At 44.8% G+C, this 72,089-nt stretch overlaps 1 protein-coding gene across 1 annotated transcript; it reads left to right on the forward strand.

The window, feature by feature from the left end:
- Nucleotides 1-577: 577 nt before the first annotated feature.
- On the forward strand, nucleotides 578-43,762 carry LOC311246621 (cell adhesion molecule CEACAM2-like; the record flags this gene model as incomplete). Its single annotated transcript, XM_084336769.1, has 6 exons — nucleotides 578-623; nucleotides 3,939-4,259; nucleotides 10,574-10,849; nucleotides 14,744-14,992; nucleotides 29,428-29,549; nucleotides 43,676-43,762. The coding sequence occupies 6 exons, from the start codon at nucleotides 578-580 to the stop codon at nucleotides 43,760-43,762; spliced, it is 1,101 nt and encodes a 366-aa protein (XP_084192895.1).
- Between the last annotated feature and the right edge of the window lie 28,327 nt (nucleotides 43,763-72,089).

Here is a 72,089-nt window from a genome sequence, read left to right on the forward strand (position 1 = left end):
GGGACATTATCTCTATATATCTGGATTGTAGGAAACAAATTGTTCCATTATATACATAATTGCTATTTTGGATTCTAATGGAGACGAAGTGGAATTAATTATGACTAAGAATCGGGTGTCCCTTAGGTGATGGATCTACAGATCCCCAGACACTGACCACCATTCCTTTGATCATAGGACGTTTCTTCAAAAACAAGTGGTCCAGAGTTTGTCAACCTGACCCTCAGAGACCTCTGACTGGGCATTATACCCACAGGGGTTTCAGAGTATGTACATAGCAGTATCGTAAACGTAGTTTTTGCCTCTTCATTATCGGGCAAGGGGCTGGACCAGATCCGTGTGTGTGTGTGTGTGTGTGTGCGCGTGTGTGTGTGTGTGTGTGTGTGTGTGTGTGTGTGTGTGTGTGTGTGTTTTGTGTGTGTGTATGTCTACGTGTGTGTGTGTGTGTTTTGTGTGTGTGTATGTCTACGTGTGTGTGTGTTGGGGACAATAAAAGAACAGTGGACCCTCATGAGTCTCCATGCCGTCCACCTCAGACAGGACTATTTGACAAGAACAGATGAAACCATTGTTAACCATGGACTTCCAGATACTTACAACTGCTATGGTGCTGATCTTTTCAGGTAAGCCTGAATTCAATGATGTTATAATATAATTGTATATTAGCAATGTTATATTGTGCGTAGCAGATATGAGCCATCCTGCTTTTAACAGTAAAGTGGGAAAGGGTTCATTTACATACAGTACATAGGTGCCACACAGTGGAACGATCTCAACATCAGTGTCGCAGCAGATAAAAGCTGGTATTTTAGAAAAGGTTTCCCTATAGAGGGTCATTAGCATAGAAACGAGGGAGCACATGTTGTTGTGTATGTACAATATATGTCATATTTCATGTTTTGTATTGTAATGTATCTTTATATTAACTGTTAATTGTATGAGGACCTCAATGGAAATAAGTCCCACAACTTTCTTTTGACATCCTCGATTTGCTGTAAATATGTTTTTACTGCTTTTCAAATTAATCAAATCAAATATATGTCATATGACTGCTACTGACCAATCGAATCATATTCATGACCATGAGTTAGGCTAGATTCTTTTTTCATAGGATATAAATAATCATCTCAGGGAAATGTTTTTTTGCATATCCCCCTGATAATCATACATGTACATTTCACCAGAGAGGTCAGTGTCTAGGCTCAGCCATGTTATGGTTCCCCTGGAGCGGGTAGGGGTTCAATGTCATGCTCAATAGAATATAATAAAATATTATTATTATCAATTTATATTATTATTAGGGCTGTCAATCGATTCAAATATATAATCACAATTAATCGCATTATTGTCCATAGTTAACTGATTAATTGAATATTAATCGCACATTCTTTATGTTAAAAATGTACCTTAAAGGGAATTCTTTCTAATGTTTAATATTCTTATCAACATGGGAGTGGACAGATATGCTTACTTAATGCAAATCTATGTTTATTAAATAAAATAAATAACCAAAATGACAAATATTGTCCAGAAAAACAATGGTACTTTATTTAGCATCAAATACATATGCTGCAATCATAACATGGCAAAGTCCAATAGGCAATAACAGATGGCCATATTGACCTGCTCTTGGGCGACAGGAGGTATAGCAGTCGTCTGGCAATCCGGAGGTTCCCGGTTCGATTCCCGCTCCTCCCGGGCAGCGTGTCGATGTGTCCTTGAGCAAGACACTTAACCCCTAATTGCTCCCAATGAGCAGGTTGGCACCTTGCATGGCACTCTGCTGTCGGTGTGTGAATGTGTGAGTGAATGGGTAAAAATGTGAGTAACAAATTGTAAAGCGCTTTGGATAAAAGCGCTATATAAAAGAGCAGCCATTTACCATTTACCTGCTAAATGTAACATTACTCAGTAATATGAGTACTCATATAATGTAGTGTCCAACTTTACTCTTATAAATGTTCACTAAAACATCCCCTGTTTGTTAAGCATTAAAACCAAATGATGAACCTCAATGTGTCGCAAGTACATTGGTAAGCTACATTTTCCATTACTCAAACATTCCCTGGATTTCTCGCACATCTAAAGCAAATCACACAATTGGTTATTGTGTCCAACCTCACATGGGGAAAAATCACAAAAACATCTCCTTCTACTATGCGGAATAAAAACAGTGTCACAAGTGTCACAAATCCAATTGAATGGAGTCCAATGTTAATCTCTTGCCAACATTTTAGCGACTAATATACTTTTGTACAGTAAAACTAAAGTTATCTCTTTCCCCCTCTCACAAAGTACCATGTTATTTTCATTGTATAGACATATTGGGGGACAGACACATACTCATACAGTACATAAAAGAAGTGTATGTCATTAACTTTAAGTAATTAAAATCTACTCAGACATGTTTGTCTGAAGAAGTCTGTCACCAGAATGACATTTATTTTTCTTGATATATGAACTGGTATGGACAATCCAGAAGAAAAGAAAACATGAATACACACTAACTTTGACAACCCTAATTATTTATTGTCACATTGTCTGAACATAGTACAGTTGAGTGAAAATATTTGTGTTTGGTTCCATAACCCAGCAATGACAATACAACAAAACAGACAATAAAAGCAATACAAATAGCACTGAAAATACTGTATAAACATGATATTACACTTTATCTAGTGTGGTTACGGTGTGTAGTGTGTGTAAAGTGCAGTGTGTGTGTGTGTGTGTGTGTGTGTGTGTGTGTGTGTGTGTGTGTGTGTGTGTGTGTGTGTGTGTGTGTGTGTGTGTGCGTGCGTGCGTGCGTGTGTGTGTGTGTGTGTGTGTGTGTGTGTGTGTGTGTGCGTGCGTGCGTGCGTGTGTGTGTGTGTGTGTGTGTGTGTGTATGGAGGTGCTGATCTTAGAAGTAGGCTGTGCCTTTGACCTGTACATGGACCAGGCGTTCCAGGACAAGTATATAAAATACCAACCATTGTTCGATGTGATAATCAGCCTTGTGTACAAGTGTAGATATATTATACTTATATTCGGAAGTCTTGGCCATGTATATAAATGCACCATGAGCGGTCTGAGAATTGCTGCAATGTCAAAGAGAAACGCCAAACAAATGTCTGTATAGCTGTCTCAGCTATTATTGGCAGCTTAGCCGCGTGGAGAAGGAGGTGCTATGTGTACCTACCCTTAATATAACTGTTCAGTGCTGCTTGGCCCCGATATATTTGATTACCTGTTTATGTCATATAATTTGTGGAACCAAATAAAGTATTCAAATGTGTGACACATTGACAGGGATGCCTGACCTTCCACTTATGGAACAATCTATCTAAACATGTGGCCACCATGCCACAAGGATATTCTTGTCTTATTTCTGAACAAGTAATCTAAGGCTATTTGCCAGACTACTGCTCAAATAAGGCACTTCTACAATAAGCAGTAAAATAAGGGGCGGCCGGGTAGTGCAGCGGACTAAGCGTCTGCCTACCACCGCACGAGACACTGGTATCAAATCCGGCTGTCAGCGGTGCTTCCGGCTTGGTCGGTCGTCCATACTGATACAATTGGCGGTGTCAATGGGTGGGAAGCCGGTGGGGTGTATCCTGGTTGTTGTAAACAGCGACTCCTACAGGTCGGTCAGGGCGCCTGCACAGTGAGGGAGGGAACTGGGGAGGGTAGTGTGATCCTCCCACGCGTTACACCTCCCCAGTGAGAGTCCTCGCTGTCAGGTGAAAAGAGGCTGTCTCCACATGTGTCGGAGGAAGCATGTGATAGACTTCAGGGCTCCCTAGACCGGCAAGTGGGGGGGAAATGCACGCAACGACCAGGAAGGTGAGGGGGGAATTGGCATAACGACTAAATTGGGATGGGAGAAAAATACAGAAAAAGGGAGGAGAAAAAAGTAGAAAAAAAAAGCAGTAAAAACAGTATTGTCTTCTCCTCAGGTGTGTGTGTGGGTGATGGAATCCTACCAGCTGGACCTCTGAGTGGAGCAGTGGGAGGCAAAGTGAAGTTCACCACCACGCTTCGCCCTGCGACAAGGCCCTTCCTCTCCGTCAGCTGGAGCTTGAAAGGGGCCATGATCATCACCTCGACCAGCGTCAACATAACTGAGCCTGGACATGCCAACAGGATCACACTGGACCGAGCCACCGGCACGCTGGAGCTCAGGAACCTGATGATGGCGGACAGTGGGGAGTATACTGTCACCATTATACCAGATGGAGGGCTGCAGACACAGGGAGCCACCACGCTAAATGTGTATGGTGGGTCCATTGTATTGTTTGCTGTGCTTTATTTTTTAAACCTTGACCCTTTCACTACCACACTACCAAAATGGTTAACCCTTTCACTGTGACCATACAGAGGGTTAACCCTTTCACTGCCACACAACAAAGTGTTAACCCTTTCACAACCACACTACAGAAGGTTGACCTTTCACTACCACACACTAGTGAAAGGGTTAAAGAAAAAGTACTGTAAAGTAAAATCTGGAATAAAGCAAAAGTGCTCCTCTTCATATTGCACTTCTTTTATATTTTTGGTTTCTGTCTGACATGTGGGTCGGGGGTTGAGTGAGGACAGGGGATGTGGTCATTGTGTTGGCCACACCTACGGTTTTGTCCAGAGAAGTATGGATAAATTAACAGCATAATAGGTTACTATATACCTATGATTCATCCAAACCTCTCTTGGCAGAGCCAGAGGTAAGCAGAAAAAGTAAACAAAGTACAATACTGAATGTTTGACGACATTACAGATAAGAATCTTTGGTACCTCTATTAAATGCGTGGTTTATAGAGCACTACCAAAAACTAGTAACAAATGGCTTTACCATGTTTACAAGTTTACAAATTAGAAGATAGTGTAGGTTGACAAGCTGCATCAAGGACCTATCAGCAAGCTATCCTATTATCCTATTCTCTGAATGTACTGTCTTGTCCTGCTGTGCCTTTTTGTATTTTTGTATTTGTGTATTTTATATTAGGACATTGATTTTAAGCTTTTATTGTACAGCACTTTGGTTTTTTAAATGTGCTATATAAATAAATTACTTGACTTGACTTGACTTATCTGCAATATCCAATCAACAACATGGACCTTTCTCCCTCCCTCGCCTCTATACATCATCTGCTATAGGCTGATCCAACAAAAATGCATCCTATACTGTAGCCTATTGTAGTATCTTAATAGAAGAGACCGTGGTAGTGCTCAGTTGTGCTTTATTCACAGTTGGTATTCATACAGGTAAACAGTGAAACCCGCAGCCAGTCCCTCTGGCTGCTGCCTTATTCTGACACAGAGCGCTCCGAGGTGCCTCTGGTTCACGTAACAGTAACCAATGATAAGCAAGACATGTGACACCTTAACATCAGGGGAGTTGTAGTCCTACACTACACTACACTCCTCCCCTACCCTGATTCCTGAGATTACAGATCTAATCTGTCTGGGGGTTTTGCATTTCGTTTTGGTCTACTACTTCCCCTGACCTGAGGACCATCAGGCCCTAGTATTACTCGCTCTTCCGTTTCAGGCTGTGGTAACTTAGTTGACACCATTTGATTCACATGTCTTTTACATACTTTGTTTTGAACCTCAACCATGTATGTAACCGGGCCTAATGGCCTCACAATCCTCCCATGAACCCACTTTTCTCCTTCCCCTCCCCCATAGTTTTTCACCAACACCCGCTGGTGAGGTTGAAATGATCGGACCCTCTTCTGCGGTCCCTCCGGGCTCCGCTGTGTGCTCTGTTGTCCCGTCTCTGCACCGCTGGGCTGTATCAGCGACAGTCTCGTTCTCAGTTTCCGTCCCAAGAACAGTTCTGCCGGTGTTTTACCCGTCACACAATGGGGGGTGCTCCTGTAACAAAACAAAAAGTCTTGAATAGAGTGCTGCGTTGTGATACTCTGACTCTTTGCTTTTTCCAGCGCCTTTTTCAGATTCTGCACCAGGCGCTCTGCAGCCCCATTAGAGGCAGGGTGGTACGGCGGCGACCGTGTGTGTTTCACCCCATTGTTCCTGAGAAAGTCCTGAAATGTCCGTGACTGAAATGGGGGGCCATTGTCTGACACCAGTTCCTCTGGCAGTCCATAGTTTGCGAAGAACCCCCTCAGAACCTCCACTGTTTTCTCCGCTGTCGTTGTCATCATCAATGACACTTCCGGCCACTTAGAGAAACTGTCTGTTAACACCATGAACTTATGTTTGCCTTTGTCTGCAAAATCCACGTGGACCCTCTGCCACGGTCTCACTGCCCCAGTCCATGCATGCACCGGAGCCGTCGGTGGTGTGTTCCTAGTCAGTTGACAAGGGTTACATGTGGCCACCAGGTTTTCAATGTCTCTGTCCAGGTTTGGCCACCAAAAATGGCTACGTGCTCTGGTCTTCATTCTCACTATACCCAGGTGATCGTCATGTAACTCTTTTAACATTTGTGACCTCAGTACGGGAGGAATGACCACTCTAAAACCCCACATCACACAATCACTCTCTACAGACAGTTCTGTACGTCTCACCCAGTATGGTTTTAGTTCCTCCTCTGTGACATGCTTAGGCCACCCTTTCTGTGTGAAATCTTTCACTGTTCTCATTACTGCATCACTCTTGGTGTGCTCTGCAATCTCTCTAGCAGAGATAGGGATCTCATCTAAGAACGAGACTCTGAAGTCCGGGCTACACTCTTGTGCCTCTGCCTGCATCGGTAACCTAGATAATGCATCCGCATTCCCATGTGTCAGGGCGGCCTTATACTGAATATCGTACTGGTAGGCTGCTAGAATTAGGGCCCATCTCTGCAGTCTTGCTGCTGCTAATGTGGGAACACCTGTCTTTGGTCCTAAGATCTTGACCAGTGGCTGATGGTCTGTACAGAAGGTAAATTTTCGACCATACAAATATTCATGGAACTTTTTTACTCCAAAAATTATACTGAGGGCCTCCTTCTCTATTTGCGCATAATTTACCTCTGCCTTGGACAGGGTCCGTGAGGCATATGCTATTGGCTGCTCACTGCCATCTGGTAGCTTGTGTGATATCACCGCCCCTATCCCGTATGGGGAAGCATCACAGGCCATTATCACTGGTAACTGGGGGTCAAAATGCGCTAGCACTGGTGCTGCTGTCAGCATCTTCTTGGTTCTCTCAAAAGCCTCTTGACGCTGCTTTGACCAGACCCATTCCTGTCCTTTCTGTAGTAGTTCTGTCATAGGTTTTATCTGTGTAGATAAAGAAGGCATGAATTTCCCATAGTAGGTTAACAAAGACAGAAACGCCCTCAACTCTGTGGTGTTTTTGGGCACAGGGGCCTTTTCAATGGCCTCCGTTTTCTCCTGAAGGGGGTGTAACCCCTGCGCATCTATGCGATGGCCCAAATAGCACACACTGTCCTGAAAGAAAGCACACTTTCCCTTGTTTACTCTCAGCCCATATTGATCCAACCTCTGCAGTACCCTTTCTAGATTTTTCATATGACTGTCTGTGTCATTGCCTGTCACCAATATGTCGTCTAGAAAACAGACTACCCCATCTAACCCTTGCAGCAGTTGATCCATTGTTCGTTGAAATATGGCTGGAGCGCTGGCTACCCCATAAGGCAAGCGATTGTATCTGTACAACCCTTTTGGTGTGTTGATTGTTAAGTATTTCTTGCTCTCCTCTTCTAATTCCATCTGCTGATATGCCTGTGTCAAATCTAGCTTTGTAAAATGTTTCCCTCCTGCTAACTTGGCAAATAGGTCTTGTGTTCTGGGAAGAGGATACTGATCTACATCCAGAAATGGATTTACTGTTTCTTTGTAGTCCCCACATATGCGAACTGTGTTGTCTCTCTTTGGAATATTCACTATGGGTGCTGCCCACTCACTGTGTGGCACTGGAGAAATAACCCCTTGCTTCTCCAAGTCATCTAGCTGTTTGTTTACAGCTTCCCTCAAAGCATAAGGAACAGACCTACGGGCATCTGGCTTTGCAAAACCTAGGTTTTGCATGTGGGGACACATACATTTTAGCCTTAACCCCTGTCACTTTACCCAAACCATTGCCAAATACCTGCATATATGTCTGACACAGGGACTCCACCGGATCCCCTATCCTGTTGACCTTAGACCAGTCTAGGTTTAATGGTCTTATCCAATTACGACCCATGAGTGCAGGACCCCGCCCCCTGGCTACCACTAAGGGTAACTGCAACTTCTGTTCCCCACTCTCAACTGTGACCATTATCTTCCCCATTAGCTCCAATGGCTCATCTGTGTACGTTTTCAACTTAGTCATACATGGAAGTAATGTTACATTTTTGAACTTGGCATGGTACATACTCTCTGATATGACTGACAACGCGGCACCTGTATCCACCTCCATACATATTTTCTGATCATTACATTTCACAAACACATTGTATGGTTTCTCATACTCACAATCCATATTAGGTCGGACTGTATACAGTCCCATTTGAGTCTGTTCCTCTGAACCGGACCCGTACTCTGCCTGTTCATGTTCAGTCTCTGAGATCATGTTGACTCCTCCTCCTCCTCTGTGCTGGGCCGCGCGCGTTGCTCTCCCTCGCTGATCTTGTCCGTTGAATTGGCCCCTCTTCCTGCAAGCCCTCTCCAGATGCCCCGTCGTCTTGCAAAACCGACACTGGAAATCCTTGTAGCGACAATCTCCCGCCGAATGCCCTCTCCCGTTGCAGCGGTTACATTCCGACGCATTGCCGCTCTTCTGCTCTGTTCCTGCTCTCGGTGGTCGCTGTCCTCCCGTAGCGTCTTCACGTTGTCTTCCCGTCATCTCCACTCTGTCGGTTCTGAACTGCGGCTCTGGGACAAACCTTTTCATGCTGACCACGGTGCATTCATAGTTGTTGGTGATCTCCAGCGTCTTGGTCCACGCTAAAACCCCATCACAAGCTGCATTCAGCAGCTTACTGCGCAGATCGTTACTTGTGATACCGCAGATAAACTGGTCACGAAGCTGCTCTTCCATTGATGTTCCAAATGCACACCAAGAAGCCAATCCTTTCAATGCCGCCACATATTCCGTGAGCGATTCACCAGAGAGCTGTTTGCGATTTCTGAACGTATACCTCTCTGCTAGCACATTCTTCTTTGGTGAAAAATAGGCTCTCACTGCCGTTAACAAGTCCTTCAAGTCCACGTCGCCTGGCCTGTCCGGCGCCACCAAATCCTTGAGCAATGTAAACGTTTTAGCTCCTACCATGGAGAGAAACACAGCCCTTTGCCGGCCTGCCGCGATGTTGTTTGCGATGAAAAACTGCTGAAGTCTCTCTTCATAGGCTTCAAATGTCTCTATCGTCTCATCAAACACCAGTCCCGTTTCTAGACTGTACAGCGCCATTCCTTTTTGCACTTCCCCGCCACGAGTTCCAAGAGAGAAAAAAAAACGTGGAAGCTAGCTTGACTATTATTCTTTCTTCGGCTACAAGCCTACAACCTCTATTTCCGAGGTGGACACAAACGTGTGTTTTCCTTTATCCTCGTCGCCACTGTAGTATCTTAATAGAAGAGACCGTGGTAGTGCTCAGTTGTGCTTTATTCACAGTTGGTATTCATACAGGTAAACAGTGAAACCCGCAGCCAGTCCCTCTGGCTGCTGCCTTATTCTGACACAGAGCGCTCCGAGGCGCCTCTGGTTCACGTAACAGTAACCAATGATAAGCAAGACATGTGACACCTTAACATCAGGGGAGTTGTAGTCCTACACTACACTACACCTATGGGTTATCTAGCATGAGAGCAAGTGGGTGGAATTTGAAGTGGGTGGAAGTCATCCTGCTTCTTTTATCTGTTTGTATTGTTGCCTGACCACCTCATAAGCAGAACCAAACGTGTTGTAAATCTTACATCCTAATGTGTCAGTGACCATTATAGAAAGGTCATAGGCACGCCTGTAGGCTATTTAATCTCTGAAATAATTTTCTTTCTTTTGGTAAGCTTTTTTTTGGGGGGGGGGGGCTAATATGCTATCAATTTGTATGCAGCAAGTGCACATGTAGGCCGAATGCATCAGTTCAGGAGGTTAATTAAAGAAGGATCATCTGATGGTCTTTGTAGCTAAAAAACAGTATTTACATTCAAATTAGTGCAAAGAAAAGGTCTATTCATATTAAGTGTTTCCACCAAAGCTCAAAGCAAACCTACGCCCCTGAGAGAGAGAGCGAGAGAGCGAGAGAGAGAGAGAGAGAGAGAGACAGAGCGAGAGAGAGAGAGAGAGAGAGAGAGAGAGAGAGAGAGAGAGAGAGAGAGAGAGAGAGAGAGAGAGAGAGAGAGAGAGAGAGAGAGAGAGAGAGCCTTTTGTACACAGGACCACAGTATCTGTCAACAGACGAAAAGAAGGTTGCCTATTTCCTTTTTTGATGCGAAGTGCATCTATATAACTGGCGGTGATGTCATTAACTCACTCATGCAGTAACTCACTCATGGTTAGCCACTCTGCCATTAGTGGCAGCTCACAGGAAATACGATTCACATCTATGACTTGTGTCTCCTTCTCCTTGTTTCGTTAGTATATCACTGTACGTAGTATTCTCAGTGGTTTCATATGCTCATCTGTCTTCTTGCAGCATTGATAACAGGAGCCACCATCACCAGTCCCCGCGCCACCCTGATAGAATATAAAAGCTTCACCAACCTAAGCTGTGATGCTTCAGGCTCCATCACAACCAGAGAATGGATGAAGGATGGCCACCCACTCTACCGCAGTGACAGAGTCACCGTGTCCATGAGCAACAGGACAGTCTACATACGTCCCGTCCACAGCACCAACCACGGCAGCTATCAGTGTCGAGTCAGCAACCCAGTCAGCACCATGACTGCAACCCATCAGCTCACTGTCAACTGTATGTACTGATCTCTGTTTCACTGTCAACTGTATACTGATCTCTGTTTCACTGTCTACTGTACAGTATGTACTGATCTGTGTTTCACTGTCAACTGTATGTACTGATCTCTGTTTCACTGTCTACTGTACAGTATGTACTGATCTGTGTTTCACTGTCAACTGTATACTGATCTCTGTTTCACTGTCAACTGTATACTGATCTCTGTTTCACTGTCAACTGTATACTGATCTCTGTTTCACTGTCAACTGTATGTACTGATCTGTGTTTCACTGTCAACTGTATGTACTGATCTCTGTTTCACTGTCAACTGTACAGTATGTACTGATCTGTGTTTCACTGTCAACTGTATACTGATCTGTGTTTCACTGTCAACTGTATGTACTGATCTCTGTTTCACTGTCAACTGTATGTACTGATCTCTGTTTCACTGTCAACTGTATGTACTGATCTCTGTTTCACTGTCAACTGTATGTGATCTCTGTTTCACTGTCTACTGTACAGTATGTACTGATCTCTGTTTCACTGTCTACTGTATGTGATCTCTGTTTCACTGTCAACTGTACTGATCTGTGTTTCACTGTCAACTGTACTGATCTCTGTTTCACTGTCTACTGTACTGTATGTACTGATCTGTGTTTCACTGTCAACTGTACAGTATGTACTGATCTCTGTTTCACTGTCTACTGTATGTGATCTCTGTTTCACTGTCAACTGTATGTGATCTCTGTTTCACTGTCAACTGTACAGTATGTACTGATCTCTGTTTCACTGTCAACTGTATGTGATCTCTGTTTCACTGTCTACTGTACAGTATGTACTGATCTCTGTTTCACTGTCTACTGTATGTGATCTCTGTTTCACTGTCTACTGTACAGTATGTACTGATCTCTGTTTCACTGTCTACTGTATGTGATCTCTGTTTCACTGTCAACTGTATGTGATCTCTGTTTCACTGTCAACTGTATGTGATCTCTGTTTCACTGTCAACTGTATGTGATCTCTGTTTCACTGTCAACTGTATGTGATCTCTGTTTCACTGTCAACTGTACTGATCTCTGTTTCACTGTCAACTGTATGTGATCTCTGTTTCACTGTCAACTGTATGTGATCTCTGTTTCACTGTCAACTGTATGTGATCTCTGTTTCACTGTCAACTGTATGTGATCTCTGTTTCACTGTCAACTGTATGTGATCTCTGTTTCACTGTCAACAGTATGTGATCTCTGTTTCACTGTCAACTGTATGTGATCTCTGTTTCACTGTCAACAGTATGTGATCTCTGTTTCACTGTCAACTGTACTGATCTCTGTTTCACTGTCAACTGTATGTGATCTCTGTTTCACTGTCTACTGTACAGTATGTACTGATCTCTGTTTCACTGTCAACTGTATGTGATCTCTGTTTCACTGTCTACTGTACAGTATGTACTGATCTCTGTTTCACTGTCTACTGTACAGTATGTACTGATCTCTGTTTCACTGTCTACTGTACTGATCTCTGTTTCACTGTCTACTGTACAGTATGTACTGATCTCTGTTTCACTGTCTACTGCAGGGGTGGCCAACCAGTCAGAGACTAAGAGCCACAAAAAAATGACTGTGGTACCACAAAGAGCCACACCATATACCAGCGTTTCTCAACCTTTTTTTTCAGTCACGGCACCCTTCATGTGTTTATAGGTCTCACCCTCTGGCCTCTGAAGTTGCTAATGTCTTTTTTATTTGGGCCTCACAGGGTTAAAAGTACCCTGTGAGACCCACGGTTGCAAAATTACAAAATCACTTTTAGCCATTTAAAAAAATAATGTTTATTTAAAAAATGTTAAAGGGGAACTATTTTACTATTTCTTTCACTATTTGGGCACTTTTACACAATTCCTGTGAGTCTATGGAACACCTAGGTTTTTTTCAAAAAAAATGCATTGTTTTGTATTTCTAATCAAGTACTAAAAACCGCATTTTTCTACCTCAAGATCTTAAGCCGTTTTGAGGCTGGGCTCCAACCACTGTGTGGCCTGATGCCAACTGCCACATCAACTGCCACATTATTATGCAGCTGAGAAATCTCTGACATCACAGATATGCACATTTTCAGATGACTCAGTTCAGTGAGGGTGAATATTGTGAGAGGAGAATTGGAAGAATTCGCCAATATGAGAATTAGAGACATATATCCTATTAATATAAGTCCACATAGCTAAGAAACAATGGTAAACACTGAAAAAAGCCATTTATAAGATAGTTCCCCTTTAAGCACATGTATAGTCAATTGGTCCTGTTGTTCAGCCTCACAATGCTATTTGATAGTAAATGTGTTTATATGTCCCACCCTCTGGCCTCTGAAGTTGCTAATTTCTTTTTAATTTGGGCCTCACAGGGTTAACCTCTTAAGCCCGAGATATACAGTAAAAGTGTATATTTTCAGCATTATGTTTGTTTACCAATTATTTTAACTGTTATTAGTGAAATATAAGATTATAGAAATCTCAGGGCATTGAGTCGGAAACCGGCGCATATTGACAGGAGGAAGTGGCACAGCCAAAAGTGAGTGTAGTCTTTTGAAGGAAGAGACTCAGGGCTTTCAAATTTCGAAAAACGACCCTACCCAGCTCACACCAGCCCCTGTCAATCATCTGACTTCTGGATTTACTTTTTAATTTCTCTTATTTTTTGGGATTATCTCCCACAAACCTGAACGTTATTGCCATAAAACAGAACGCAGTTAGTTTCTCTACCTTTCTGTGAACGTCTTGCAAAAAACGGTGTTGCAATATGATGAAAAATGGTGGAGAAATTTACATTATAAAAAAGATGGCAGAATTCAGTACTGTATCTACAAAACCTTCTGTTTAATCATCTTCCCTTTATTCATTTGCTTAGATTTTTCAGGTCTGGTCAATTTTAGCATGGTGTTATTTACAGTCAAAGATAATTTTTTTTTTAAATAGAATTGATATTCTCCTTTGGTTCATTACAATTTACTCAAGCCTAGTAACAGACACACTATTTCTGACACTGATCCATATAATGTCCCTAGATTCAGATACCAAGAACATGCAAATGGACCATTTAAAAAAAATTGTAAATGTTTATTCTACGTCCTTATTGAATGAGTGACATTAAAAAAGAAAAAAAAAAAAAAAAAAAGTAAAAAAAAAAAAAAAAAAAATTATGGATGGAAGAGCCGCACATTGACGGGCAAAGAGCCGCATGCGGCTCGCGAGCCGCGGGTTGGCCACCCCTGGTCTACTGTATGTGATCTCTGTTTCACTGTCAACAGTATGTGATCTCTGTTTCACTGTCAACAGTATGTGATCTCTATTTCACTGTCAACTGTACTGATCTCTGTTTCACTGTCAACAGTATGTGATCTCTGTTTCACTGTCAACTGTATGTGATCTCTGTTTCACTGTCAACTGTATGTGATCTCTATTTCACTGTCAACTGTACTGATCTCTGTTTCACTGTCAACAGTATGTGATCTCTGTTTCACTGTCAACTGTATGTACTGATCTCTGTTTCACTGTCAACTGTACTTATCTCTGTAAGAAGTATTCCTAGTATTATCCTACCCATCATCTCACTGTCAACTATACATACTGAGTATTATTATTAGTCTTGATGAAATGGTGATGGAGTAGAATAGTTGTGAACAATCATGTCAATGCAAGAACAACACATAAAGTATATTGGAGCTTTTATTATTATAATTTCTTTACTGTATATCTTTAGAAAATACATTTTCCGCTCTAAATTCCGTGATTTAGTTGGTGTGATTTCGTTTAGTTGGGTTCTTAATTCATTATGTATGTATAGAGTTGAGAGTAGGCTATGTGTATAGGTAAAATCACCATGATAAAATCCTCCTAACACATTTCTCTTTACTGTACAGTTGGACCTCATAACGTGTCAATAGACGGACCGCCTACAGCTCCATCTGGCCGGAGAGTAACCCTGCGCTGCACTGCAGAGTCGGTCCCACCAGCAACCTTCCACTGGACATTCAACGGCAACGAGACGCATGTCAACACGTCCTTATATGTCATAGAGAGGATGGAGGAAGAAAACACTGGGAATTACACCTGTACTGTCAGCAATAAGGTCACAAAGCAAGAAAACTCCACAGTTGTGAATCTGAGAGGTAAGGTTCAACCTTTCAACAAGGTCCCACCCATTTAGGAGATAGTTTCATTGGCACTGCTTAATAGTAGTAGAAGAAGTACACAGATCCTTTACTTAAGTACAATTCTAAATTCTACTTACGTGGGGCGGCTGGGTTGCGCAGCGGACTAAGCGCTCGCCTACCACCGCAAAGACTCTGGGATCTAATCCAGCTGTCAGCGGTACCTCCGGCTGGGTCAGTCGTCCCTACTAACACAATTGGCAGTGTTAGCGGGTGGGAAGCCGGTGGGGTATGTGTCCTGGTCGTTGTAAACAGCGACTCCTACCGGTCGGTCGGGGCGCCTGTTCAGCAGGGAAGGGATCTGGGGGAGATAGTGTGATCCTCCCACGCGTTACACTCCCCCGGTGAGAGTCCTCGCTGTCAGGTGAAAAGAAGCGGCTGGCTGACTCCACATGTATCGGAGGAAGGCATGTGGTAGTCTTCTCCCTCCCCAGGCCGACAGTAGGGGGCAAAACGACCAGGAAGGGAATTGGCATAACGACTAAATTGGGATGGGAGAAAAATACGAAAAAAATAGGGGGGAGAAAAGATTGATTAAAAAACAAATTTTCACTTACGTAAAAGTAGAGAAATATTTGATATTGAATGTACTTAGTAAGTATCAAAAGTTAAAGTTCACATTCTACATGTTTGTGTATTCCAGTGTTTGGGAGTGTTCACGCCTCGAACCATTCACCTCTAAAGGTTAATGTTAAAATAGTATGTGGTCCAGCTCTGCTGGCTCTGATTATGTCATCTTGAAGTCGGTAGATTTCAAATTTGAACGTAAATAACCATCAAATGTTGCCATGTTTTCTATGCAACATATTTTTCTTCAAAGTAACTGTAACTGATGGGTTCAGATAAATGCAGTGGATGTAATGAATGCAGACTGAAATAATTGGCCCACGGGAGGCTTATACCCACAGTTAACATCCTGTGAGACAGACTCCTGTTCCCCCCACATGTATTTGTTGACATGTAATGTATTTGGATTGGATTGATGAAATCTTCCTTCAGTCTGAAAATTGTCTTGGCCTTTGATATATAGAGGCAATGGCAGTTGTATATGACTTTTTAAGCTGTGAAACGTTTGTTGTTCATGTTAAAACGTCGAGTAAACCTGTGTTTTGAGTTTTGATGGGCACAGAAGACTCTCACTCACTCACTTGGCATCTACTGTGTGTGTCCTTGTTTACCACATGCCCATGTTCCAAGTCAAAATCTTAGAAGAACATGATGTGACCTAAAGGCTTAGTTGAATAAATTCCATATTGTAATTTTAGGGAGATGTGAATTTCAAGTTGAAATTACATTTCAAAGGATGGTATTATTGGACTGATGGTCTCTGGAATTGTCTTGTTCGCCTTATACAGCCTCCTGTGCTGCCCCCTACTGGTCGTTTGTGGTATTCGTGATCAGTGCATTGACAGTGGGAGGACTGCTGCAGATATAGAAACTAAGGAGTGGCAGGCTTGATAAGAGCGGTGAGTTTAATCATCTACAGTATGATATATTGTTCTCATTAAAATGTCTGTAACTGTTTCCCGTCATCAAAACTAAATCTATACTTTTCATATTTCCTCAGGTTTCTCCACTCCTATAGGTTTTTTGCTCATCACGTGGCTGAATGAGGATGATGATGATGAATATCAACCTAGTTATTTTGACCTGTTGAATCTGTTGAATACCTAATTTCTTAACCAATGTTGTAAAGTACACAAATGAAAGATTAATATTCAGAATGCCCAATAAAAGCTTTTAAGACTGGAAGTATTTGTGTTTATTTTATTATATATATATATAAAACTAAAAAATGAATACCTTCAAAAGAAGGGACCGCACACTCCTCAGGACTGGTTTTGCTTTTTTATTGCACAACGCGTTTCGCTTCCGCTTCCTCAGGTGCTATACAGCAGGTGTCAATGATAATCATCATATACAGAATGCTCCACCCTCACATAGTAACATATCAAGTTCATTGGCTACTCAATTATTACATTTCATTTATCATTTTGCAAGATGTAATGCATAGAACTCACATATATAAATCTGATGCATAGAAACCACATATAGACTCATTTTGAAAAAGATATATAATAACACAGTATGAGATATGTATAGAAGTGACAAATACCTAAGTCATTAGAAATGACAAACAATTTAAAACCACACCCACAAAGGTTACACAGAACCCCTGGGATCAGTGGCGGCCGCTGCCGCTGGTGCCTTGTGGGTCGCAGTTCACGTTAATAGGTCGAGTTGAAAATGTAATGCTCTGAGATCCTCTGGAGCAATCTCTCTCTGTCTCTCGGATCAATCAAATCAAATAATTAACACATGTATGTTGTCATTTTAAACAACTCACCATTCATTCATTATGCATCAGCAGCAGCTAAATTAATGTTATAGTTCACAACACAGCAGCGCGTTTTGAATCGCTAGCCTATTAATTATCGTCTCAGCAAGCACAGTCAATACTTTTTTCCGTAGCCGCATTTCGCGGAGACAGCTGTGTATAGCGAGAGAGAGAGCGAGAGAGAGAGAGAGAGAGAGAGAGAGAGAGAGAGAGAGAGACTCACTGTTTAGTTCAAACGTCCAGGGCAGGAGAGCTTGATAAACGTGTATAATCCACTGTTGATGTATTCCAGACCACTGTCCACTGTCTCCAGACTGCATCCGCCATATAGCTTGTTAGCCAAGTGTTAGCTTGTTAGCACAACACAAGTACATTCCTTTGTCCATTTCCGCTCGAACAGACTGCAAACTACCTGGCGTTCTATCGCCATGCTCTAAGACAAACTCTAACCATAACCAACTTTGAAAGAGTGCCTAAGCTTAACAGTCTAAAGAACTTGCAGTCACGGCACGCTCTAAGACAAACAGCTGCCTGCATCATTCTCACAACAACACAACTATCTCCACCAACGGACCAACCTAGGAATAACCTAGAATTGGAACATTAGAAATTGGATTCGGCCAATCAGAGATCGTCTCTGTGAAATTCTGCTACAGAAAAAAATACTGGCGTCGGCCAATCAGAGAGCGTCTCCGCGAAATGCGGCTACAGAAATTCTTGACGCTACTGGCTAGACCGCTTCAAATCGCGCCCGGATTCCAACATAATAGTCATATTTCAACGCACAACGCGTTATGCACTGATTGGCTGTGACGGATACAGCGATCAAACTGTGACGCGCACTCAGAGCGCTATCGCGTCTAGCCCGGGCCGAGAAATACGAAAAAATAAAAAAAAATAAAAAAACGTGATGTCACTTCCTGCTCAGGAAAACGAGTGTTTTTTATTTGAGATAATAACGTTATATTGTGCATTGGAAATACAAACATACTTAAAATGAGTAAATATTATTCATTTTAAACATGTTTATATTATTTATAGGGCTATAAAACAAAAAACGAAAAAGTTTTATTTTCTTCTTCTCTGATTTAACAGCAGGTGGGTCGGCGCCCGTGCGCCCCTAGTGGCAGAGCCGCCACTGCCTGGGATAGTGATTACAAAAATGGATTCAGGCCAAGGGATTCATTTAAACCATGGGGTTCCACAGAATTTAGAGTGAAAATCCAATAAGCTTCCCTCTGTAGGAGAAGTTTTTTTTATATCACCGCCCCTAGGTGGCAGGGTGACTTTTTCAATCCCAATGAACCTTAGAGAGGCTGTAGATCCATGATATCTCTCTTTGTAGTGTCTGGCAATGGCATAATCCATATTGTTGTTCCTGATAGCTGCCTTATGTTCTGCTATTCGCACCTTCAAATTTATTTTTGTTTGCCCAACATACACCTTACCACAGGGGCATTTCAGCATGTAAATGACATGTGTGGTGTTATTAAGCATTACATCACACGCAGGAGTGGTTTGTGACCAATAAACCATGCCTAGGGGTGGTTGTTAGGCCCGAGGCGCAGCCGAGGGTCGTTAGACCCCCCTAGGCATGGTTTATTGGTCACAAATCACGACTGCACGTGGTGTAAAGCTTTTATACAACTGCCAGATTCATCCAACCTTATTTCTATACAATAAACACACATTAATCGAAGATTTATTGAAAAAACCATCCGCCAGAAAAAGTAGTTCCCACAACTCCATGTGGAAGCAGCTTGAAGTGCATCCAACCAAACTAACACATCCAACTGTGTATTATTGGAATGATTGAGAGAAGTTGCCTCATGTGGAAGCAGCTTGAAGTGCATCCAACCAACTAACACATCCAACTGTGTATTATTGGAATGATTGATTGAAAATTTATTAAAACGTTTTCTTTGCCCTATAGGAAAAAAACGTTTTCTTCGCCCTATTTTTTTATTTATTTCTTTTAGCCTAAACTTAACCAGTTGGAAACCAGGGGTACAGTAATAAAATTAGCAATCAACCAATCAATCAATTCAATAGACCATGCTCACTTAAAACAGCGCTGCTTCTCTCTCAGTCTGACTCCCCCGCTGTTGCAGACAGGAGTGTGTGTGTGTGTGTGTGCGTGTGTGTGTGTGTGTGTGTGTGTGTGTGTGTGTCACAGTGTGTGTGTGCGTGTGTGTGTGTATGTGTGTGTGTGTGTGTGTGTGTGTGTGTGTGTGTGTATGTGTGTGTTTGTGGGTACGCCAGCGTCGGACAGTGTGAGAGAGAACGCTGCAGTCGGAAAGTAGGAAGGAAGAAATTTAAATCAATCAATTAATCTATCAATCAATCCGCGATTTTTCTTTTGTTCTAGATTGAGTCAAGACCCATCAATTACATCATCCAACATTGTTTAAAATACTAACACATTCCCCTTGACAGAATCGCTTCATATTTAGTCGTTATGGTGCTTTCAACATAACCATTTGTTGTTCGCGATCCTGTTTTCTCCCGGAGTGAGCCGGGGAGGGTTATGTGATTTGGTTGTGGGCGGGTCCTGAGCCCAGGACCGTGGATTGTTGTCAATAAAGACGTGTGAATGGCCAATCAGAATCGAGAAATTTGCATGCCGTTGTATAACAATTAATAAACTCCCTTATTTTATATTCCTGTCCAGACTGTGGATGGTAGAAAACCTTTGTGTTCATGGTGTTTGAACAATGGGTGCATCGACCACATGGGTGATTACCACACAGCTCTGTTCTTAAGCAGTTGGAATGACTTACTACAGGAGATTTATACATAGAACTGACAACAGAGTCCCTTATGTTTTTTTATGTAATGTCTTTTAAATGGGGGTCACATTTGAGTATGTTCCAGTGTTTGTAAATAATGTTTTTAACAACTTGAGATGAAGTAATATATTCTGAAACAAACATGACTCTGTTACCTGGGGTGTCTTTCTTGTCAGATTCCAAAAGGGTCTCCCTCTGTACATGTTTTGTCTTATTTCTGGCTGTGTGTACAACAGTACAACCGATGCTTTGTATCCCCTCTGTTCAAACCTGTTGCTCATTTCATCATCTGCCTTCTTTTCTAGGTCTGCAGGATCACTACAGATACGCTTAAGACGCAGGAATTGTCCACATGGGATATTCTCTACCATACGTCTGGGGTGATGACTGCATGTAAAATAGTATTACGGTCTGTTGGTTTGTGAAAAATAGTAGTGTGCCGGTTTCCCTCATTGTCTGTTGATATCCGTAAGTCTAAGAAATCAATATGTTCTCTACTGTGTTCCATCGTGAATTTTAAAGTGTGATGTGTACCATTGATGTACTCCCTGAACTGGAATAGCTCATCTTCCGAGCCAACAAACACCATGAAAATGTTATCTATGTACCTTTTCCAAAAAATTTAAATATACAAGAGGGGAGAGGCATCTTGGTTGTGGATAAACTGGGATTCCCAGTGGTCCATAAATAGATTGGCATAATTTGGTGCGAATGCAGAACCCATGGCAGTACCCTGGATTTGGATACCCGTCGAAATACTTCCCAAAGGTCAGTGAACGACCACAACACCAGAGGGAGTTCCACAAATCAGGTTCAACCCAGATTCCGCTCAAACAAGGGAATAAACACGTTTCGCAATTATGCCACAATAAGGAATGTGAATCCCTACCCTCTTTCAAAACCGCTCTCAAAGAGCACCTATGGGGGGCTGCAATTAGAAACTGGCCCCGGTAAATGTCAAAATCCCATCGTAGTATTCTCATGACATATCATGCCGTCCATGGCACAATGCCCTCACCTTTGATTACAATCACCTAAGGTTTGCCTGCCAAGACGTCTGCCATGGAATACTATGAATTAATGAATATAAACTGTAGTGCGCTGGTTCCTAAACTGTAGTGCGCTGGTTCCTAAACTGTAGTGCGGGTGCGGGGTGCAGGGATCCCCAGGGGTCCCTGATGGGGGGTCTAGGAATAGTTTAGTTGAATTCAAATTTAGTTTATTACCTTTTCATAACGAGAGGATGTATAAGAATGACTATTCTGGTAATATGCAGTTTCATCTTGACAACATACACATAAATGGACCTAAGTCTATTTCCTGTTGTGATGTTTGCTAATGTAATAATGACATACACTTGGGTCCAAACTGTTCCATAGCAACAACAGAATTCCAGTGAAACAGAATTCCTCTCTTGTCTCCCCACCTACAGAATAGATAGTCATGGAATTCTAGACAAAATCATGCCTTTAAAAAATATATATTTAATTGTTTTTTTATTCTATTTATTTTGGGGTTTCTGTATTTTTCACCCATCCCAATTTAGTCGTTATGCCAATTCCCTTCCTGGTCATTGCAAGAATTGCCCCACTGTCGGCCTAGGGAGGGTGTAGAACTATCACATGCCTCCTCTGACACACGTGGAGTCGCCAGCCGCTTCTTTTATCCTGTCAGTGAGGACTCTCACTGGGGGAACGTAACGCGTGTGGAGGTTCACGCTATTTCCCCCAGATCCCCTCCCTGCTGAACAGGCGCCCCGACCGACCAGTAGGAGTCGCAGAACGACCAGGACACATACCCCACCGGCTTCCCACCCGAGTCTCTGCGGTGATAGGCGAGTGCTTAGTCCACTGCTCTACCCAGCCACTCCCAGACAAAATCCTATCTAACAAACAATACATGTTGTCAGATGGGTGCCTGTGTAACAGAGGCAACTCGCCCCTGCCACGAATTCGACCATGCCTTGAGTGGGAGTCGAACCCCAGGCGTCCGCACTGCGGGCGACATCACAAACCGCTGCGCCAAGAAAGGAATTCCCTCCTAAGCGCTCAGTTTGGATGCCTCTGGGGAGTGAGTTTTACACCCGTTACACTCACCCCCCCTAAACTCACACCACCCAAGGCATCCGGGTCTACGGCACCAGTGTAACAGAGGCAACTCGCCCCTGCCACGAATTCGACCATGCCTTGAGTGGGAGTCGAACCCCAGGCGTCCGCACTGCGGGTGACATCACAAACCGCTGCGCCAAGAAAGGAATTCCCTCCTAAGCGTTCAGTTTGGATGCCTCTGGGGAGTGAGTTTTACACCCGTTACACCTGGGTCCGTGGCTCATTGAGAAGCTGTGTGTGAAGCTCACCCGGTGAGGATTGTGATGAAGGTGAAGAAGCGCAGCAGCTGCATGATGTCCAGCAGCTTGGTGGCCGAGTTCAAGTTTCTTTATTAGTTGTCATACAGAAGTACAGAATACTTTTATATAAAATGCTTCTTTCTGTTTCGCTCCAGAGATTGTGCTAGGTAAAAATAGATAAGTATAAAATAAGTATAGTAAGTATAAAATAAAAGTCAAGTACGTAGACAAAAGTGTTCAGTATATACATATATACAGAATACAGTGTACAATGCAGAGTAGAAGTAACTGAGTTACAATACATTATACTATACAATATAATAATATACAATATACTATACAGTGCAAAGCAAAAATGGGATGAGGTACAATTTAGGTACAATTTACAGTAAGGTGTAATGAGGTATGGGTTGTAGTGCAAATTCTTTACCAATAAATATAAAGTGTGTTTAGGTGTTCTAAAGTGGGTAAAGTGGGTGCTGCAGTGAGTTGTTTGTTTAAAGTGAGTGTGCGCGTGTGGATGTATGTGCTGTGAGTGCATTTGATGGTTGTTACATAGTGTTATTGTCATTTAGCATTCTGATGGCCTGAGGATAGAAGCTTCTTCTGAGTCTCTCTGTGCTTGCCATGAGACTCCGGTATCGCTTGCCTGACCGCAGCAGTTCAAAGAGGCAGTTGTTTGGGTGGCTGGAGTCTTTGATAATTCTCTTAGCCTTACCCATGCACCGCTTGTTGTAAATGTCCTGGAGAGTGGGAAGCCCCCCTCCAATTGTGCGTTCGGCTGAACGGGCCACTCTCTGTAGTCTGCAGTGCTACGGTCTTGTGCAGTGCTATTCCCAAACCAGGAGGTGATATTGCCAGGCAGGATGCTCTCTATTGTGCATGAGTAGAAGTTCTTAAGGATCTTCTGACTGACTTGGAACTTCCTTAGGCGCCTGAGGAAGTAGAGGCGTTGCCGTGCCTTCTTCACAACACTGTCAATGTGTGTGCTCCATGACAAGTCCTCGGATATGTGGACTCCGAGGTACTTAAAACTGTTCACTCTCTCAAGCGGTGCCCCGTCGATGCTGAGGGGGCTGTAGTCCCTGACCCCCGACCTCCTGAAGTCCACAATCATCTCTTTTGTTTTGCTGACGTTCAGGGAGAGGCAGTTCTCCTGACACCACTGCGACAGATTCTCTACCTCTTCCAGGTAGGCCCTCTTGTCGTTGGCAGAGATCAGGCCCACCACTACTGTGTCATCAGCAAATTTGATGACTGTGCCACACAGTCATGTGTGTACACAGGGAGTAGAGGAGGGGGCTCAGAACCACAGCCTTGTGTTGCTGGAAGGACCTGTGGATATTTCTGTTGAAGTCCTCCGGGCTCACACCCCCGAACACAGACCTCTGCTCCACGCTCTGCAGACACACACAGTGGCATAAGAGAAGCATACTATTTAGTCAAGTAATTAAATTTTATTTCAAACCTTTATTTAAACTCGAAAGGCAACTGAGGTTTCCCTCATTTACAGTCGAGTGTACATACAAGCATATCAAATCTCACAGCATATAAAATCATAACAATAAGACAACAAGGTGAGGCAAAAGTAAGTATAGCAAATCAATTAAAACACGTACAACTTGATTGACAAAGGTTGGAGATCATGGTTTCAAATTCTGCAACAGAGGGGAGAATCTCAAGCTTTAAGGACTGTTGGAGTTCATTCCATGAGCTAGAAGGGTGTCATAGTGAAATGCAGATTTACCTGTTCAGAGCAAACTCAGGTGACCTTAAAGACCAGCCAGTCACTAGAACTGGTTCCATAGGTTCCACAATTCCATTCCAATAATGATAAGGAGGTAGTTTACCAATAAGGGCCTTAAAATTAACAAATACAAGTGTTTGTTGCACCTCTCCATCAGCGAGGACCAACCGAGAACCAACTAGAGAGTGCAGTAGTATTTGGTAACCATAGATAGACATATTTAGCCTGAAACTGGTGTTCAAATCAAAATCATGTGTTCTAGTCTTGTAGAAACAGTCAAAGTGGAAAGATTGCCAATCAAATATAGTTTAAACCTGATTTGACTAGGGTGACAAGCTTAGAGAGTGTGTGTGTTTACAGAGACCGGGGGCTCACAACAGGAGGTGATTTGCATACAACTGTTGGCAGCTGCAGACAATAGATCAAGAGGCACATATCCTGTGTTATCTGTTAAACTGGTCCTGTGGCCTGACTACATCACAGGAAGTCGTTATCTCATGCCCCGAGGCCAGGCCATCTGGTCTGATTATTACATGTTGAGACAGATGTAGGGGAGGAAAAAAGCGTCACCATTGTCAGTAACTCAAGTACACTTTCAAATGTCTGTTTCTATACCTAAATTAGCTTAAAATGAACTACAAATGGTCCTGTTATATTGTGGTAATAATTCTGAATCTAATGATATAAAATATGCCATGTTTATGAATAAGAATCACAGAGTTTGAAATTAGGCCACTTCTGAATCTACATTGGATAATACTTAAATGTGTTGAATAATAACTGTATAAAATAGATATTGATTTAAGTTAAAAGAATATGATTAGGAAACTGGAAGTGGGCTTAAATGATAAAACTACTGTGATTCTCATTTAGCATCACAAGAAACTGTTCAAAAATGATATCTCTGTGTTTATGAAATCAATCTCAATTCGAATATATATATCTTGGGTTCAACAACCAAAGTATTATGTTAGTTAGACGGTATTTATTCTTTGATTGGAAAACAAAGGAAATAGCTGGTGGGCCTCAGGGGACGGCCCCTCTTTTTCAAATACTATGTGAAGGCTCGCGATTGGTTGGAAATCCTATGCGTGAGGTCACTTGGTGACGTCACGCCCAGGGTCTCTGGCTCATGGATAAAATGGGAAGGTGGAGAGACACAAAAACGGAACCGACACAGGACGACACCCACCTTTTCACACAGAGGACGGCGCGGGCAGAGGAGAACAAACGGAAAAGAGCTTTTGGAGGGAGAAAATACTTTCTTTGTTTGTCAGCCAGACAGCAAAGAACATCAACAACTCAACAACTATCATTCTTTAATCTGCTTTCTTAGTAGGACGAGCGGCATAGTGCTCCGGTACCTTGAATATTATAGTGTTCTTTATTGTAATTGAACCAGAACCATTGTGATTACACCTTTAACTTTGAATTAAACAGATGCTAGTACAACCTCTCCTTCATTTTCTCCTGCTTAGCCGCCGTGAACACAAGACCAGTTGGTCTTTTGAAAGTACAAGGGTTTTTAGGAGACACAATTCACAACGCAGAGTATGATCAAGCCGGTTCTGATCTTATCAGAACCAGAACATAGACCTTTGTGACTTCAAGAGCAGCTAGCCTAGCTTAGCACAAGGACCAAAACAAGCTAGTCAGACTACTGCTTGACCTGACTCCTAGAACCCACCTCACCCCTGCCCACTTTGACAACCTAGGATGGCTTAGAGTAGACGACAGAGTACAGCAACTTGCAATGGGCCTGGTCTACAAGATGCACTACGCGACCAAGGTACCCATGTACATGTCAAAATACTTCCCAAAGGTCAGTGAATACCACGATCACAACACCAGAGGGAGCTCCACAAATCATGTTAAACCCAGATTCGGCTCAAACAAGGGACTAAACATGTTTCGCAATTATGCCACATCAATGTGGAACGCCCTACCCAAAGCTGTAAAGGAATGTGAATCACTACACACTCTCAAAGAACACCTACGGGTGACTGCAATTCGAAACTGGCCCCTACAAATCTCCTAACCCAGTTGTACAGTAAATGACCAAGTATGGCTTTGTCAGTATTCCAATGTACAGTGTCCCCCCCTACCCAACCCCCCCCCCACCTCCAATGTACAGCCCCCACCCACCCAACGCCACCCCACCCACCCAACATCCTCCAATGTACAGTTTCTACGTCAAATGTATATACACTTTTTCTGGACACTTTGTATCACAAAGAGTACTGTATTTGCAAATCTGATATGTCATAAATGTATAGATGTAGCAGTACTGTCTATCTGTATGTCATGTATGTCATATATGTTATTATGAATTGAAAATGGGGGACCCTGATGTAAACAAGACGAAAGTCTTTCTCTGGTCTGCATCCCCTTAACAATTGTATGTATTGAGCTGTACTGTACTGTACCCATTCTGCAATCTGTTAATAAACTTTTCAATCAATCAATCAAAACTGGAGGCAGTAGGGAGCAGCTAGCCTAGCTTAGCACAAGGACTGGAAGCAGTAGGGAGCAGCTAGCCTAGCTTAGCACAAGGATCGCCAGCTCCTCCCGACAGCATGTCGAAGAGACTTAACCCCTAACTGCTCCCGACGAGCAGGTTGGCACGCTTACATGGCCACCTCTGCCACCGGTGTGTGAATGTGTGAGTGAATGGGTGAATGTGAAGTTGTAAAGCGCTACATAAATGGGGGTCATCCCTATGTTCCCCGGGTCCTATGTTCCCCGTTTTTTTTTTTAAAGAAAGGGTCCTATGTTCCCCACTCCCGAAATAAAGGTTCTATGTTCCCCGGTCCCGCCCGCTCCCTAACGCTCCCGAACAAAAAAAGGGTCTTATGTTCCCCGCTGAAATAAAGGTCCTATGTTCCCCGGGTCCTATGTTCCCCAATAGCGATAAAGGCTTGCCAAATGCTGAAATAAAGGTCCTATGTTCTCCGGGTCCTATGTTCCCCAGTAGCGATAAAGGCTTGCCACCCCAGCGCACGTACCGGCAGTGATCTACAGCAGTGGTTTTCAACCAGTGGTAAAAGCATAAAAAATAGCCACTTATACTATTTTGAGAAGATAATTCATCTGTATCGCAACAGAGTCACGGATCTGGTTGGGGCAGGTAGCATTATGTCGGGAAAATTTTTATGAAATAAACAAATATGAATTAAATAATTTAAAACAAAGTTTAGCCTATTAAATTGTTTTAGAAGCGTATAGCCTTTTTCGTGCTTATTTGAGAAGGGTCCAGCTGCACAGCCGGAGAGCAACACTCTCAGGGCCAAGATAGCCACTTATACTATTTTGAGAAGATAATTCGTCTGTATCGCAATGGAGTCATGGATCTGGTCGGGGCAGGGAGCATTATGTTGGGGAAATTAAATGAAATAAACAAATGTGAATTAAAGAATTTAAAACGAAGTTTAGCCTATTAAAATCGTTTTAGAAGCTTATAACCTTTTTCATGCTTATTTGAGAAGGGTCCAGCTGCACAGCCGGAGAGCAACGCTCTCAGGGCCAAGATAGCCACTTATACTATTTTGAGAACATAATTCATCTGTATCGCAACAGAGTCACGGATCTGGTCGGGGCAGGTAGCATTATGTCGGGGAAATTAAATGAAATAAACAAATGTGAATTAAAGAATTTAAAACAAAGTTTAGCCTATTCAATCGTTTTAGAAGCTTATAGCCATGTACGTATTTGAACTCTCGCTCTGTGGACGACTGGCTGCGAGGACTGCGAGGAGGAGGGGGACTTGCAACCACCGCAAGCAAAACTTTGACTGAGTTCAGTTAATGATGAATGTATATAGGCCTGCCGCGATAAGCAATAAATCGATTAATTGCCGCGATAATTAAAATGAATGCAATGATTTTGACGGGCGCGATTAATTGCTATTTGCGCGTTTGTTTTAATGAGGCGGACCCAGTGCCCCTTGTCAGTCACTGTCCGTGTTGGGAGGCGGGCCGCTGGCTTTACTACAGAGTACAGCACAGGAGCTCCGTGGGGCTAACGTTACCCCTCATTGTGTCTATTCTACTAGCATTAACGTTACTCATACAAACAGAGTAAACACAGTTTTCAATCAATCAATAACAACATTAACGAGACCCTCGTTGTGTCTATTCTGCTAACGCTAACGTTACCTCTCATTGTGTCTATTCTACAAGCGTTAACGTTAGCTAGGCTGTCTATGCTAACGTTAACGTTAGCATTAGGCTAACAAGCTGTAACGTTACCAGTCGCGTCTATTTGCTAACGTTAGCATTAGGTAATAACCGGTTTAAAATGGATGGTGATTACCTCACGTTGTGTCTATTCTACTAGCATTAACGTTACTCATACAAACAATCAATAGCGAGTTATATTGATCACGCTATGTACGATAGCCATGCTAAAACGCTAGCACAACATTAGCACCTAACCTAACAACAAGCCTTAACAAGTCAGCGATCTTTTTGCGAGACTAAACTCTCCGCTCGGTGGCAAATTGTGTTGATGTCGGTTTTGTTTAATCAATAAATTAGGCAGAATACACAGTGACTGTATCCTTTGTTTATTGCACTTGTGCCTGCTGCAAACATAATGATTATGAAATCCTAGAGACGCGTCTCTATTCTGACCAATCAGTGGTCTGCAGTGTTTCACGTGACTTTTCTGGTACCCAAAGTACCTGATAATCACAACAATACTTCCGGTCCGGTCGGTGGGCTTCAAAATAAAAGTCTAAAACACAGGAAAAGACGGAGCGGTGGGCTTCAAAATAAAAGTTTTGGGAAATAAATTTCTAAAAAAAAAAATCTCTAACCGGTCGCAATAATATCGCTTATCGCGATATTTTCGGGGGCAATTAATCGCCCAGCAAAATGTGTTATCGTGGCAGGCCTAAATGTATAGTAGCTGAGAAGCTGTGAAGGTTCAGCCCTGTCAGCCAAGGCTGTGGTATTATGAGCTGTGGCTTGAATGAAACAAAGGACTTAGCTTAAAGCACACACACCCACCCACACCCACACCCACACCCACACCCACACCCACACCCACCCACACCCACACCCACACACACACACACACACACACACACACACACACACAGTATATATCTGCAGACATGAAACGCACTGTAATAACACATAATATGCTCTTCTTGTTCATGTTGTGGATCAGTCGTGACACCGTGGTGCAGAGAAGAGGTTCCGGTGGAGGGGAACTTCGGCCAGATGTATGACGAGCTCAGCTCCTCTATTGGCTCGCTGTCCAGTGAGTTCAGCAGTAACGTGGTCATGGAGGTACTGAAACTGAAGCCTAGCCTTACTTCCTACTCACCAATGATGAATGTACTGAAACTAAAGCCCTACGTCTTACTCCCCAATTATCAGTGGTGCAGTGGTGGTGCCACGCGGTACCACGCAGGGCCGGACTGGGGAAATAATTCATACTGGGAGATATAGCGCTAAATATAGCCCCAATCAGACCACTTTTTAACCGGGGGGTCCCCCACCAGGAAATTTTTTCTTACAAAGACTTAATTTCCTGCATTCTGGTGAATTTTTGTGCATGTGAATCACAAACTAATGAGCCAACAATTGCTTAGTACAATGTACTGTTATGGACCTCAAATAAAACTGTTGTGGCACTAGCAATGCTACTCTCTCCACCTTCAAAAAGAAAAAAGCAAGAGCACAACATATTTTTCTATTTACTATTATAATACAGTTAACTACTCTCTCCTGTAAGGGCCTTTCTTTTTCTTTGTTTTATCCCTCTCTCCTCCACCCTTTCTCTTTCTTCCACTGTCCATCTTGACATCAACGTTAATTGACTTTCGCTCTACTGTATCTCTCCCGAGTCCCTCACTACCTGGCTCATTGCCTGGCTGTTATTCTGCATCTGAGTGCCGTCTGCCATTCCATTCGCCGCCTCCGCTGTCAATCAGTTGTATCGCCTGGTCCCGCCTCCACCAATCACAAGCGGCAGCACGGCTCCATTGTGTGTGTGTCCGCGTGAGGGAGAGAGTCAGATAGTTCTCCAACTCTGTCGCAGACAGTGCAATCCTGGTTGTTCCCCACCCACCTAGGTTATCTAACTATCGCGCCGCGCCGCCGCCACAACTAGAAACAATGGCCTGGCAAAAAATAAATAAAAAATTATAATAAAAAAAAGAAAATTAATTAATTTTCTTTTTTTTTATATAATTTTTTTTTTTTAATCTGTGCAGGCCAGGCCACCGGGAAAACTCCCGGTGCTCCCGATGGCCAGTCCGGGCCTGGTACCATGCCATCCCAGCACTTTTCTGAGCAGAAGTACGCGCACGGATGTGCACGCGCGCGCACACAAAAATGCTTCCACAACTTTCACTCGACTCGTCGTCCGTATTTAAGTACCGGTACTCAGCTATCACCTAGTCTTTGCATAAGAATAGCATAGCAATAGCATAACAAAGAACGAGAAGTGCAAAACCAAAATACAAGCCCTGTACCAATTGGTGGGGGTTTGCTTGAGCTGTGGAACCAAATGGTCCCGACTGGAAGGATGAGACATTTCTTAAGTTGTGCTTCAGAAGGAAACTGTCCTTAAGTTACATTGTTAATTTAGTTTGTATTTACTTTTCTAGTTTAAGTTAATTCAATTAAAGAAATTGTAACTACAATATTGTATCTACAATTACATTTAAAACATTGTTTGTTTTTCAACCATATCTGTTGACAATATAATTTCTTTATATATTGAAGGCTACATCCTGCTACCTTTTTCAGCTTCTCGAGTCTATAGATAATTCATCTGTATCACAACGGAGTCACGGATCTGGTCGGGGCAGGTAGCATTATGTCGGGAAAAATTCAATGAAATAAACAAATGTGAATTAAAGAATTTTAAACTAAGTTTAGCCTATTAAATTGTTTTAGAAGCTTATAGCCATGTACGTATTTTAACTCTCGTTCCGTGGACGACTGGCTGCGAGGACTGCGAGGAGGATGGGGAATTGCAACCACCGCAAGCAAAACTTAACCCTTTCACTGCAGTACACAGCTGTAACCAGAAAAGGCACACGTTAACCCTTTCACTGCAGTACACGGCTGTAACCAGAAAAGTCAAGTCATTAATACTAATCTTCGTCTTCTTCCTGCATACTAAAACCACCAAAGTCCTCATCTTCAGTGTCGGAAACGAACAGGCTCAGGGTGGCTTTGTCAGCCACTCTCTGTCGCCGTCACAGTCATATTTAAGTAAGGATAGTTTGAATGACACTTCAGCACCAAGGCGCTGTCCACCTTGTCTCTTTCTCTCCTCTCCTCTCCTCTCCTCTCCTCTCCTCTCCTCTCCTCTCCTCTCCTCTCCTCTCCTCTCCTCTCCTCTCCTCTCCTCTCCTCTCCCTTCCTCTCATGTTTCTCCTCCCATCCTCTCCTCTCCTCTCCTCTCTGTAACGATCCCAGGTCCTGTGGGGCCTGGGTTAAGGAGAACAATAACACTGGACACTCTCTACCTCCTTTCAATGGTCTGAACAATAACACTGGACACTCTCTACCTCCTTTCAATGGTCTCATACCACCCTCTAGTGGTCACCAGCAGATGGTGCACGCTAGCACATTAAATATATTGACTAATGTTATTAATTTAATTAATAGTATGATTAGTGTAGCTAAGGGGCTACACAACCCGGACTGTATTAAAGATTGTTTAGATTAAACCACTACTAAAGAATATTAATAGCCAGACAGTATAGTTAGACAAAATGGCGGACACTCAATTGACGGCACGGGGACAAGGATACCTGGTTTATAAGCATTTTAATCGTCATAGCAACATACATATGAATTATCACATTTCTCTTTTAATAATGGAATGTCAGAGTATCAAAGTCAGCGGTAATGAATAGTTCCTAGGTTACGAATACTCGACCGGAGCTCTGCAGGGAGTGAGGAGAGACGAGGCGATACAGGGAAAGCAAGGGTAGCTGGAGACAATGGTTTCCCTCGGGAGCTCTAAGCTCCGGAGGAATTGGAGACTGGTCGGATAATCCTGTCGTCGCTGGAAGAAAAGGGGTCTCGTACGGAACCGGTCCTTGTAATCCTAGCGCCCGATGGCAGGGTTCATAGCTATTAATCCAAAAGCCCGTTGGTATAGATGGTAGCTAGCTAGCTTCGTTTGTACTGGAAGCTAGCCCGCAGACGGTCTTCAATGAGTAGTTAGATCCAAACGCCGCTGGGTTTAACTATACGTTTCTCCACGTTACTTCGCTTACACAAGTCACTATACTGCGCCAATAATGGCTTTACAATATTATAGTCGTATCTAAGTAGCTACTAGCTATCTGTAACGATACACTGCTGGTAGGTCTGTGTACAACTGTACCGGACGTATCACGCTCTCGCTCTGCTGCTTCTCCTGTTCTGATACTGCCGGCTTGTTACTTCCACTGCGGCTGCTTGCGCCATCTACAATATATATACTCAGACTGATTTCTAGGGCGCAGCCGATTTACCTGTCCGGAATCAATGCGCCTGCTATGGGCAAGTCTGAACTTGTCTGAACATGTCTAGAACCATGTCTGGGGGGCTTGTCTGGTCGCGCCTCCAATGTCAAGGGCGGGACCCAATGAGGCGAGCGAAGAATACTATTATGCAAACGGATGGCGTTGGATATATATCTTATATAAACAATATAGCGCTAAATATAGCCCCAATCAGACCACTTTTTAACCGGGGGGTCCCCCACCAGGAAATTTTTTCTTACAAAGACTTAATTTCCTGCATTCTGGTGAATTTTTGTGCATGTGAATCACAAACTAATGAGCCAACAATTGCTTAGTACAATGTACTGTTATGGACCTCAAATAAAACTGTTGTGGCACTAGCAATGCTACTCTCTCCACCTTCAAAAAGAAAAAAGCAAGAGCACAACATATTTTTCTATTTACTATTATAATACAGTTAACTACTCTCTCCTGTAAGGGCCTTTCTTTTTCTTTGTTTTATCCCTCTCTCCTCCACCCTTTCTCTTTCTTCCACTGTCCATCTTGACATCAACGTTAATTGACTTTCGCTCTACTGTATCTCTCCCGAGTCCCTCACTACCTGGCTCACTGCCTGGCTGTTATTCTGCATCTGAGTGCCGTCTGCCATTCCATTCGCCGCCTCCGCTGTCAATCAGTTGTATCGCCTGGTCCCGCCTCCACCAATCACAAGCGGCAGCACGGCTCCATTGTGTGTGTGTCCGCGTGAGGGAGAGAGTCAGATAGTTCTCCAACTCTGTCGCAGACAGTGCAATCCTGGTTGTTCCTCACCCACCTAGGTTATCTAACTATCGCGCCGCGCCGCCGCCACAACTAGAAACAATGGCCTGGCAAAAAATAAATAAAAAATTATAATAAAAAAAAGAAAATTAATTAATTTTCTTTTTTTTTATATCATTTTTTTTTTTAAATCTGTGCAGGCCAGGCCACCGGGAAAACTCCCGGTGCTCCCGATGGCCAGTCCGGGCCTGGTACCATGCCATCCCAGCACTTTTCTGAGCAGAAGTACGCGCACGGATGTGCACGCGCGCGCACACAAAAATGCTTCCACAACTTTCACTCGACTCGTCGTCCGTATTTAAGTACCGGTACTCAGCTATCACCTAGTCTTTGCATAAGAATAGCATAGCAATAGCATAACAAAGAACGAGAAGTGCAAAACCAAAATACAAGCCCTGTACCAATTGGTGGGGGTTTGCTTGAGCTGTGGAACCAAATGGTCCCGACTGGAAGGATGAGACATTTCTTAAGTTGTGCTTCAGAAGGAAACTGTCCTTAAGTTACATTGTTAATTTAGTTTGTATTTACTTTTCTAGTTTAAGTTAATTCAATTAAAGAAATTGTAACTACAATATTGTATCTACAATTACATTTAAAACATTGTTTGTTTTTCAACCATATCTGTTGACAATATAATTTCTTTATATATTGAAGGCTACATCCTGCTACCTTTTTCAGCTTCTCGAGTCTATAGATAATTCATCTGTATCACAACGGAGTCACGGATCTGGTCGGGGCAGGTAGCATTATGTCGGGAAAAATTCAATGAAATAAACAAATGTGAATTAAAGAATTTTAAACGAAGTTTAGCCTATTAAATTGTTTTAGAAGCTTATAGCCATGTACGTATTTTAACTCTCGTTCCGTGGACGACTGGCTGCGAGGACTGCGAGGAGGATGGGGAATTGCAACCACCGCAAGCAAAACTTAACCCTTTCACTGCAGTACACAGCTGTAACCAGAAAAGGCACACGTTAACCCTTTCACTGCAGTACACGGCTGTAACCAGAAAAGTCAAGTCATTAATACTAATCTTTGTCTTCTTCCTGCATACTAAAACCACCAAAGTCCTCATCTTCAGTGTCGGAAACGAACAGGCTCAGGGTGGCTTTGTCAGCCACTCTCTGTCGCCGTCACAGTCATATTTAAGTAAGGATAGTTTGAATGACACTTCAGCACCAAGGCGCTGTCCACCTTGTCTCTTTCTCTCCTCTCCTCTCCTCTCCTCTCCTCTCCTCTCCTCTCCTCTCCTCTCCTCTCCTCTCCTCTCCCTTCCTCTCATGTTTCTCCTCCCATCCTCTCCTCTCCTCTCCTCTCTGTAACGATCCCAGGTCCTGTGGGGCCTGGGTTAAGGAGAACAATAACACTGGACACTCTCTACCTCCTTTCAATGGTCTGAACAATAACACTGGACACTCTCTACCTCCTTTCAATGGTCTCATACCACCCTCTAGTGGTCACCAGCAGATGGTGCACGCTAGCACATAAAATATATTGACTAATGTTATTAATTTAATTAATAGTATGATTAGTGTAGCTAAGGGGCTACACAACCCGGACTGTATTAAAGATTGTTTAGATTAAACCACTACTAAATAATATTAATAGCCAGACAGTATAGTTAGACAAAATGGCGGACACTCAATTGACGGCACGGGGACAAGGATACCTGGTTTATAAGCATTTTAATCGTCATAGCAACATACATATGAATTATCACATTTCTCTTTTAATAATGGAATGTCAGAGTATCAAAGTCAGCGGTAATGAATAGTTCCTAGGTTACGAATACTCGACCGGAGCTCTGCAGGGAGTGAGGAGAGACGAGGCGATACAGGGAAAGCAAGGGTAGCTGGAGACAATGGTTTCCCTCGGGAGCTCCAAGCTCCGGAGGAATTGGAGACTGGTCGGATAATCCTGTCGTCGCTGGAAGAAAAGGGGTCTCGTACGGAACCGGTCCTTGTAATCCTAGCGCCCGATGGCAGGGTTCATAGCTATTAATCCAAAAGCCCGTTGGTATAGATGGTAGCTAGCTAGCTTCGTTTGTACTGGAAGCTAGCCCGCAGATGGTCTTCAATGAGTAGTTAGATCCAAACGCCGCTGGGTTTAACTATACGTTTCTCCACGTTACTTCGCTTACACAAGTCACTATACTGCGCCAATAATGGCTTTACAATATTATAGTCGTATCTAAGTAGCTACTAGCTATCTGTAACGATACACTGCTGGTAGGTCTGTGTACAACTGTACCGGACGTATCACGCTCTCGCTCTGCTGCTTCTCCTGTTCTGATACTGCCGGCTTGTTACTTCCACTGCGGCTGCTTGCGCCATCTACAATATATATACTCAGACTGATTTCTAGGGCGCAGCCGATTTACCTGTCCGGAATCAATGCGCCTGCTATGGGCAAGTCTGAACTTGTCTGAACATGTCTAGAACCATGTCTGGGGGGCTTGTCTGGTCGCGCCTCCAATGTCAAGGGCGGGACCCAATGAGGCGAGCGAAGAATACTATTATGCAAACGGATGGCGTTGGATATATATCTTATATAAACAATATACAAGTTATACAAAATAATAAACACAGACTTTCAGTGTTAATCTGGACCTTCAGAACAGCTGCCCCCTAATTAGTCCGAACCTAATTAGTAAATAAATGGGGGCACAGATTAATATTAAGGGTCAAGTCAACTTCTCCATAATGTGCTATGGGGAGTTGGAAATAATCTATAAAGTCAGTGGGTTATCGTCGTCGTCAGGGGGTTTAGGGATCTCAGGCAGCTCTATCAACTTGGCTACTGGTCTGGTGTAGGTCAGCCCTTGGACGATGACTTCTGCCGCTCTGACCTTCCCATCGGAACCGGTAATCACTTTGCTCACACGGCCGGCCGGCCACGTAGCTCGGGGTAGTGAATGGTCTATTATCATCACGACGGTATCCACTGTCAGGTTGTCCCTGTCTTTAACCCACTTCTGACGGGCTTGAAGGGATGGTAGATAGTGTAGGAGGAAGCGGGCCCAAAACTGGTCGGCCAGTACTTGGCTGTGTCTCCACATCCTCCGGCCGTTCATCTCGTTCTGTCTGTACACCGTCTGAGGAAGGGCAGAGTCCAGCCGCGCCATCAAGAGGTAGTTTGGGGTGATGGGGTCGATGTCAGCTACGTCGCTTGAAACGTAGCCGAGGGGCTTAGAGTTCAGAACGCCCTCAATCTCTGTGAGGACCGTAGCTAGGACTTCATTGCCCACAGTCTGGGCCCCAAGTACGGTGTACATAGCAGTCTTTATGGATCGGACCTCTCTCTCCCACGTTCCCCCAAAATGGGGGGCGTTCGGGGGGTTGAACTGGAAGGTGACCTGAGCCGGAGCGAGGCGGATCTTGAGTTCTTCACCCATAGTCAGGAAGCTCTCTCTCAGTTCCGTGTCTCCTCCTCGGAAATTTGTCCCTTGGTCGGACAATAGCACTGATGGGGTCCCTCTCCTTGCTTGCAACCTCCTGAATGACATGAGGAACGAGTCTGTACTCATGGTCTGGAGGAGCTCAATGTGAACAGCTCGGGTGGTCATGCACTTGTACACGATGCCCCACCTCTTCTCTGTCCCTCTTCCTTTCTTGACGTTGAATAGGCCGAAGCAGTCCACGCCCGTGGAGTGGAAGGCCCGCTCGCCGAGTCGGAGGCGGCAGGGAGGCAGGTCGGCCATCATCGGAATACTAGGCTGTGCCCTCCACTTGCGACAGGTCGGGCAAGTCCGTTGGAATCGACGTACAACTTCTCTCCCTTGGAGTATCCAGAAGCGCCATCGGATCTCCGCAAAGACTCGCTCGGCCCCCGCGTGGTCCACCACCTTGTCGTACTTCTGGATGATCAGATCTGTTATCTTGTGTCGGCTGTTGAGGACGATGGGATGCTTAGCATCTTCGGTCAAGTCCGGGGCCCATCTCAATCGACCACCCACCCTGATGAGGTGCTGGGCGTCGAGCTCTGGGGCTAAGGTGAGGAGTCGACTGTCTGAGTGGACTGGCTTTTCCCCTCTCAGACAATCTAGTTCTTCTGGGAAGGAGTCTCTTTGTGCTCTCTTTAGTAGAAGAAGTTCTGCTTCCTCGTAGTTCGATGCGTCGAGGTCTGTGGTGGGGGGAAGTTCCGGGTGGTGCCATAGGAATGTCCTTTTCTGAGCACTCTCAAAGGTTAGACAGTTGTCTAGGTCCGGGTCCGTTGAGCCGGGGCTTGACTCAGCCCGCAGAACATAGACTTCTTTATCTCTGACTCATCTTGGTTCGCCTCCTGTGGTGTGGGGATAGGCCACTTCTCCTCCGGGAGCTTGAGGAACTCTGGACCATCACTGTATGGGTTAGGATGTGTGAGGTCGTCTAGGGACATCCCCCGTGTGATGACATCCGCCGGGTTCTGCTTGGTGTCAACATATCTCCAACATGCTGCTCCTACCAGGTCTTGGATTTCGGTTACTCGGACCTTGTACCGACAGGAGACGGACTGGATCCAGGTGAGCACGGTCATGGAGTCTGACCATAGGATGATCTCACGCACCGGTATGGTGAGTTCACTTTGTATCATTTTTGCGAGTTGCGCGCCTACCAGAGCTGCGCAGAGCTCTAGTCGCGGGATCGACTGCTGCTTGCGGGGAGCTATCCTCGAGCGGGCCAGGACGAAGGCTACGTGGACTTCTCCTCCCTCTTCTCGGGCTCTCAGGTAGGCCACTGATCCGTACACCACTTCAGAGGCGTCGCTGAAGACGTGCAGGTCTATCTGACACGTCTCCAACCGCACTGTAGGGGGGAAGTAACTCCGTTGGATGGTCACATCGCGGAGTAAGACAAGTTCATCCTCCCATTCTCTCCATGTGGTAGCCAGGTGCTCAGGGTATGGGGTCGTCCCAGCCCTGCTCCTTGTCCCACAGTTCTCTCACCAGCATCTTCGCCCGAGTGGTGTAGGGGAGGATACATCCCATTGGGTCGTACTGGCTGGCGAGTGTTCGGTACACACTCCGCCGAGTGGTCAGTCTAATCGTGGACGTCTCCTGATCCGTCCTCAGGGGTGTGTGTCTGTAGTGAAGCGAGTCCGTCTTGAAACGGCAGACTAGGCCCAGGGTCATCTCTTGCGCTTCGCCTGGGGTGTGCGCCATCCAGGTCTCGCTGCTCGTGGCCTTGGTCTCTGGTGGGAGGCTTCGGAGAACTTGAGGGTCGCTGCTGGCCCATTGTCGGAGGTTGAATCCACCTTTGGCTAATGAAGCTCGTAGCTTCAGTAGGATGCTCTCTGCTTCTTCTGGCGTGGATACGCTCTGTAGGCAGTTGTCCACGTAGAAACTTCTTTCCATGCTGTGTCGGACATCATCGTCGGCTCCGGGGTCTTCGGCCACGTGCTTCTGTAACGCGAACGTGGCGCAGCACGGGCTGCAGGTGGTGCCGAATGGGAGTACCTCCCATTGGTATATCGAGGGTTGTTCGTCGTCGAGCCTCTCTCTCCACAGAAACCTCAGTAGAGGCTTGTCTTCCTCCATCAGTCGGACTTGTAGGAACATTCCCTTGATGTCGCCGTTGATGGCCACTTTGTCCTGACGAAAGCGTATCAGTACGCCGAGGAGGGAGGGTCCGAGTGTCGGGCCGGGCAGGAGCAGGTTATTCAGATTCTGCTGTCCAATCTGATAACTGCAATTGAACACGATGCGGTTCTTTCCGTTGTGGGTGACCTTGTGGTGGGGCACGTACCATGACTCTGTCGTCCTTTCTGCCTCGTGGTCATCGATTTTCTTTATATGGCCAGCCGTGATCAGCTTCTCGATCTCGGTGCGATATATCGTTGCTTGGGGGGGGTCTTTGGCGAGGCGCCGCTCAGTGCTCTGTAGGTAGTGGTGTGTCGCTCCCTTCGGCACGTGCAGAGTGGGCATCCCTTCCCGCCTTAAGAGTGGGGTCGCGTATCTTAGTACTCCGTCGACCTCGACCCTCGTAGTCTTCTGCTCGAGTAGAACTATGGCATACTTGTCCTCCTTTGACCGAACCATCTTGCGTTCGTTCTTGAATGGCAGTGAGTCTAGTGTCCATAACTTAGTCTAGAGAGAGGGCCCTGGAGCGTCCATCCCAGTCGGGTCTTAACCGCGGCTGGGCATCCTCTGGGTCCGATGTGGACCGCATCAGTGGGGACAATAAGGTCCGCGTGGTCGGAGCCTATGAGTAGGGTCGGTGTAGCGCCATTGATGAGCGGTATGGGCAGTCGGCGTAGGTGTTCGTACTTCTCCCTCAGCTGTGGGATGGGGTAATCGTAGCGTGACAAACCTATGTCGTAGCTTGTGAACGCCTTGTTGATGCTGTACCGCTTTTCGGGCTGATCGATCGCTGCTATGGTGAACGAGACGTTTTCACCTTTGATTGTCTTTAAGTCTCGACGAATGGTACGGATGGTCATGGTCTCCTCTGGACCCCGCAAGTCCAACTGGGTTGCGGCGGAGGCGAGGAGGAGAGTCTTCTCCGACCCGTCGTCGAGGACGGCGTAGGTGTCGAGTACCTTGTCCCCGTGACTGAGGAGTACTCGTACCACCTTGAGGAGCACCCTGAAGCTCCCACTCTTCGCGGGGTCGATGTAGAGTACTTCTGCTCTCGAGCTGCTTTGTGGGGTGGGTTTTCGCTTGTTGCTCTCGTGCAGTGCTTCGAGGTGAGCGCCGTCACACTTGCCACACTTCTTCTTAAGGCGGCATTCGGCTGCCATGTGGCCACGCGCGCAGCGGAAACAGCAGCGGTTAGCTTTAATCCACTGACTTACGTCATCGGCGGTCAGTTTCTTGAATGCGTCGCACTGTGACAGCCAGTGTTCGTTGTCGCAGTATTGACATGCAATCTTCCATTTTCCCTTGGCGGGGGGGTTATGACTCTTCTGTCGTGGCACCGACTCGGCCTGGTGCATCACGGTGATGGGCCTGCTTTGGTCCTTAAACCTTCTCGGTCCCTCTTTAATGTTCGAGCCACCCCATGCGAAGGTGTCAATTCTTAGGCTGCTAACCTCCCTGGCTAGGAAGTCAGCAAGGTCCAGGAGTGATTGTTCTGGGCCATTGGGGTCATGGTGGTTTCTTTGCCGCCGAAAACGTTCTTTGGCGGAATGGGGGGAGCTTCTCTAATATACGCTCCACGTTGGAGTTGGCGTACAACTCGTACATCCCCTTCTCTCGTTGGGACCCGAGCATCCCTACCAGGGATTGTACTTTGACGGATAGGTCGTCCAGGGCTCGGTTGTCTTTAGCTGGGGGGAGACGTTCAATCTCACGTATTTCCTGAATGACATAGTCCCATGTACGTCTGTAACGTGCGTCGAGGGCCACCAGGGCATCAGAATAGGGAGTCTGTGAATTGGAGTATGCCAGCGCTATGTTGTGCGCTCTAGTTACCTTGAGGTGCTTAAGGAGGATGGCATACTTGTATGACTCGTCCTGTACTCCGGACATAATTGTCTCTAGGCACATACGCAGCTCGGTATACTGCGCTCGGTCTTCTCTTGTGAAGTCTGGGAATGTGGGTGTCCCAATGTAGGATGCCATGGATGGCTGTGACACTGTGGGGGGAGAGGCCTCCTTGGCGAGTCTCCCCGTACTTGGGGTCGTTGGTTCGTGCTGGGCGGGAACCAGAGGCTGGGCCCCCAGGCACTATTCCTCTGTGCTGTCTGTTGCTCGAACTCCCCACTGGGACGGGTTGGGGGTTCATAACGCAGCGTGTCGGGACTGAGACCGGGGCTGCACTGTTCCTCCTGGTCTGAGATGGGTTTGTGCGGGTGGGCTTTCTGTCCTCCCTCGTCCTCCGTTAGGCTTTGTAGTCGCTCGGTTAGCTGCTCTGCAACGTAAGCAGGTTCTTCCCGTAGGCTGGGTCCCGTGTAGCTTTGTCGGGGAGGGGAAGGTGCCCTCGACCCGTGTCGTGATGATCTCCGGGAGCTCCGGGCGGAAGAGTGGGGTGTCACCCTCTGGATTGCTTGCTCCATCATTTGTACTTGTAGGCGGTCTCGCTCCGCCTCGCGCTGGGCATTGGCTGCGTCGCGCTGTGCATCGCGCTGCGCATTGGCTGCGTCACGCTGTGCATTGGCGCGGTCTCGCTCCATGGTTTCTTGAGCCTGGAGGCGCCTCTCTTCCAGTCTGAGATGTATCGCGGCGTCAGCCTGGAGGCGACTCTCTTCCAGTCTGAGATGTTCGCACTCACTCTCTCGTTGCGCCTGGAGACGGGCACGCTCACCCTCTTGTTGCACCTGGAGGCATCTCTCTTCTACTCTGGAATGTTCACGCTCACTTTCTTGTTGCGCCTGGAGGCGGTCACGCTCACCCTGGAGGCGGTCTCTTTCCGCTGAAGCGGTTAGCGTGGCGATCAGGACTTGCGCTAGCCTCTGGTCGGCATCGCTTGGGGATGACGCTGATGATGGTGATTTGGAGTTGGCAGGGCTTGGCGGTGACCTGGTCTCCTTACGCGCTCCGAGGTCCATCTCGGGGGCGCTGTACTTTGTCTTCTCCCGCGCTCCGAGGTCCATCTCGGGGGCGCGGTGCTCTTTACTCTGGTGCGCTCCGAGGTCCATCTCGGGGGCGCATTCTTTATCCTCTTGCGCTCCGAGGTCTATCTCGGGGGCGCGTTCTTTACCTTCTTGCGCGGGGGGCGGTGTTCTATGGGCATAGTCAAGTCATGTCCCGCTTGTCCCCCCCGTGAGCTAAGTCAGTTTCACTTAAACTAGCTTGGGTCTCTACCGGTGGGGTTGACAGGTCGATAAGGTTGGGCATACTTAAGCTACTAACGTTATCCTTGCTTAACGTCCTCGTAGATAAGCTAGGAGGTAGATCTACAGCGTAGTTCTCCAAGTGGGGAGGGGGCTGACGCTGGCGCCTAGGGCGCTCTAATGGGGGAGAGCCGATTGGAGAGTGTCCGCCGCTGGCCATATTATTACTAATATGATTATTATTACTGATACCATCCGGCTCGAAGGACCAATTGTAGCTAAGGGGCTACACAACCCGGACTGTATTAAAGATTGTTTAGATTAAACCACTACTAAAGAATATTAATAGCCAGACAGTATAGTTAGACAAAATGGCGGACACTCAATTGACGGCACGGGGACAAGGATACCTGGTTTATAAGCATTTTAATCGTCATAGCAACATACATATGAATTATCACGTTTCTCTTTTAATAATGGAATGTCAGAGTATCAAAGTCAGCGGTAATGAATAGTTCCTAGGTTACGAATACTCGACCGGAGCTCTGCAGGGAGTGAGGAGAGACGAGGCGATACGGGGAAAGCAAGGGTAGCTGGAGACAATGGTTTCCCTCGGGAGCTCCAAGCTCCGGAGGAATTGGAGACTGGTCGGATAATCCTGTCTTTGCTGGAAGAAAAGGGGTCTCGTACGGAACCGGTCCTTGTAATCCTAGCGCCCGATGGCAGGGTTAATAGCTATTAATCCAAAAGCCTGTTGGCATAGATGGTAGCTAGCTAGCTTCGTTTGTACTGGAAGCTAGCCCGCAGACGGTCTTCAATGAGTAGTTAGATCCAAACGCCGCTGGGTTTAACTATACGTTTCTCCACGTTACTTCGCTTACACAAGTCACTATACTGCGCCAATAATGGCTCTACAATATTATAGTCGTATCTAAGTAGCTACTAGCTATCTGTAACGATACACTGCTGGTAGGTCTGTGTACAACTGTACCGGACGTATCACGCTCTCGCTCTGCTGCTTCTCCTGTTCTGATACTGCCGGCTTGTTACTTCCACTGCGGCTGCTTGCGCCATCTACAATATATATACTCAGACTGATTTCTAGGGCGCAGCCGATTTACCTGTCCGGAATCAATGCGCCTGCTATGGGCAAGTCTGAACTTGTCTGAACATGTCTAGAACCATGTCTGGGGGGCTCGTCTGGTCGCGCCTCCAATGTCAAGGGCGGGACCCAATGAGGCGAGCGAAGAATACTATTATGCAAACGGATGTCGTTGGTGTAAAGGCCGAATGAGTGTTTTTTGTTATTTATTATTATTATTATTATTATCATTATTATCATTATTATTATCAATAGAAGGTTACAATTTATGGGAATGTAATGATTTATGGGAATGTAATGATTGAGGGGAATGTTATGATTCTGTGTAGCCTGTTGGGTGGACTCTGTTGCGCTGGGAGTGGATCACCGGCACCTGTCAGGTGATCGGCCATGGCGCGGCAGAGATCATTAAATAGGTGATAGGAATCACCTGTTGGGCGGTAGCCGATGGGGAAAAGCATATGATTTTCTTACCGCTTCAGCGCTTCAGGACGCTTTCGGAAACTGTTTAGATTACACTTTAAGCAATTAGACCAGGTTATATGACGTTTTAGGATCACTGTGATCAACCCTCCCATGTAACCTACTTATTCTAATTAAATCGGGTCACCACATCGGTGTCTGATAACGGAGCTTAATGTGTGGAAAACTATTTCTTTGGACGTTGAGCGCGTATGGATTCACTCCCCGTCTACACCAAGAAGCGGCATTCTGGCATGTTGCCGCTACATTAAGTAAGAAAATCGCGTTTATTGAACCCCAACCAGCTTCAATAAAGTGAAAGAGGACTCGCGCAGATATTGACGCGACCCAAGGCAGAGGCGCGCGTCAATAAGCACAACACCAGAGGAGGACTCGCAAGAGGACTGACAACAAGGGGCCAGCATTGTTGTGAGAGACAATCAAAGATCAGCCACAGCAGGAAGGAATCGATCCACATCAGCACAGTGAATGATCACAGCCCGAGGACATCGCTGCCTGTGATCAGCTACAGGATCGATCAACGAAAGCATCACCACCAAGAGGGGAGGATCTTCCCTCCCGGCTCGAGGACATCAAAGGGAACGTGCGTGAGTAGAATGTATGAATGGAATAGACACTACCACGTACGTGGCGCGCGCAAACGGCGCTGTGGAATATAAGCCAAATTATAAAACTGTCTTAAGAACTGGTGGATAAATATAGACAAGATGTCGGATATTGAAACAGAGAATATGGATTTGACACAAGCGGATATTGAGCTGAAACAACTAATGGCATCACGTAAAGCCAGGCTTGCAGCATGCACCCGCAAGAAAAATGAGATTATTCTGATGATGAAATCAAATGATGAACAAGGAGTAAGAACGGACATGGCACTGTTCAATAAGACACTCAGTGCTTTTAAGTCAGCAATTGAGTCTGTACAGCCGTATTTACAGGAAAGCGATGAGGATGAAACACAACGGTATAAACCAAGAATAGATGAATTCAATGCATTTATTAATGTGATGGAAAAATGGTTGATGGAAGGGAATAAGGAAAGGCAAACTCCAGCCCAAAGTCCAACTGGGTCTGGGATCCAAGAGTCTCCAGTAGAGACTCAAGATGAGCTGGAAAGGGACCTTCAGGCTACAATAGGCCCAGAGGATAGCGTTTCCAGGGCCCCATCAAGATCATCCAAATCATCCAAATCATCAAGTAAAAGCCAATCATCCAGGTTATCTGCCGCCCGTCGAAGGGCTGAAAACGAGAGGGCCACCATTCTGGCAAAGGCCGCTGCACTTTCAGCCAGACAAGCCATAAGCCTAAAGGAGGCTGAATTAGAGGTTGAAACAAATCTAAATAAAGCTAAAGCCATGGCTGAATTAAGTCTGCAGGCTAGCCTAAAGGAGGCTGAATTAGAGGTTGAAACAAATCTAAATAAAGCTAAAGCCATAGCTGAATTAAGTCTGCAGGAGGCTAAAGCCAAGGCTAAATTAAAGGCTGAGAAGGATAAACTCGACTTTGACACAGACATGGCTATATCAGCGGCCAAACTCAAGATACTGGATGAGTATGAGACATTATCACAAACCAACTCATCTAGAACCACGAGGTATCCATCACAAATTAACCAGCCACCCTCTCAAGAGGACGGATATGTGTACAAGATGCAACCTAGAGATGGTATGAATGATTATGTTGACCAAGCACATGCTCTAGACACCTCAGAAGGACTACCGATATTGCAATCCACGGTAGAATATGCATCCATAAATGCTGTTCCAAAAATCCCTGTGCAAAGACAGCTCTTGGACCAGTATGCATGGGCGCACACACCACAACAACAACAACAACAACATCAGCAACAACATCAGCAACAACAACGACAGCAACAACAACAACAACAACAACAACAACAACAACCACAACAGCATCAACAACAGCAGCAGCAACAACAGCAACCACAACAACAACAACAACAACATCAGCAACAACAACAGCATCAACAACAGCAGCAGCAACAACAGCAACCACAACAACAACAACAACATCAGCAACAACAACAGCAGCAACAGCAGCAACAACAGCAGCAACCACAACAACAACAACATCAGCAACAACAACAGCAACAACAACAGCAGCAACCACAGCAACAACAACAACAACAACAGCAACAACAACAACAACAGCAACAACCACAACAGCATCAACAACAGCAACAACCACAACAGCATCAACAGCAACAACAACAGCAACAACAACAACAACAACAACAGAGGCCTCCACAAGTAGTGAGACCCAAACAGCCATATATACAGCCACTACCACCTGTACAGTATCGACCACCACCATATGTGCTACCTCAGCCACAACCTTGGCAACAACCACATGCTCCATATCAGCATCAGAACCCTGTGCAGCTTCAGCTACAACCATCTGGAGCTACTGCAGGACAACAGGGTCAAACCCAAACAGACCAGGTTCTATCAAATGTCATGTCAAGGCAGAACGACATTGCAGATATACTTGTCTCACAGCAGAATCTGGCGCTACTCCCAACCAGGGAGATTCCCATGTTTAACGGAGATCCTATGAACTTTAGGTCATTCATGCGAGCCTTCGAGTATGGCATAGAAAATAGAACCACCAGCGAGCAAGATAGACTCTACTTTTTAGAACAATACACCACAGGGCAACCTAAAGATCTTGTGAGGAGCTGCCTACACATGCATCCACAGGATGGATATGTGGAAGCCAAAAGACTACTTAAAGAGAATTTCGGTGATGAAATAAGGATAACTAATGCTTATATAAAGAAGGCCTTGGACTGGTCCAGCATCAAACCGGAGGATAGTCAGGCTTTGAGCGCCTACGCCCTCTACCTGAGAGGATGCAGTAATGCAATGCAGGAGCTCCACTATATGGATGAGCTGGACAATCCATCTAACCTACGACTGATCTTATCCAAGATACCCTTTAGGATCAGAGAAAGGTGGAGGTCAACAGCCTACGACATCCAGGAGCGCACTGGGCAAAGAGCCAAATTCAAGGACCTTGTGGCTTACCTGGAAAAACAAGCCAAAATGGCCTCCGACCCATTGTTCGGTGATATTCAAGACTATGGTACTGACAGAGCTGCCCCAAGGTACCTCAAGACGGCAGCCTCTGGATGGCAAGCACGAGCAGGAGCATCAGCCGCACCGGTTAAAGAGAGAAAGGAGAGAAGCAGCTTTGCCACGACAGTGACACCGGCCACAAACATACCGTCAACCGTCGGTAATGTAGGATGCAAGGCAGATGGCTCTGTGGCTTTTAGAACTCCTTGCTTGTACTGTGCAGGCGATCACTCACTTGAAGCCTGCAGGAGGATAAGAGCTCAGAAACATCTAGACAAAATAGAGTTCTTAAAGGTGAAAGGACTTTGTTTTGGTTGTCTCACCAAGGGACATCTCAGTAGGCACTGTAGCCAGCGGATGAGGTGTCAGCATTGTCAGAAAGAACACCTGACTCTGCTACACATAGAGACAAATGACCAAGAAGGACCGGATGAGCAAAAAGGAACAGTCGGGTCAATGGAATGGAAATCACCTCGACAGGAGAGGACACCACCCCTGACCAAGAAGACTGTGGGTAGTGCTCTGGTGAGGCTTGGTGAACATAATGGGGCCGGTAAGGACTGTGCTTTACCCATCGTGCCAGTAAAGGTGAAACAGGCTGACGGAAGTGGGTATGTAACGACATATGCCTTCTTGGACCATGGCAGCTCGGCATCCTTTTGCACAGAGAGCCTCATGAGGAAGCTGAACGCTAAGGGCCGGAAAACATCAATTCTCCTTAAGACAATGGCACAAGATAAACATGTCCCAGCATATGAGATCTCAGGCCTGGAGGTAGGCAACATCAATGATGACACATTTATTGCACTGCCTACGCTATACACTCAACCAGCAATCCCAGTGTCAAAAGAAAACATCCTTACTCAAGAGGAACTGAAGAAATGGCCCTACCTGAAGGATGTTCACATCACTTACATTGACTCAGATGTGGAGCTTCTGATTGGAGTCAATACTCCGAGAGCCATGGAGCCTCGGCAGATAGTGAACAGCCAGGATGACGGACCATATGCTGTAAGGTCACTCTTGGGATGGGCGGTCTATGGTCCACTGAACGTCAACGCGGTGGATGTGACAAGAAGATATGGTCCACTGAACGTCAACGTGGTGGATGTGACAAGAAGACCCAAAGCCATCACCAACAGTTCGATAAACTTAAAAGATGGTCAGTATAACTTGCCACTCTCCTTTCGGAAAGGAGATGTGATGACACGCAACAACAGACAGGTGGCGACACAAGCCATGCACCTGCAAAAGAAGAGGAAGGATGAAGGGTACCATGCAGAGTACAGACAGGTGGCAACACAACGAGCCATGAGCCTGCAAAAGAAAACAGGAAGATCTAAGAGCAGAGAGAAGACTGTAAGATCGAAGAGGAAAGAGGATGGAATACCTAAGACCACAGAGAAGGTACCTCTTCAAGAACCAAGGAAAGATGGCTGTGTCTGGTACATACCCCATCACAGGGTGTATCACAAAAGAAAGAAAGTGGAAAGAACATGAGTGGTGTTTTGATTCACATCGTCATTCCAATGCACCACCATGGCAAACTCTGGAGTGAAGTGGATTGTGGATCAACTTGAAGATTTTTTATTTTGTGACGTGGAATGTTCTCAGTTGTATTGTGGTGATTCACGTGACAGGTGAATCTGCCACGGCACAGCTGATAACATAAATAGAAAGAGAACTTCGCCCCTGGTGACTTGGTGGTCATAGTGGACGACACAGCGCCCACGAATTCCTGGCCGCTTGGACGGATCCTGGAAACCTTTCCGGATAACAAGGGCCTACTACTGGAGTCAAAGGAGGATTGCCAGCTGTAATGAACACTCGCCCGACCATATTTTGTAATTGTGTAGGCACAATTAGGGGCCGGTGTAAAGGCCGAATGAGTGTTTTTTGTTATTTATTATTATTATTATTATTATCATTATTATCATTATTATTATCAATAGAAGGTTACAATTTATGGGAATGTAATGATTTATGGGAATGTAATGATTGAGGGGAATGTTATGATTCTGTGTAGCCTGTTGGGTGGACTCTGTTGCGCTGGGAGTGGATCACCGGCACCTGTCAGGTGATCGGCCATGGCGCGGCAGAGATCATTAAATAGGTGATAGGAATCACCTGTTGGGCGGTAGCCGATGGGGAAAAGCATATGATTTTCTTACCGCTTCAGCGCTTCAGGACGCTTTCGGAAACTGTTTAGATTACACTTTAAGCAATTAGACCAGGTTATATGACGTTTTAGGATCACTGTGATCAACCCTCCCATGTAACCTACTTATTCTAATTAAATCGGGTCACCACATCGGTGTCTGATAACGGAGCTTAATGTGTGGAAAACTATTTCTTTGGACGTTGAGCGCGTATGGATTCACTCCCCGTCTACACCAAGAAGCGGCATTCTGGCATGTTGCCGCTACAGTTGGATATATATCTTATATATATAAACAATATACAAGTTATACAAAATAATAAACGCAGACTTTCAGTGTTAATCTGGACCTTCAGAACAATTCGTGTGATTTCGTGGTGTGTGTTGTCATTGTTGTCGTCCTCTTCCCTGGTGTGATGTTCTCTCCTGTCTGGTGTTGTTGTAATCTTTGCTTGTGTTTAGTTTGTTAATTTTCTGTTAGACTGGCCTGGCCAGGTGTTGCCAATGTTAATTAGTGTGGGTATATATGTGTGTTTCTCTCTCTCCTCGTCATGGCATCATTTCCTCCTGTTACCTGGGCCCCGTTCCTTGTACCTGGATAACTGAGTTAGCCGGATAACTTTAACTGGATAACTGAGTTAGCCGGACTTTCCGGTTCCCCATACGTGGATTTTCCAAATCACCATGACAACAGATCCAAAAGTTTGAGCCTGGTCGAAAGCAGAGTTTAAGTTCAAGTTAGCCTGAACCATCGCCACGCCCCCGCAAAGAAGTGACAGCCCGTTTCCTGAAACTATTCCCACAGTCTACGATCTGCATTATACCATTCTGAATTACGTTTTTGTGCTCCATTCTTCCAGAGGGGGCTTTTGAAATGTAAAATAGACCCAAAATGCTGATACTAAATTCACTTTGTCCTAAATAATGCACGTTATATATACCGTGGCGCTCGCTCGTGCGATGTACACATTATGTGGTTATTTTAATTGTAACTGGGATTAAGATGTCTGATGAGATGCGCTGTTTGACGGATTTGAGAAATTGAATGAGCCGTTGACGTCACATTAATGAATGAGGATAAAGAGATAAACTTCATTCAAAACAAAGGATATTCTAAACACGGGTCTCTCGTTCATTAATGTATAAACAATGAATTTATCCCATCTGGCACAGTGGTGCAGCGGTAGTGCTCAAGCCTGCCAACCCAGCGACCGGGGTTCAAAACCCGGTGTTTCCAATATGATTTTTTTGAATATAATATTAATGATTATACGCCAAAGTAGCCTGGTTTTAAGTTAAAATATTATAAATCTACATGCATTGAGGATGTCATTCTTTATATAGCTCTCAACGTGCACCAAATTGAATTATTCCTATATTGCAAAAAGAAGGAAAAGACTAGGGTCTCGAACCCCGGTCGTCTGCGTGATAGTCAAAACAACAACCCGTTAGACCACATTGGAGATAAGTTAAAGATCGACTATACATCAATCAATGGGTAAGAGAGCCGTATCGTAATTCTGTATAAGTTTAACTAATTATTTTCGCTAGCAAGATCTCATTTGATTATTCAATCCAGCAGGCAAGTTTAAAGAAATATAATCTGATTGATTGAGGTAATGAGGGACTTAAAATTAGCCTATAGATAACGCATTTAACTTGTCGGCGAGGCGATTGAGCCGTATTGCAATCTGTCAATAAAGTTTTAAATCAATTAATCAATCAATGCCGTTAGAGAATCAGGATCTCTGCCATCGATACGTGCTGGCTTTTCGCCTGAAGCGGCCGCGCGCATTTAGCCTGAGTCGCAAGTCTGGCTTGAGTTAACGAGACTGAATCCACCTTCGAGGAACAGGAAAATCCCGGCTTCGAACATCGGGTTAACTGAAGCTGGATAATGACATCTTGATCGACTTAGTTGAACCAGGTACAAGAAACAGGGCCCTGTTTCCTGCCCACGTTGTTGCTTCCCCTTGGTTGTCTAGTAAGTGTGTTTGTTTTTTGCCTGTTTGTTTTACGTTCTTCAGTTTATTGTTCTTTTGTCAATTTGTTTGCGCCATTTACTTTAGTTTGTTTGTGCTCTAGTCTTTTTTACTTTAGTTTGTTTGTGCTCTAGTCTTTTTTACTTTAGTTTGTTTGTGCTCTAAGTCTTTTTGTTATCGTACCAGCAAGGCTGTTTTGTTATTGTTTGTTTCGTGTAGTGCTTGGTGAACCTCAGTAAAGAGTCATTATCTACACGAACTCTGCTGTCTCCGTTTCCTCCATTTACCAGTCATTCTGCAGTTTTGGTACTCTCCTATCATTCCGCATATAGGGTTCTACTTTTCCCCTCTACCTCGTAACACTCTCCTCTCCTCTCCTCTCCTATCCCCTCCTCTCCTCTCCTCTCCTTTCCTCTCCTCTCCTCTCCTCTCCTCTCCTCTCCTCTCCTCTCCTCTCCTATCCCCTCCTCTCCTCTCCTCTCCTCTCCTCTCCTCTCCTCTCCTCTCCTCTCCTCTCCTCTCCTCTCCTCTCCTCTTTGACAGCTTCACACTTAATTTTTCATTTCATTTATCCTGCTCTTGTCTCCTCCTCCTGCTCTCAGCGGTGTGTTAATTGCAGGGTAGCAGTTTGGGAGCGTTGGGTTTGCTGTGCGTGGCATCGAGGAGGAGGCTAACCTGTTATTTAGCTCTCTGGCTCTGGGCTGCCTGCAGTGGGGAAGCTACAGATTTTCCCAGCATGCCGTGGGGTAGAGTGGACTGAGCCGCACCACAGTGGGGCCTTAATGGCGGCTTGCGCGCACACACACATGTGCACACGTGCACGCACACACACACACACACACACACACACACACACACACACACACACACACACACACACACACACACACACATACACACACACTGTTTCATGCGTCCTCCCAGAGACCAATGTCTGAACCAGCACAGGACAAACAGGTTTTTAGAGCAATCTGATCAAACACACCCCATGACCAAATGATAGACGACTCACACACTTTCAGCCATCAGAAACCCACCCATCCAGTTGGCCAGTAGTGATAGCCAATTACAGAACAGTATTAGATTTGGGTTGAGCACATAATATAAGGCAGTCATATTGAACTGGGACACACACTCAACAGAACCAAGTTGTCTGTGTCAAGGATGGACCTCTGTTGCTGTGTAACCTATGCTTGTATGCTGAATTAAATCACCTTTTTCATCAACTGAGCCATTGCCTCTGAAAACCATCTCCAGTCTGAATTCTTCTTGAAACCAGCACTCACACTCAAAGAATCTACTTCACTTACCAATATGATCCATCAATGAACACCATTTCATTTCTCGTGCCTGTTGTTTTGACTGCTGTTTGATTGGTTACACCTCTTGAATGATTAAGATCAGCTGTTTTTTCTCAAACAGCAAGGCTGTTTTTTGACAACAATGCTATGCTGTATTCAGTAGTGTAAGAGTATTCTATGAAGTTGTGTTGTATCTTCCTCTGATAGATATGTGCGTTATAATCATGAACAGAAACAGCCATACATGAAGATGATGTTCCTGTGTATAGCTTCCTGTCCTAACTGATTGAGTGGTCAAGAATATACTTTCACGGATCATTTTGATGGGTTTTGACTTGTGAAATGTGTTTCTAAGGTATTTGGTTTTGCGAACCACGATGAAGAGATGAGATATTTCCTTCTGAGTGTGAAGAGGGCAGTGGGAAATGATTCAGTTCATATACTCTCTGTCATTGATGATCGTTCTTTGCTTCATTGAGGGAGGAAATATGTTCAGAGTGGCCATGTGTAACTTGTGAAATGGAAATACTCTTTGATGACACATATGAAGCTAATGTTACAGATGTATTAGGTTGGTAGACAGTTTTACTTTAGAAAATTAAGCGCTTTCAGCTATGATGCTTCATGGAGGTGGGACTGGCTTGGGAATGGGGTTATATCTTTTAGCTCTTACATTGGTTGTCTGGTAAATTACAATCACTACAACTGTAATGGAAACATTTTAGAATGATGAATATATTTTTCAGATTTAAACATTGAAATCATTGACTTTGTTATTGTTACTATTCTTACCAATATGATCCATCAATGAACACCATTTCATTTCTCGCGCCTGTTGTTTTGACTGCTGTTTGATTGGTTACACCTCTTTGAATGATTAAGATCAGCTGTTTTTTCTCAAACAGCAAGGCTGTTTTTTGACAACAATGCTATGCTGTATTCAGTAGTGTAATAGTATTCTATGAAGTTGTGTTGTATCTTCCTCTGATCGATATGTGCGTTATAATCATGAACAGAAACAGCCATACGTGAAGATGATGTTCCTGTGTATAGCTTCCTGTCCTAACTGATTGAGTGGTCAAGACTATACTTTCAGGAATCATTTCTATAGTTTTTAACTTGTGAAATATGTTTCTAAGGTGTTTGGTTTTGCGAACCACGATGAAGAGATGAGATATTTCCTTCTGAGTGTGAAGAGGGCAGTGGGAAATGATTCAGTTCATATACTCTCTGTCATTGATGATCGTTTGCTTCATTGAGGGAGGAAATATGTTCAGAGTGGCCATGTGTAACTTGTGAAATGGAAATACTGTTTGATGACACATATGAAGATAATGTTACAGATGTATTAGGTTGGTAGACAGTTTTACTTTAGAAAATTAAGCGCTTTCAGCTATGATGCTTCATGGAGGTGGGACTGGCTTGGGAATGGGGTTATATCTTTTAGCTCTTACATTGGTTGTCTGGTAAATTACAATCACTACAACTGTAATGGAAACATTTTAGAATGATGAATATATTTTTCAGATTTAAACATTGAAATCATTGACTTTGTTATTGTTACTATTCTTACCAATATGATCCATCAATGAACACCATTTCATTTCTCGCGCCTGTTGTTATGACTGCCGTTTGATTGGTTACACTTCTTGAATGATTAAGATCAGCTGTTTTTTCTCAAACAGCAAGGCTGTTTTTTGACAACAATGCTATGCTGTATTCAGTAGTGTACAGTGGCGGCTCCTGGATTATTCTCCAGAGGGGGCGCTAGGGGGCGCTATACCAAACATGTACCACGCATTGGCCAAATAAAGTACAGTCTAATTCACAACTTGAAATATAAATAGAAACGTTAGAAACAAACTCGCTCCGTCTCCAAACACACGCATAGGCAGAGAGAGAGAGAGAGAGAGAGAGAGAGAGGGAGAGAGGGAAAGAGAGAGAGAGGGAGGGAGAGAGAGAGATGGAGAGAGAGACCACGGCGGGTGCAGCACAACAGAAGAGAGAGAGAGAGAGAGAGAGAGAGAGAGAGAGAGAGAGAGAGAGATGGAGAGAGACCACGGCGGGTGCAGCACAACAGAAGAGAGAGAGAGAGAGAGAGAGAGAGAGAGAGATGGAGAGAGAGACCACGGCGGGTGCAGCACAACAGAAGAGAGAGAGAGAGAGAGAGAGAGAGAGAGAGAGAGAGCGTTAGTTAAGCATTAGCTGAGTGGCTAACAGCAGCTAAAGTTAGCTGAGTTGGCTAAGAGAGAGAGAGAGAGAATTAACTCACTTTGTTTAATTGAAACGTGGTGGGCTTGATAAAGTGTATAATCCGCTGTTGATGATGTATATCCAGACCACTGTCCACTGTCCAGACTGCATCCGCCATAGCTTGTTAGCTGTTAGCACCACACAACAAGACAGTACTTGATTTCTTTGTCCATTTCCGCGTCGAACAGACTGCAAACTACCTGGTGTTCTATCGCCATGCTCTAAGACAAACTCTAACCTTAACCAACTTTGAAAGAGTGCCTAAGCTTAACCGTCGAAAGAACTTGCAGTCACGCTCTAAGACAAATAGCTGCATCTCACAAGTCACAACAACACAACTATCTCTACCACCAACCTAGAATAAGCTAGAATTGGAACATAAAAAGTGGATTCTGCCAATCAGAGATCGTCTCCGCGAAATACTGCTACGGAAAAAAAACTGACGTCGGCCAATCAGAGAGCGTCTCCGCGAAATGCGGCTATGGAAATTCTTGACGCTGCTGCCTAGACCGCTTCAAATCGCGCCCGGATTCCAACATAATAGTCATATTTCAACGCACAACGCGCTACGCACTGATTGGCTGCGACGGATACAGCGATCAAACAGTGACGCGCACTCAGAGCGCTATTGCGTCTAGCCCGGGCCGAGAAATACAAAAAAATAAAAAAATAAAAAAAGTTAGTCACTTCCTGTTCAGGAAAACGAGTATTTTTTATTTTATATATTAACGTTATATTGTGCATTGGAAACACAAACATACTTAAAATGAGTAAATATTATTCATTTTAAACATGTTTATATTATTTATAGGGCTATAAAACAAAAAACAAAAAAAGTTTTTTTTCTTCTTCTCTGATTTAACAGGTGGGGCGGCGCCCTAGCGCCCCCGGTGGCGAGTCGCCACTGGTAGTGTAATAGTATTCTATGAAGTTGTGTTGTATCTTTCTCTGATCGATATGTGCGTTATAATCATGAACAGAAACAGCCATAAGTGAAGATGATGTTCCTGTGTACAGCTCCCTGTCCTAACTGATTGAGTGGTCAAGAATATACTTTCACGGATCATTTCTATAGGTTTTGACTTGTGAAATGTGTTTCTAAGGTGTTTGGTTTTGCTAACCACGATGAAGAGATGAGATATTTCCTTCTGAGTTTGAAAAGGGCAGTGGGAAATGATTCAGTTCATATACTCTGTCACTGATGATCGTTCTTTGCTTCCTAGTGCTTCATTGTGCTGGCAGACGGGAAGTGCACCTATGGGTTGGCGCAAGAGAGAGGAGACGCACAGGTATGCCTCATAGACAGTGAGGGCCGCCAGTATACAGTGACGTTAAAGAACGCTCTCTACGTACCCTCGTTCCCACAAGAACTATTCTCTGTAATATCTGCTACTGCGAACGGTGCCAAAGTGTTCTTCAATGAAGGTAAACATTTTATTGTAGAGCCTGACGGTACGTGATTTAACATAAAGGTGTACAAGAGAATGTATTATCTACAAACAGAGTGTAATGACAACGACAAGTGTAATAATAATGATATGTGTAATGTGACTGTCAGTCATGATATTCAGACGTGGTGATTATGGGTCATTGTAATTACGAGGATTTACTGAAACTGCAAGCAGTGACAGAAGGCATGCACATTGAAGGTGAAAAGCGTAGACCTGACAAAGAATGTGTAGTGTGCATAAAGGGAAAGTTCACTCAATCGAGAAACAGAAATCCCACAGAAAAAGTTAAGGTACCACTTGCGCTAGTTAACACAGATCTAGCCGGTCCAGTAAGCAACAAGTCCATAGGAGGCTTTAGATATGTACAGTATTTTACAGATGTGTGTACAGGGGCAGAGTTTGTTTACTTTCTCAAAGCAAAGAGTGACACACTCCAGATCATGGATAAATTCCTGGCAGACGTAGCCCCTTATGGTAACATAAGATCCCAGATAGCAAAAGGTGTTAATTCAATGTTGATTTATGGTCACAATGCTTGATTTTTGGTTAAGGTCGACGATTGATGTTGAATCACCCATTAACCGCTAAAGCAATTGACTAATGTTGAAAACATATCATTGAATCAATATTGTTTTGTGGTTGCATTTTAATGATTGAAATGCCAATATCTAATAAATGTTGAATCAACGTATGGCTGCTGCTCAACGTATGCTGTCGTCATTGTCTCATCACCCAGACTGCACTGCACTTGTGCCCCGCCTCCCAGAATGCACCTGTGCGGCAGCTTCCTGGCAGCTAGCTACCTCATGTCTCCATTGTCTCTCTGCATGGTGAGTACTGCATGGCAATAATGTCGATTATGTTGTATGTTGTATGTTGTATGTATGCTTTCGATTGCAAACGCCAGTGGAGTAGTGCCGTGTTCGTTTTTACATGGTAGAGAATATTATATTAACCGTTATGCATGCCTGCTAGCTGAAGCTAATTTAGCTAGTAGCGTTAGCAGTTAGCTATAATGTTTCTTGATTTTGGTGTTTAGTGATATCCACCTGTTGCATATAAGAATATAAGAGGCCAGGTATCAACGTTAGCTCCCGGAACGATAGCCAGTTAGTTAGCACCAGCCAGGTATCAACGTTAGCTCCCGGAACGATAGCCAGTCAGCCAGCACCAGCCAGGTATCAACGTTAGCTCCCGGCTAACTGGCTATCGTTCCGGGAGCTAACGTTGATACCTGGCTGGTGCTAACTAACTGGCTATCGTTCCGGGAGCTAACGTTGATACCTGGCAACATTGAATTAACGTTTTTAAAATCAAACGTTTTCAAGTATTATTATCACTACTATGTCACAAATACATGTAGAATGTAAAACGTTAGGTTGGCAATAGTTTAGCAATAGGTTAAAAGTGAGTTTATATCATTTTAAGTTTTTTTTTCAACTCGCGTTTTTGACCCGGAAGCGGAAATGAAAATGTTGAACGATCAGAATTGGAATCTTTTTGCGGCCATTTTCAAGAGGACCTCGCTAGCTATCTGCCAGTGTTGATTTCACCAAACTACACTTCCTGTGGTCCGCTATGGTCGTTCAAAGTTCGGCGTTCTGAATGAAACATATCAATAATTGTTATGATTCGCGATAATAAGCTACAAAAGGTAACGTTTTTGACAAATATTGAAACGCAGTCAGTTTCTCCACACTATTGTAATCATGTAGGAATAATTAGATCTGAAATTAGTTACAAAATGATTACACTGTGGGAGAAATAAAAAAGTACAGTCGATTACATTAAATATCAGTATATGTTATTATGCACGCTTGGTGATACTATATCCAAATTGAACTCGGCCATTTGAAAGATACTATATGTATATATATATATAAATGTGCGAATTGGCTATAATAAGGTAATGTATAAGCATATATTCTATATTCTATAATAATATTTCAAATTGCATTGGTCCGGATGGGAGAATTCAGTACTGTATATACAAAACCTTCAATTTGATCATATTCCCTTTATTAATGTCCTTAGATCTTTTGTACACATGATCTCAAGAGGGTACTGAATGAGCTCAGTGGCAGTTTTTTAAGTTTGGTCATTATTATCATGGTTTTATTCACTGTCAAAGATGAAAAGAAAAATCATAATTCATATTTTCCTTTGTTTCATCAGAATTTAAGCAAGCCTAGTAATAGACACAATATTTCTGACACTGAGAATACATTCATTGAGGTCCATAGATGTTCCTAGATACCAAGAATATGCAAATAGCCCTTGTAGAAGTGGAGCAATATTCCATTTACCTAGGTATACATTTTTACTGATTTTCACCTGGGGTGGAACAGGTTAAACTGTTAAATGGTCATTTTAAAACTAATATAAGAAATTAATGTATAGTGGTATATTTATGAGGGGAAAGCATATTTGCAACAACTTTTAACATTTATACAGGTAGGTTATTGATAACTAATTCTGTTATGAGTGTCATAGTACAGTGACATTCATACAGTATCCTTTTATTTCACATAATTTAATTATTATTTCACAATAAAATGCTGTAATCAAAATCCTCTGTAATATCACATCAGATTTTGTAATCTCACAATAACATAGCAATATTTCACATTTAATTATTATTTCACAATAATAGTAATCAAAATCGAAAGACCATTTGCATATTATTGGTATCTAGGGACATCTATGGACCTCAGGGAATGTATTCACATTGTCAGAAATATTGTGTCTATTGCTTATTTTTATAACGTGATTTTTTTCTGTGGCTTATCTAAATACTAATTTGATGCTATGACTATGTTTATATCGCTATATGCTTCATCTCCCCTTTAAGCTTAGGCACTCTTTCGAAGTTGGTTAAGGTTAGAGTTTGTCTTAGAGCATGGCGATAGAACGCCAGGTAGTTTGCAGGCTGTTTGGCGTGCCACTGGTCCTGCTAATGTTGAATGAATGAATGAAAACTTTATTTAACAGATTGCAGAAGGGGTACAATACAGTATGGCTCAATACACACAATTGTTAAGGGGATGCAGACCAGAGAAAGACGTTTTTGTCTCGTTTACATCAGGGTCCCCCATTTTCAATTCATAGTGACATTTATGACATACACATGATGACATTTATGTCTCCCCCCTTTTTTCTTTCTTTTTCCAGAATCACGTACCAGTTTCAAGAAGCCGCACGTTGCAGCAATTGAAGCAAAGACCTGTTCTAGCCAAGTAAATACCACAATTTATGTACCATTACATTGACTATATAGTTAGAAGTTTGGTTATATGCATGGTATTTTCTAATGAACAATATAACAATAATATAATAATGGACTCTCTTGATATTGATCAAAATGTAGAATTATGCAAGTGTTTCACCCTGCACATTGCAATGCAGCACATTAATCAGGACCCTCCCCCCTTTTTTCTTTCTTTTTCCAGAATCACGTACCAGTTTCAAGAAGCCGCACGTTGCAGCAATTGAAGCAAAGACCTGTTCTAGCCAAGTAAATACCACAATTTATGTACCATTACATTGACTATATAGTTAGACGTTTGGTTATATGCATGGTATTTTCTAATGAACAATATAACAATAATATAATAATGGACTCTCTTGATATTGATCAAAATGTAGAATTATGCAAGTGTTTCACCCTGCACATTGCAATGCAGCACATTAATCGGGACCCTCCCCCCTTTTTTCTTTCTTTTTCCAGAATCACGTACCAGTTTCAAGAAGCCGCACGTTGCAGCAATTGAAGCAAAGACCTGTTCTAGCCAAGTAAATACCACAATTTATGTACCATTACATTGACTATATAGTTAGACGTTTGGTTATATGCATGGTATTTTCTAATGAACAATATAACAATAATATAATAATGGACTCTCTTGATATTGATCAAAATGTAGAATTATGCAAGCGTTTCACCCTGCACATTGCAATGCAGCACATTAATCAGGACCCTCCCCCCTTTTTTCGTTCTTTTTCCAGAATCACGTACCAGTTTCAAGAAGCCGCACGTTGCAGCAATTGAAGCAAAGACCTGTTCTAGCCAAGTAAATAGCACAATTTATGTACCATTACATTGACTACAGCACCTCATCACTATGTCATCTTATTCTCGGGCTAAAAGACGTAGAGTCAACAAATTACTGAGAGAGACAGAGCAGGCTATCCTCACTGATTATAAGTTAATTGTTGCTGCTAATTCAAGGACAAACCATCACTCTTTAGAGAACTACAACACCCCATCTGGTGTTTCACAGCGTAGACAGATGGCCGGCGATGACGGGCAGCTTATGAAAGGCAAGTCTATTGGACATGGTGTAATTCCTCGTGTGATTTGCTGCTTATTTTTATTTCTCACTTAATGATTTTAACTATTCTTCTGAAGACCTTACCATCCAGAAGAATAATTCAATGCTGGCTGAATTACTTGTCGTGGTGAAGGATCTATCGAGAGATGTGCAGTTCATCAAGACCGAGTTTGTCTTAGAGCATGGCGATAGAACGCCAGGTAGTTTGCAGGCTGTTTGGCGTGCCACTGGTCCTGCTAATGTTGAATGAATGAATGAAAACTTTATTTAACAGATTGCAGAAGGGGTACAATACAGTATGGCTCAATACACACAATTGTTAAGGGGATGCAGACCAGAGAAAGACGTTTTTGTCTCGTTTACATCAGGGTCCCCCATTTTCAATTCATAGTGACATTTATGACATACACATGATGACATTTATGTCTCCCCCCTTTTTTCTTTCTTTTTCCAGAATCACGTACCAGTTTCAAGAAGCCGCACGTTGCAGCAATTGAAGCAAAGACCTGTTCTAGCCAAGTAAATACCACAATTTATGTACCATTACATTGACTATATAGTTAGAAGTTTGGTTATATGCATGGTATTTTCTAATGAACAATATAACAATAATATAATAATGGACTCTCTTGATATTGATCAAAATGTAGAATTATGCAAGTGTTTCACCCTGCACATTGCAATGCAGCACATTAATCAGGACCCTCCCCCCCTTTTTCTTTCTTTTTCCAGAATCACGTACCCGTTTCAAGAAGCCGCACGTTGCAGCAATTGAAGCAAAGACCTGTTCTAGCCAAGTAAATACCACAATTTATGTACCATTACATTGACTATATAGTTAGACGTTTGGTTATATGTATGGTATTTTCTAATGAACAATATAACAATAATATAATAATGGACTCTCTTGATATTGATCAAAATGTAGAATTATGCAAGTGTTTCACCCTGCACATTGCAATGCAGCACATTAATCAGGACCCTCCCCCCTTTTTTCGTTCTTTTTCCAGAATCACGTACCAGTTTCAAGAAGCCGCACGTTGCAGCAATTGAAGCAAAGACCTGTTCTAGCCAAGTAAATACCACAATTTATGTACCATTACATTGACTACAGCACCTCATCACTATGTCATCTTATTCTCGGGCTAAAAGACGTAGAGTCAACAAATTACTGAGAGAGACAGAGCAGGCTATCCTCACTGATTATAAGTTAATTGTTGCTGCTAATTCAAGGACAAACCATCACTCTTTAGAGAACTACAACACCCCATCTGGTGTTTCACAGCGTAGACAGATGGCCGGCGATGACGGGCAGCTTATGAAAGGCAAGTCTATTGGACATGGTGTAATTCCTCGTGTGATTTGCTGCTTATTTTTATTTCTCACTTAATGATTTTAACTCTTCTTCTGAAGACCTTACCATCCAGAAGAATAATTCAATGCTGGCTGAATTACTTGTCGTGGTGAAGGATCTATCGAGAGATGTGCAGTTCATCAAGACCGAGTTGGCTGAGGGCAACATATCTGGTGGGACCAGGGGACACAGGGTGGCCACCACAACCACTATGCTCCCCTTCCAGCTGCCAATCGCCAGTGAACAAGACTTCAATGAGGCAGAATCATTACTGATGGAGCAATCAGTCCGTCAAAAGATGGTAATTTATTGAACTGCATTCATTTATCAAATGTAGATCGTTTCAGTGTGGTCTTGTTCAGGGGAAAAATGTGTTTAGCACTTTCTAGTTCAAAACGTGTTAGAGCTTGTATATCTGCTATTTATGAAACGTTTTGAAATTGTTCAAATATACCGTTTACATATGGACAGGAGGGTTAATGTGGTTAAACCTAATGACTTGCATGGGCTGGAATATCAGTGCATGCATAAAGTGTGTGTATAAACAAGTTGGTTGCTCTGTGTTCATAAAATAAACGTTATGCTGTTTCTAACGCAGGGCCTTCATTTTCTTCTCTCTGATTTAGATTTCTCGCCTGGCTTTGGTAGGAGGCACCAATTCAGAGAACCTGATCAGACTGATGTTGAAAACTGCTATGACCAACGCCCTGGCCAGTGGGTTCAACTGGGCTGGAAAGAAAGACAAGCGTTGTTCAGAAAGCAAGAAGCCATTCAAGCACACCACACTACAAGCCTGCATGTTTGGTGAGCTTCCTCCCCTGCAAACTACTTCATAGGTTAAGTTTAGGTAGTGAGGTGGTGATGCTGGTGATGCTGGTGATTCAGAATATAATTATGCTGTTGCAAAAACTTAAAAAAAAAGTGTTATGTTGGAATAAAGTGATGAAAGTGCAACCTATAAGAAATGGACAACGTAATTGAGCTTTAGAGGTGCATGGATACACATTGTATTGCCTAGATCCGTGGTCACCAACCCGTCGATCAAGATCGACTGGTCGATCTTTGAGACGTTCCCTGTCGATCTTTCCCTGTCCCAAAAAAAATAGAAAGTGAGACAAATAAATACACAAATTGCACGCGTCTCTCTCTCTCTCTCTCTCTCTCTCTCTCTCTCTCTCTCTCTCTCTCTCTCTCTCTCTCTCGCTCTCTCTCTCTCTGCGTGTTGCAGACGCTGTATGAAAGTGACCAATCAGAGACGAGAGAATACGAGGTGTGCAAGTTCAACTCGCAAAAAAAAAATAAAAAAAAATACAGCTGTGGTGACGCCAGATCGCTAACATGGCAGAAGCTCCACGGAAGAAAGCGAAAACGTACCTTTTCCATCCAGAATGGGAAGAAGAATTTCTCCATACCTTGGTGAAAGACAAGTGTGTATGTATGTTGTGCAACCAAACACAAGCACTGCCTAAAAGAGGAAATCTGGAGCGGCACCACAACATCAACCACCAGAAATTCAAAGACACCTACCCGCCCAAGAGCACACTTCGTGCAAGAAAAGTTGACGAGTTGAAATCACAGTTGAAGGTCCAGCAATCGCTTTTCACCAAACCTGTTTGTCAACATAAGGCTGCTAGTGAAGCATCGTTTCGTGTAAGTTACCTTTTGGCTAAACACAAGAAGCCCTTTACAGATGGAGAGTTAGTCTCACTGACTGAGAACATATTACAGTTCTACTTATTTTTTGATGTGAAGTGATGCTGCACTTAGCACTGACTGAGAACATATTACAGTTCTACTTATTTTTTGATGTGAAGTGATGCTGCACTTAGCACTGACTGAGAACATATTACAGTTCTACTTATTTTTTGATGTGAAGTGATGCTGCACTTAGCACTGACTGAGAACATATTACAGTTCTACTTATTTTTTGATGTGAAGTGATGCTGCACTTAGCACTGACTGAGAGTACATATTACAGTTCTACTTATTTTTTGATGTGAAGTGATGCTGCAGTTAGCACTGACTGAGAACATATTACAGTTCTACTTATTTTTTGATGTGAAGTGATGCTGCACTTAGCACTGACTGAGAACATATTACAGTTCTACTTATTTTTTGATGTGAAGTGATGCTGCACTTAGCACTGACTGAGAGTACATATTACAGTTCTACTTATTTTTTGATGTGAAGTGATGCTGCAGTTAGCACTGACTGAGAACATATTTCAGTTCTACTTATTTTTTGATGTGAAGTGATGCTGCACTTAGCACTGACTGAGAACATATTACAGTTCTACTTATTTTTTGATGTGAAGTGATGCTGCACTTAGCACTGACTGAGAACATATTACAGTTCTACTTATTTTTTGATGTGAAGTGATGCTGCACTTAGCACTGACTGAGAGTACATATTACAGTTCTACTTATTTTTTGATGTGAGGTGATGCTGCAGTTAGCACTGACTGAGAACATATTACAGTTCTACTTATTTTTTTATGTGAAGTGATGCTGCAGTTAGCACTGACTGAGTACATATTACAGTTCTACTTTGACTGCATGTAATTAGAATACAGGCAAATAAAAGTCATTTAGTTTAAAGTACAATTGTGGCTGTCTTTTTCTCTCAACGCTTCAATAGGTAGATCTTGCCTTCACCAAAAAAAAAAAAGTGATCTTGGGCTTAAAAAGGTTGGTGACCACTGGCCTAGATGGTGTCAGGCTAGGCGATTGCTTAATTCTCTTTCCTGTCCAGTCTAACTGGATGCTGACTGTAGCTTGTTACTGTAGACCTACAGAGTGAGTAATTGAGTGATTAAAAAAAATCGCACTCGTGTGAAGTGAGGGCCGGGTGCTCTTATCATCGTACATCATCTCACCCACCTCTCTTCCTCACTTTTTTATTTTTGTGTCTATCAGCTGCTGCTCGACAGTTTGACCCCAAGCTGACCGACCAGGACTACAGCGAAACTGTCAAGAAGTGGCTTCGTTATGCGCCAGACCGGGAGGGAGGCATCTCAAGGAACCGAAGTGACCCAAACTTAAGTCAAGCGAACCAGAGTCAAACTTAGGGTACCCCAGCACAGCACAGCACACCACACACTGTTTCCCTGGTTCATACAGTACAAGGAATTACCCTGGCATCTACTTGAATGACTTATGCTGCTTCAGCCTGTTCTTGGAACCGAAGTGACCCAAACTTAATTGTCAAGCAAACCAGAGTCAAACTTAGGGTACCCCAGCACAGCACAGCACACACTGTTTCCCTGGTTCATACAGTACAAGGAATTACCCTGATGGACACTGTTCTTCCATGGATGGTGTTCTGAAGGATCAGATTAAACCGAATATATATATTTATTTATATATATATATTTAATTGTATTTGTATATCCCCTGATATCCCTTGTATATTCCTTGTACAATATGCATTGAATATCCCTTCTAGTCTACTGAACATCCCATAATAGTCTCCATTCTACCATTGGACGAGACCTTGGTGCCAGGTCGCCATACCCCTCAGACCAGGTTCAATCGTACCGCTCAACATGTATGGACAAGTCCTAGTTCCGCGTAGGAATATGTCTACCGCACCACTAATGGTACTATTTGTTCATAGTGCGTATATATACTGCGCTATTAAAGTAGAGCTTTCTTTTTAGTCCAGTTCCTTACCCTCCAACAGAGTGACAGACGCAAAAGCCTCCCCGCAAACCACGTGTGGGCAGTAAGGCCAATTCGGCCCAGTATCGGCATTGAGACATCGTGTATATTAATATTTGAATAGTCATATTTGGCACTATATCGTCGAGTTGGACGTATTCTATTAAGCTAATAATAGTCTATTCATATGTAGTGCCTCGTGCGGTAAGAGTTCTATAGTAATCAGCACCCCCATCGTTTCGGGCATCAGCTGGACGCTTATCCAGGGTGGTTGACCCCACGTGAAGCTGCACCCGAGGAGCTCCAGGCCAAAGAGCGAGTGGACCTGTATATTGGATTATTCTACAGACGACGGCTAGCCTTCCCCGGCTTGGATTATGCTTTGAGTACTTTGATTATTCTATGGATAAAGGCCAACACTGCGGTGTGTTGGAAATACCCCCCCCGGAGAGGACGACAGGTGAGAAGACGCTCTACACGACGAGGTCGCCTCACGTCTCTCCATCGTGGACCGGAGGACGCCGGCCACAGAGAGTCCAACTGCTTTCATCTGTGGATCGAGGATCGCTGGGCACCGGGTCGCACGACTGTGGGCTCTCCCAGGATACCCTCGGCCAGACGGGATACAGCCAGACTCTACCCCCCCCCCTCCAGCTGTCCTACAAGCAGTCGGAACCTTCCCCTAGTGTATCCAGCTATATAATCATTCAAGTATCATTGCTATTGTTCCCTAAATATTCCAGGTTGTATATTTGCTTCCTGCGCAATCAGAGATTGGACATTCGATATTGATCTACCTACGAATACTCATTTGCCATAAAAGTGCATACTATTTCAAATCATAAATGTAATTAAGTGATCGTTGTACATACCTTTTGCTATGTATTATTATTAAACGCAGACTTTCGACTTGGTACATTTGTGTTGGATCCGTTTCATCAGGTGGGAGTGTTTATCATAATTATTTATACCTAGTACTGGGTGGCCAGAGTCTAAAGTACAAGAGGTAGTGGTAGTAAGTATCATATCTAACAATACAGTCAGGGAATTGTACCCCTCAGTTACAATTGGTCCTTCGAGCCGGAGGGTAATCAGTGTAATATTAATATAGTGTTATTAATATTAAAATGGCCTATGATGAACACTCCACGAAACGAGAAAGTAAGATTATGTCTAACCCTAACGACCAGGCTACCCCGACCATAGAGGCCCCTATGGGTTCTAACGTAACTGACCCAGCTCACGGTGGGGACCAGGGGGAACCAGACATGACTTTACACCCCGCCAATACCGAAGAAGTAGTCCCCGACGAGTCCCGGGAGGAAGACAACACTACCGAGAGAGAACTCGGCACGGAAGAAGATGAGGAGAGCACCGTGGAGATAGAGCTCCAAGACTCTGCACGGAGTACCCCAAGGGACGGCTCCCCTATACAACCGTCTTCTCCCAGCGAGGCAGAGAGGACACTACAGCAGGCATTCCTCGTCAGCCTGAAAGCCTCTACTGAACGCGATAGACTCCAGGGTGAACGCGATCGATTGCAGATACAGCAACGGAGCGAAGAAGAGCACATACGCCTGGAAATAAGACGCATTCAGATGGAAGAGAATATGGCAAGAGACCGGGCCGACGCCCAGCGCGCCGCCACCGGTGCCCAGAGAGAATCGGATCTCACCAAGCGCGAAGCCGAGCGCGACAGAGCACAAGCGCAACTAATAGAACAGCTGATCAGAAGGACAACACCCCCTCCCTCCACCAGAGGCTCCAGGAACTCGTCTAGACATCACTCCAGGGCGGCATCCCCTAGCCGAGTAAGCGACCCTGAACTTGACCAACAGACGAGGTCTATACCCCCCGCAGACCCCCTTCCCCAACCGGTCCAAGCGAGACCCAGCCACCGGGAAGGAGCAGCATACACTGCGGAGAGGCTAAATCAGAGACTACAAGCCCTGGATGACCTAACGGAAGACGAAGAGGAAGAGGAGGAGAACCACGCCCGACGACAGCACAGTACTCTACCGGACCAGGAGGTCCAGTACAGCCCAGGCTATACCCCCGCGGAGCTGCGCTACAGACCCCCGACGCTATTCACGGGTGAGCACGACGCACGACCCGCACCGAGGAACAGCACCTGGACCAGCGGGCCATGGTACACAGCCGGTACCAGCCCACGCCAAGGAGCAGGAGGAGACTCGCCTAAGAGGCCTCTCCCCCAACGCTCGCCGATGTATCAACAATCCGCGTCATACATTGGCACACCTATGGTACCAGACTTCACCCAGGAGAACCGGGCCCAGTATACGGAGCTCCGCATGTGTCTGGAGACAATGTTGGTGGATGTCATTGATGAACGCCATAAATACGCGATACTACTGAAGCATTTAAAGGTACCCCGCGCGCACAACATAGCGCTCGCCTACGCCACTTCCACAACCCCATACACCGCAGCGCTGGTAGCGTTGGACCAGAGATATGGACGTATATGGGATTACGTGATCCAGGAGATCAGGCACATCGACCGCCTACCCCCAGCAACAGACAATCGAGCACTGGACGACCTGTCCATCAGAGTGCAGTCCCTGGTAGGGATGCTGGGAGCGCAGAGGGAAAAGGGTAGGCATGAACTATACGCCAACTCAAATGTAGAGAGGATCTTGGAGAAGCTACCGCCCGCCCGACAGGAGCGCTTTAGGCGGCAGAGAGACCACCGAGACCCTAATGGCCCCGAACCGAACCTCCTCGATCTAGCCGACTTCCTGGCGAGAGAAGTCAGCAGCTTACGGCTAGATACATTCGGACGGAGCACCCCTGGCTCCAGAGAAGGAACCAGGAGACTAAATGATGGAAGAAGATCGGTGACTGTCATGCACCAATCGGAGTCAGTGCCAAGCAGTAGGAGCCACAGTACCCCCTCAAGAAAGGAGAAGTGGAAGATAGTGTGCCCCTACTGTGAGAAAGAACACTGGCTGTCACAATGTGACTCATTCCCCAAGATGAATGCGGAGGAAGCGAGTCAATGGATAAAGTCCAACAGACGCTGTTTTCGCTGTGCGCGATCACACATGGCAGCCGAATGCCGCTTAAAGAAAAAGTGCAGTCGGTGCGATGGAGCCCATCTGGACATACTCCACGACAGTAACAGACGGCGGCCTCCACCCGCACCATCAAGCAGCAAAGCAAGCGTCATGTACATCGACCCCGCCAGCAGCAGCGGAGCCAGAGTGCTCTTAAAGGTAGTCCGTGTGACATTGAGCTACCAGAATAAAGTCATGGACACTTACGGCGTCCTTGATGACGGGTCAGAGAAGACCCTTCTGCTCGCGTCCGCTGCGGCCCAGCTAGGGCTGCGGGGGAGCGAAAACCAAATGACAATTCGGACAATAAGAAGAGATTTGAAAACGATAAAGGGCGAGAATGTCTCATTCTCTATCGCAGCAAGCGGCCAGCCCGAGCAACGGTACAGGATTACAGACGCTTTCACCAGCCAAGAAATAGGACTCTCGCGGTACACATACCCCGTAGCCAAGCTGATGGAGAAATATGTACATCTACGCAAGCTACCGATCCCACTCATAGACGGTGCTACCCCGACACTGTTGATAGGCTCCGACCATGCAGACCTCATTGTCCCGATAGACCAGGTTCATACCGGACCCAGAGGCTGTCCTGCAGCAGTCGAGACCCGCCTAGGATGGACTCTCCAAGGCCCACTCGCCAAATCTCTCAACCGAACCACAGCCACTAGCTGTCTCCACTCCCGAGTCACAGAGGGAGACACCGCACTCCTGCAGCATGTAGAGAGGCTATGGACCTTAGAACAAATGCCCTTTAAGAACGAAAAGAAAGACATTCGCTCTAAAGACGACATCTATGCCATTAACCTCCTCGAGACGGGAACAAAGAGAGTCCCAGTCAGCGGCGTGTTGAGATACGCCACGCCACTCCTGCGGCGGGAAGGGATGCCTACCTTTCACGCAAAGAAAGACGCCACAGAGCGGTACCTACTAAACACAGAGCGGCGCTTAGCCAAGGACCCCGCCCAAGAAAGTGTATACCGCGCTGAGATTGAGAAGCTCATCACAGCGGGACACGTCACAAAGATTGACATTAAAGAGGCCGACCAGACGACTGAATCGTGGTACGTGCCCCACCACAAGGTTCATCACAACGGCAAAGACCGCATCGTGTTTAACTGCAGCTACCAGATCGGATCCCAAAATCTGAATAAAGAGCTATTGCCCGGTCCTACACTCGGCCCCTCCCTACTAGGCGTACTACTCCGCTTCCGCCAGGACAAGGTGGCTATCAGCGGGGATATCAAAGGGATGTTCCTGCAGGTGAGATTAGTAGAGGAGGACAAGCCCCTGTTGCGGTTCCTATGGAGAGAGAGGCCAGGAGATGAGCACCCAGCCATCTACCAAGGGGAAGTCCTCCCTTTCGGAACTACATGCAGCCCATGCTGTGCTACATTTGCACTACAGAGACATGTCGCAGAGGACCCAGCAGTGGACGAAGAGGTCCGACACAGTGTGAAGAACAGCTTCTACGTAGATAACTGTCTACAAAGCGTTTCGACCCAGGAAGAAGCCGAGGCTCTCCTACTTAAACTCCGCGCCTCTCTGATCAAAGGCGGCTTTGATCTCAGGCAGTGGGCCAGCAGCGATCCGCACGTACTGCGCAGCCTCTCCTCCGAGGACAAGGCAGCGAGCAGCGAGACCTGGATGGCCACAATCCCAGGAGAAGCCCAAGAGATGACACTAGGACTAGTGTGGCGCTTCAAAACAGATTCGCTCCACTATAGACACAAACCCCTGACCACGGAGCAGGGAAGGTCGACGGCAATACCGACCACCAGACGGAGTGTGTACAGAACACTCGCCTGACAATATGACCCGTTAGGATGTATACTACCGTACACCACCAGGGCAAAGATGATTGTACGAGCATTGTGGGACAAGGACCAGGGCTGGGACGACCCCATTCCCGCACACTTGCATCCACCTGGAGAGAGTGGGAGATGGAACTCCACTCACTCCCAGGCGTTAATATACGCCGAAGCTACTTCCCACCCACGGTGAGGCCAGAGACATGTAAAATGGATCTACACGTCTTCAGTGACGCCTCCGAGGTCGCCTACGGATCAGTAGCCTACTTGCGGGCCCAAGAAGAGGGGGGAGGGATCTACACAGCATTCATCCTCGCCCGCTCGAGAATAGCCCCACGCAAGCAACAGTCTATCCCACGTCTAGAGCTCTGCGCAGCCCTCGCAGGAGCGCATCTAGCCACGCTCATCCAACGTGAGCTCACCATTCCGGTGCATAGAACAATCCTGTGGTCAGATTCCACGACAGTACTCGCCTGGATCAAATCGGATTCATGCAAATACAAAGTCTTCGTGGGAGTCAGAGTCACTGAGATTCAAGAGTTAACCGGAGAGTTAACCGGAGAAGCAAACTGGCGCTATGTTGATACAAAACACAACCCAGCTGACGTCATCACCCGGGGAATGTCCCTAGATGACTTAACCCGTCATAACATCTACAGTGACGGACCAGCATTCCTCAAGCTCCCGGAAGGAGATTGGCCCACGCCCACCCCGAGGGAAGCAAGTGACCAGGAGGCTGAGAATAAGAAACCCATGTTCTGTGGATTGAGCACTGTTGTCTCCGCAGACCCCAACATAGACGATTGCATTACCATAGAGAGTGCGCAGCAACGGACATTCCTGCGGCACCACCCAGAGATTAAGTCCCCCGCTGATATGTCAGCAGCTGACTACGAGGAAGCAGAACTGCTTCTACTGCAACGAGCCCAGAGAGACTCGTTCCCCGATGAACTAGACTGTCTACAGGGAGGAAAGCCCGTCCCATCAGACAGCAGATTGATTCATCTGGCCCCCGAGAGTGACACACATACCCTCATCAGAGTGGGTGGTCGCCTGCGGAGAGCCCCCAATTTACCGGATGACATTAAGTACCCGATCGTATTGAACAGCCGACACAAGGTCACAGAGCTGATTATAAAGAAATACGACGAGGATGTACACCACGCAGGAGCAGAGAGAGTCTTCGTGGAAATCAGACGTCGTTACTGGATACTTCAAGGAAGAGAGGCGGTGCGACGCTTCCAGCGAACCTGTCTAGACTGCCGAAAGTGGCGCGCGCAGCCCAGCATACCACGGATGGCTGACCTACCTCCATGTCGCCTCCGACTCGGCGACAAGCCATTCCACTCAACAGGCATGGACTGTTTTGGCCCGCTGCACATAAAGTAAGGAAGAGGCACCGAGAAGCGGTGGGGTATTGTATTCAAATGCATGACCACCAGAGCGATACATATCGAGCTCCTTCCGACCATGAGCGCAGACTCATTCCTTATGGCCTTCCGAAGATTCACATCACAGAAAGGAAAACCGTCTACATTATTGTCCGATCACGGGACAAACTTCAAAGGCGGAGAAAGAGAGCTGAGGGAGAGCTTCCAAGCTATGGGCCCAGAACTTAAGACCCACCTCGCTCCAGCCCAGATTGACTTCCAATTCAACCCCCCAAACGCACCCCACTTCGGTGGAACTTGGGAACGAGAAGTACGTTCTATAAAGACAGCCCTGTACGCAGTACTTGGGGCCCAGACTGTGGCGGAAGAAGTCCTAATGACAGTCCTCACGGAGAGT

Source organism: Notolepis coatsorum (assembly GCF_963971535.1).
Source record: "Notolepis coatsorum genome assembly, chromosome: 19".
In the NCBI taxonomy this organism is placed as follows: Eukaryota; Metazoa; Chordata; class Actinopteri; order Aulopiformes; family Paralepididae; genus Notolepis; species Notolepis coatsorum.